Source organism: Electrona antarctica, assembly GCF_951216825.1.
Source record: "Electrona antarctica genome assembly, chromosome: 19".
Lineage (NCBI taxonomy): Eukaryota > Metazoa > Chordata > Actinopteri > Myctophiformes > Myctophidae > Electrona > Electrona antarctica.
Genome location: NC_136800.1, coordinates 42228051 through 42299946, shown reverse-complemented (window position 1 = coordinate 42299946; position 71896 = coordinate 42228051). Strand labels below are relative to the sequence as shown.

At 42.8% G+C, this 71896-nt stretch overlaps 4 protein-coding genes across 7 annotated transcripts in view; 3 read left to right on the top strand and 1 right to left on the bottom strand.

The window, feature by feature from the left end:
- Positions 1–11844: 11844 nt before the first annotated feature.
- Positions 11845–14145, bottom strand: LOC306943531 (toll-like receptor 13). The gene is made up of 3 exons (XM_079529927.1): positions 13567–14145; positions 12367–12484; positions 11845–12111 (listed from the first exon to the last, which is right to left on the bottom strand). Exons 1-3 carry the CDS (start codon positions 14018–14020, stop codon positions 11901–11903), a joined length of 783 nt encoding a protein of 260 aa, XP_079386053.1. The 5' UTR covers positions 14021–14145; the 3' UTR covers positions 11845–11900.
- Positions 14146–20524: 6379 nt separating this feature from the next.
- LOC306943265 (uncharacterized protein) lies at positions 20525–26510 on the top strand. 2 transcript variants are annotated; one of them, XR_013792375.1, is made up of 4 exons: positions 20525–20704; positions 23526–23623; positions 24205–25762; positions 25807–26510. XR_013792375.1 is itself a non-coding variant. In XM_079529497.1 (3 exons), the coding sequence occupies exons 2-3, from the start codon at positions 23554–23556 to the stop codon at positions 24762–24764; spliced, it is 630 nt and encodes a 209-aa protein (XP_079385623.1). In that variant the 5' UTR covers positions 20525–20704; positions 23526–23553; the 3' UTR covers positions 24765–26510. The 2 variants fall into 2 exon arrangements, 1 of the variants encoding a protein (XP_079385623.1); XM_079529497.1 differs by having other exon boundaries at positions 24205–26510.
- Positions 26511–27469: 959 nt separating this feature from the next.
- On the top strand, positions 27470–46471 carry lman2 (lectin, mannose-binding 2). 3 transcript variants are annotated; one of them, XM_079529485.1, is made up of 9 exons: positions 27470–27542; positions 27955–28138; positions 30067–30185; positions 31157–31274; positions 34304–34386; positions 39745–39906; positions 41841–41955; positions 43430–43549; positions 44161–46471. In XM_079529485.1, the coding sequence occupies exons 2-9, from the start codon at positions 27973–27975 to the stop codon at positions 44319–44321; spliced, it is 1044 nt and encodes a 347-aa protein (XP_079385611.1). In that variant the 5' UTR covers positions 27470–27542; positions 27955–27972; the 3' UTR covers positions 44322–46471. The 3 variants fall into 3 exon arrangements, 2 of the variants coding, with proteins under 2 accessions (XP_079385611.1, XP_079385612.1); XR_013792374.1 differs by lacking the exon at positions 27470–27542 and having other exon boundaries at positions 27823–28138; positions 44161–45516; positions 45750–46471; XM_079529486.1 differs by lacking the exons at positions 27470–27542; positions 34304–34386 and adding an exon at positions 34473–34555 and having other exon boundaries at positions 27820–28138.
- Positions 46472–59061: 12590 nt separating this feature from the next.
- LOC306912386 (uncharacterized protein) overlaps positions 59062–71896 on the top strand; it is a 13239-nt gene continuing 404 nt past the window's right edge. The window contains exons 1-3 of the mRNA XM_079488568.1: positions 59062–59207; positions 63967–64027; positions 64576–71896. The exon at positions 64576–71896 is cut by the window's right edge and continues 404 nt beyond it. Of these exons, the coding sequence (XP_079344694.1) occupies positions 64861–71896 (7036 nt within the window). The 5' untranslated portion in view covers positions 59062–59207; positions 63967–64027; positions 64576–64860. The remainder of the gene's footprint in view (positions 59208–63966; positions 64028–64575) is intronic.

Below are 71896 nucleotides of genomic sequence, written 5' to 3'. Positions count from 1 at the left end.
ATTAGATATTTGACGGCAATGCTTTTTTTTATTTTTGACTTTGTTAAAGTCAATCTGTATGAACTGTAAACAACCTAGAAGAACGTAAGAAGAACTGTTGTGTTCTCAGTGTCCTCTGCAGGGTCCCTTAGTGAGGCTTTTAGGCCATGCAATTTATTTTTGTATTTTAAACTCTGCAATGAATGGGTGTCTGTCTGAGGCCAACACAGATAAAGGTCAAACCTTTACAGTTGGAGCAAGACTCCAAAAGTGGGAGGTATAAAGGCCTATTCATAGTCTGGATTTCGGTGGTGAGGTGACCACCGCTCCGGTGGTGAGGTGACCACCACCGGAGCTGAAATAACATTGAGCGGTGGTGAGTAAAAACAGAGAGAAGGGCTGGAGCGGTGGCGGTGGTTTGCTCTTTACCGCGGCTCGTGACGTCATGTTGTAGTTCGGTGGTCACCTCACCACCGTAAATCCAGACTATGTATGAGCCTTAAGTCCAGAGATATAACGATTGTGATCTTTTAGTACAGATCACTGCTGACTGAAGAACATTTATGCGTCTTCCATAAGTGGGGGGAAAAATCACATGATATACTATAATTAATAAATACCCTTTGTTTAATTTTTTGTTTTGTTTTACAGAATCAAAGGTTTTATGAGCATGATTCAACCAGGATCCTGGATGGCTTGATTCTAGGCTTGATATACATATTCTTTTTGTAAATCTCTATGGGAAAAATAATGAATGGCCAATTTTTTAGTGGAACCAGAATAAACACGCCCACTGCTATGTCCTATATATATATATCGGCTAAAACATAGGCTACAGATGTGCATATAGGCACGCGCACATTTTGATTCTGATGAATATACTGTGACGGAAACCCTGCTATTGTCTGCTAGAGCCAGCAGGTTCTTAATTAATACAACCTATTACTGTACTGCCAGAGTGCAGAGTAGGAGAGTAGCGACACGCTTTGATCTCGCCTCAAAGCGGGTGCCTAATGGGGCTATAGTTCCAAACATTGCTCCTATGGCTGGAACTATCCCATTGAGATAGAATGAGCACTTCCGCATTCCATTGTTACAATGGGAGTCAAAACGCTAGTGTCGCCACTCTCTTACTAGATTACTCTGTGTACTGCATAGGATTTACTGCAGTGTGTAGAATGACAGTTAACCCCATGCATGCACTCATTTCCCCTCATTTCCTTACAGTTGGAGGCCATCGATATTGTCCTTTTCTTTTTGCTGAGGTTTGCGTGATCTGCGCAAAAGGACAGTTAACCCATTTTGGGCGGGAACCCCTTTTGGTGTTTTAAACATTATGTTATAATTTAGCTATTGAAAAATAGCAGATCTACAAGCTCATAGCGCGCCACCGAGTGGCGCGCTACGAGCTTGTAGGTCTGCTATTTTTGAAAAATCGTGAAAATATTTATTTCAGAAAACTGGAGGATTTAGAAGGATTTTTTAAAATTTTGAGGTCAGGCCTAAATGGGTCAAATGATAAGGGACAATATCGGTGGCACCCAACTGTATGTGGAATGCTATATACTAGTGTCGTTTTAACCCAATTCCCCTTTCCTTCATTTCACAGTCGCTGTAATTGCTTCCATGTAGTTCAGTAGAAGAAGTAATAAATAACTATTTTCATATCTGGCCGTTGTGTCTGAGTATCTTTTAACTGGTGTGTGTGCGTGTGTGTGTGTGTGTGTGTGTGTGTGTGTGTGTGTGTGTGTGTGTGTGTGTGTGTGTGTGTGTGTGTGTGTGTGTGTGTGTGTGTGTGTGTAGTAGTCTCTGGAAAGTACACTCATATTTATATTTTAAAAATCACACCCATGTGAAGTGAGGGGCGCTCTTATCATTGGTATCATTGGTTATCACAGGTGGTGTGATTAATTACCTAGCACCTATCGCAATGTACCTGCCAATTGTGTGTCCCAAACATGTGTGCTTCCCTGGTGATCAGAGGAAGTTTTGATAAATTAATTCCAGCTGTCATTCCGGGCCCCTTATTTGCCCGGAGAGAAAGATGTCCGGGTGCATCTCGTGAAAAAGTGGAGATAATTGACTAAATACACGTTTTGTGCCAGAACTTTCACATGGATATGAAACTAGAGGACAATATTTTACTCCACGTCTTTGGAATTATTTAATGGGTGACTAACAAACGGAGCATTTATCACATTTATGCCGTGCATGTTTCATTTCTACCAGGAGCGGGTGCAAGCGATCCATGCCTGTGATACAGAAGTATAATATGAATGATCACAGACATTCTAGGTCTAATTGCAACTCTAGATTCATCCCACTATTAAAAAAAATCTAGAGTTGCAAATTGCGGCTATGTCTGAACTGTGCCCTTTAGTCTATAGCCTAATGTCATGTTTGTCTTTAGTGTAGACAAAATGCCACACTACTTTTCAATGTATTCATTGTCCACAGATTTGTCTCCATATATGGCCTCATTCAGTGTTTTAACCCTCTCTGAGTGTTTTCAGTCCCCCCATGGTAATTGGCGGAGACACGCCTGGGCATTTATTCCCACTTTTGGCCATGTTGTTGTTTAGTTAGGGACTGTGGTAGACTGTCATTTTTGTTTCTGTGTAGATTATCTTGGTTCTTTTCAGTGTTGATTTCGTCAAACTATGATCAAAAATGTTCGGCGACTACTAGACTTACGATGACTAATACTAAGACTAAATGTACTGATAATTTTGTCAACAAATACAAACTAGAACAAAATATTAAGTGGAGAAAAGATCCAGTAGAACTAAAAGACAAGTCATTTTATGGTTTATGTAATTTTAAGTTTGGTCTCGCTCGGGCGTTGCACACAAAATATGATCCGTTCTACAATACAAGCTCACACTGCTTGTGGATCGGCTATTTTCAGCACGCAACCAAGTGTAAAATGTGCCATTACAATGCCGTCAAGGCCTGCCAAAATACATTTTTGTCGACTAAAATCTTATGATATCTCGTTGAGTAAAACTAGACTAACACCGATACATTTCAGATGACACAAATATAACTAAAACTAAATCAAGACTTTCAGTCAAAATCAACACTGGTTCTTTTTCAGGTAGAGTGCAGTGTTTTTGGCTTTATGGCCACCCTGACGTGACGTTGGATGCTTTATGGCCACCCTGACGTGACGTTTGATGCTTTCCCTAAACTGTTCACATTCAATAAGTTTGATTCCAACAATCCATCCACGGTCGTACAGTAACAATCTGGAATATAGCTGTCCAGTTTGTCTTCACAGAGGAGAAGGTACTGTATAAGTATAGTGTCAGATATATGGCCCTGTGTTTTATTGTTTACATTGCAAGATAAGTACGTCATATTTCAATTGGAGTGAAGTACTTCTGCATTTTTACTTCGCTTTGTTTGTCCACTTCTCTGAGCTGTGGTCAAACAAACTTCCATGTCACATGAACTCTCCATGTCATGTGAACTCTCAAAATAAGATAAGATAAGATGAGCCTGTCAGATGCACTGTCAGATGAGCTCTTTCAAACACTGCATCGTTCCTCTCACTGTGGTCAACAGCGCATTTTGGAATAAAGGATTTTCTACTTGAACTGAACAAAGTTGCCTTGGACCTTTAAGTTCACCAATATCTTTGAGTTCAGGAAAGGTAGGTTTCAATATTTTGATTCTTTTGGTCTGGAAGATTTCCATGGTGCCCTGAAATTCATCCTGCAAGTACTATTCCTTGTCTCTGACTTTTATCATTATCTTGAAAGCTTGACCAGATATATCTACTTACAGTCATTAAGAAAGTTGTAATGAGAATACATTACAATCATTTGAAATCCAACATTAGAAGACATAATTAATCCAGTTGATGGTTAAAATAATGTAGACCACACAATTGCACCAATTAAGTCTTTATTTATGAAGATAAAGAGTAGGCAACAGCTCCCAAAGTCTATGTTTGGTTCAAAAACAGATTAAGACAAAACTGCGTTTCACCTCTGCCTGCCTGTGTGTGCGTGCGTGCATGCGTGCGTGTGTGTGTGTGTTTGTGGGGATTGAACCCCAGTCTCACACTCGCCAGGGCTGTTGTGGGTTGGGCAGGGCTGCCAAGTGTGTGTGTGTGTGTGTGTGTGAGTGTATATGTGTGTGTGTGTACATGTGTGTGTATATGTGCTATATATGATGACGAATATATTTCCAATAAATCCACATATTGTTATATGCACATATATGAACCTGAATTGGCTGAATATGGCATCTATACAGCATATATTCTGCATAGGCTATATTGCCGGTAATATATTGGCATGCTTCCTTTCTGTGTGGGGGTTTGGAAAACACCCCTATTTTAAATGCATTAGACCAGTAGCCTAGTACTTCTCAAACCGTTACTGTCTATTATATTTCGCTTAAAGGGGCATTCCACTCATTTTCAACATTTTACTATGTCATTAATATACCTTAGAGCTGTTGTGTGGACATAATAAAAAAGTCCCCCCCATTCTGTGTTTCCTAGAACTGGAGATCTGAAAAAAATCATTAACATGGTGAAACATGGTTAATGATTTTTTTCATACTTAGAGTTCTAGGAAACACAGAATGGGGGGACTTTTTTATTATGTCCACACAACAGCTCTAAGGTATATTAATGACATAGTAAAATGTTGAAAATGAGTGGAATGCCCCTTTAAACTGCAAGAGAATATGATAGCTAGTTAGTATGATGCTGAATGATAATCCACCTTTTGAATAATAGCATTTAAACAAATTACTGAAAAAGTTGCAATTAGTGCCTCTTTGAGCAGATTATAAATTGTGCCATAACATCCAGTCCATTTGTAATGTCAATACCAGGATATGTGCAAAAACGTATAAATCCTTTAACAGTTGTGCTAGTTGAGTTTTTGAATGCTATGTTTTAACATTACACATAAAAGTAATCGTCTTCCAATGTTTACTCTGCTGTAGAAAATATGCCTTGCCCACAGTGGATCTCTCTCTCTCTGCCCCTCCTCTCGCTCTCTCTCCCCCCACCCCATTTGAAATGCATGCGCGCACAGTAGCACACACACACACACACACACACACACACACACACACACACACACACACACACGGAGGAGTTAACTTATTTGTCCCCGCACCGTTCCTCAATCCTCACGCAAGAGACAAACACACCACTGATACTCACTTGTAGAGGCTACTTTCTTCCATGAAAAATATTTTGAAGCAATGTTTAGGCCTACTACTCTTCTCACTGTCTGCTGTTGTAGCCATAAGAAAGGCTAGATGGCTCACCCGCGCTGCTGGCCAATGAGAATTAAGCAGATAAGCACCCTGAATCATAGCCACGTTGATAACGTTTGTATTAAACCAACCCGTTTGTAAATCCTTTAGTTATTTTTGTTTGAACTGCCATAGAACATACGTATAGTATGTAGCCCCTCAGCAAGATGGCCACCGGTGAACTACGTCAGAGACTCCGCCTTGAGCCGCCTTTATTAAATGGTAAATGGTGCATTTATATAATGCCTTTATCCAAGGTGCTTTACAGAGATTGTGCATTACATTCACCCATTCAACACAAACATTCATACACCGATGGCAGCGGAAACCATGCAAGGGACCAACCAGCACATCGGGAGGAATTAGGGGTTCAGCATCTTGCTCAAGGACACTTCGACCGTAACTTTGGGGGAGCCCGGGTTCGAACTGGCAACCTAACGGTTACCATCCAGCGACTCTACCCCTGAGCCATCGCCGCTGTCTATGGTTGTAGCCAGTGTGCTGTGTGTGTTTACTTCCCCCCATGCGTCATGGTGCGTGAGAAATGGGAGGTGTGGCCGTGGCGTGGTGCGTGTGAAAGACGTGAAATGCGTGACTCTCACTCTCAATGGCAGCCCTGCCGGGCCGGGTCTTGGCTGGGTGGGTCACTCTCAATGGCAGCCCTGCCGGGCCGGGTCTTGGCTGGGTGCTACACATGCACCTTTTCAATCGACATGTCATGAAGTCACTGTCCATTTATGACGCAATTTATATATGGTAATTCCTGTCTTTCATGCTGGTGTGATCAACTAGTTCTAGTCAACACTCAACGGTCCACAACTGCACATTTTAATCTTAATTATAAGCTTTTAACAACTCTCTATCTTTTAACGACTCTATCTCTCCGTGCTCATACTGACGCGCAATGTAGCTACCTCCGCCATCGGTGTATGAATGTGTGTGAATGGGTGAATGTAATGCACATGAATGTAATGCACAATCTATGTAAAGCGCCTTGGATAACGGTGCGATATAAATGCACCATTTACCATTTACCGGTGCCCGGGATCGAAGCCTTGACTTTGTCACTGGTCCAAAGGCGAGAGGTGAGAGCTCTATCGACCGAGATACCTGGACACAAATTAAGTTATTGTTATAGCTCATTTTATATTCCTAAGAGAGAATGTCGTGATAATAAAGACAAGACATGTGGAATATAGATATAGAATCTATGTAGAGTTAGAGATCAAATAAAAGATTACTGCAAGGTGTACTGTAACTGTTTACTGCTGTCTCCTCTTTAGATCATCAATGCTGAACAGTGTTGTCACCAGTCAGTGTCCACAGCAGAGTTACTCCACCAACAGTACCTGACAGTTGACCCTGAAGACAGCCATGATGCTACAGACAGGAAGCTGCCATTGTTTCTCCTTCTTATTTCTGTTGTTCACGCTTCATCTTAATCCCACACTGGCTTACTTCCTGAAAGACTGCACTATTCTTTACTCTGACAACGTCTCTGCTGGTGTTTCAGTGGAATGCAAAAATCGTCACCTCCTTAGCATACCAGGCGACATTCCCAGAGAGGTTATATCATTGACCCTCCAGAGTAATGACATTCAGAGGATAAACAAGGCAGATTTTCACCTGGTGAATCTCAGATATTTGCAACTGAGTGACAATTCAATAACGCATGTAGATGACGGTGCTTTTGTCCGTTTGGTGGAACTCAAAGAGCTCCATATGAACTACAACAAACTAACAACACTGACAGACAACATGTTTCAGGGACTGTCTAACATTTTGAAACTGAGCTTGGGTGGAAACAATATCACTTCCATCAACCCTGCAGCCTTCCAGTCACTCCCCAGCTTACAGGAACTAAATCTGAGGAACAACCAGATACATCAAATGACAGACATTATCACCCTCTTACAACTACCACGTTTACAGGCACTGAACATCTCAATTTACGCATTAGAGTCTTTTCAGTCAAAAGATCTGCCATCAAACATGTCCTCTGAGCTCAGGGAGTTGAGAATTAGTTCAGGTTCGATTAAAACGTTTAGCATCACAACAGCCGTGTTTCCACATCTTGAGTTAATCGACCTGTCACACTGTTGTAATGATTCTGGATGGGAGTGGGACATACCAGACAAGTATTTTCTCCGGAATATAACTACGGTTAAATTCTATGGTCCTTATTTTAACTCCACCAAGTCTCTACATAGCCTTGATTCACTAGAAAATCTATACCTGCGTTATATGGGGAAGTGGATAAACGAAGGTCTCCTGCATATTGCCTGTCAAATACCCACAATGAGGAAACTCTACATACGCTTTAATAACATTGCCAACATAAGTGAAGAACTGTCACCTTGTAGTCAACTAACCTACCTGGACCTAGGGTTTAATGACCTGACTGAACTATCAAAGGATTCAATAAAACAAATGAAGCAATTGAGCTATTTGGATCTCAGCAGTAACTACCTTTCCAAAGTGCCAGACGTTGTTAATTATCTCCCCATGCTTCAAACCTTAAGCCTAAACCACAATAGAATTCATGATTTAAGCTGCTCAGACTTCTTAAATGTAACCAGACTCACACACCTTAATCTACATTCCAACAACATCGTTGAACTCAAACAGTGTGTTTTTCAGCATCTCGGTGAGTTGAAGGTTCTGAAAATCAGTGGCAATCGCATCGTTTGGCGATGCATTCAAGACTGGTCTACAGAAACTAGAATTATTGGATGTCAGTCTGAATCAAATTTCATTCCTCGAGATTTTACGAATCTGAAATCGCTCAAACACTTAGCGTTTGGATCAGATGCACTGTACGGTTTTGACAGCACTGCTTTAGAAGGACTGGATGAACTTGAGACTCTTAGTGTAAGTTTCCGTTTTGTCGACACCAGAATTATATCGTTATTGTATTTTCCGTCACTGAAGAACCTGAAGAGCCTTAAAATGAAATTCAACCAGAAATTATTTATGACTAACACATCATCATCATACATCACTTTTAAAAACACGCCGAACCTAGAAGCTCTCGATCTCTCCGACAATGAACTGAAGTCCCTGGACTTCCTGGCACAAGTCAACCTGACTAGACTCTCCTGGCTGGACCTGAGCCGGAATGAGTTGACGGTGAGCTCTGTGTTCCGTTTCCTCCCTGCTCTCAGGTATATTAACATGTATAAGAACCCTTTAGCTTGTGATTGTTCTAATGCTGACTTTCAGCAGTGGATGCAGAACAACATCCAAACACAGGTAGTTAACGCTCGCAGCTACACTTGTGGCTTTCCTCGGGATAAAAAGGGAACCAGGTTTCTGGACTTTGACTATCATTCCTGTTGGGTGGACGCTAGCTTCATCTACTTCATTTCCTCCACTTCTGTGATTGTACTAACCCTGCTCACATCCTTCACCTACCACTTCCTGCGTTTGCATCTTTTCTCTGCCTACTACCTCTTCCTGGCCTTCCTTTATGATGCCAAGGAAAGAAAGAGGGGGTCTCCTCAGCGCTACGATGCCTTCATCTCCTACAACGTTCACGATGAGCTCTGGGTTTACAGAGAAATGCTTCCAGTGCTGGAGGGAGAGCAGGGCTGGAGACTCTGTCTGCACCACCGAGACTTCCTACCAGGTACAAACCTCTCTGTCTCTAAGTAATATATAAATCTGTCTGTCTCTTTCTGTCACCAGCAGATAGGGACCTCTCTCTGTCTGATACAATGTGTTGTCTTTAGTGGCATTATTATTACAGTGATACCATGTCTGCCTCTCAAGAAGTGAAAGTGAAAATAAATGCTTGTATATTATGTTTTGTTTCCAGGTAAACCCATCATAGAGAACATTACAGATGCCATCTATGGCAGCAGAAAGATCATCTGTGTGATCAGCCATCATTTCCTGGAGAGTGAATGGTGCTCTAAAGAGATCCAGCTGGCCAGGTGGGGGCAGTATTGCACGTGTTATAACTAGGGGCTGCCCTACAGTGGCAGCCCCGAGTCATTTAATTATCCTTCCTAATCTAATCGTTCACTTCTCAACTTTACTTACAAACATACACAGTTCATACACACAACACGCACGCACGCACGCGCACACACGTAACATTGCCTCAAACAACAAACAAAAGAGAACATTGCACATTAACTGTAGATCCAGCACTGAGGATTGTCTGAACAGTATAGTCATTAGTCGCCCAACAAGACTCGATCAGCTGCCAATAAAACTCTTCTATAGGAGACTGGATTAGGATATGGGCATGGGAGGGGCAGAGGCATATCAGGGATAAACTGTGAGGGACTGACCCCGGGACCATGACACTAACTTTACTGGGGACCCCCTCGGACCCCTCTTTGAGACCCCCTGCCGGGTTTTGTTGATAAACTCTCTGTCCTGTGGCTCTTTCTTGGTCATTATAAATAAAACTGTCCATACAACTTGACTGAGTGTAAGTGTCCTCTGGTCTCCTGTGTGCAGCTACCGTCTGTTTGATGAACAGGAGGACGTGTTGATCCTGGTGTTTCTGGAGGACATTCCAGCCCACCAGTTGTCTCCCTACTATCACATGAGGAGGCTGGTGAAGAGACACACCTACCTGAGCTGGTCCCATGCTGGACAGCACCCTGGACTGTTCTGGCAGAACCTACGCAGAGCTCTGGACACACCTCACGCTGATCTGACCTCCTGAGCCACATAAGAACCCAGCATGCCTGTTCTGGGAAATGGACCTACAATCTATTAAAATGAACGTTTTTTATGATTTAATTTTGCTGTTTAATTAGTTTATAGGTGGTGTATGTGTATGGTCCGAGAGAACAATGAGATGCACTGCATTGAGGAAGACAATAGGGGGCCCTAATGAGTGAAGATGTATTGTATTGATGATGTCCGTTCTCGTGTAAAGAGTGTTTCTCACTGGACTGCACTTTAAGTCCCACTGGTGTAGCATGAGTGTTTTTAGTGAGCCAACGTGCACAATATCAGCCCCCTGACTCTGATGGACCAGTGTTGCAATTAAAACAAAATAAATCAAATCATTATCATAGAGCGCAATAAACAATGCATAAATGTGTTATTGGTTACTGTAATTATTCTATTTCTGTATCATTGCAGACACCACAAGGAAGTGTTGTGTTGTGTTGTGTTGTGTTGTGTTGTACTGTACTGTGCTCAGCCAAGTCGAAGTAAAGACCCTAAATCCACCCGTTTCGACTGTTCAATCGGCAAGACCGCAGTGATCACTTAGGATCAGTACGATTGTTTTCGACGAGTATGGGCATGCTCTGCCGACTGATAAAACGAAAACCCGGAAAACGACAGGATTAAGGTTGGCGAACATGCGTTAATATTAGGACCGCGCTGCGACATGCTTGCGGTTACGTTTAGGTGAGGGTATGAGGGGAGGCTTGTTGTTTTCAGTAGGCAGTACACCAAAACGACAGGATTAAGGTTGGCGAACATGCGTTAATATTAGGACCGCGCTGCGACATGCTTGCGGTTAAGTTTAGGTGAGGGTATGAGGAGGCTTGTTGTTTTCAGTAGGCTCCCATCATGTCCAGTAGACTGATTAGATTGGTTAACGTCTTATCAATGCCAATCACAGCCAGTAGGATCCAGACTACATGCAGTAGGTCCGATCGGCTAGATAAGATCGGCGTAATAAGTAACCTACTGGGAATTATCGGTTGATTTTCACATTCACATCTTAATAGTAGCCAGATGGTCTTGTCTAAAACACTAACAAGTATATAATATAACTCCCAACTTCTCTCACTAGTTTTATAAGCAACTTAAGCATGAATTAAAAGCACTTTGGGTTTGATTATTTGTTTAATTGATCATGTTTGTAAATGAATAAAGAGTTTTCCTCATGAACAAAACAACCCATAAAGAGATTACATGTGTTTCCTTTTTCATGACAATCAGGTCAATAAACAAAAGAAAACATTGATCTCATACAGTATATGGGAAAACTGTACAGTTTAAAATAAGTGTTAGGATACATACAGTATGGAGCAATATTTCAATTACAATTTTTATATATGGTCATATATTACTATTCCTCTTACCCCATGTTAGCCATGAAATAATTAACTTGCCAACATTCTGTGTTTGAAATGTTGGTTGTTTGGCATTCCATTCATAGTCATGAGATTATGAAAATAACCTAATCATGTATACAGTATTATATTAAAGGAGCATTCAGTGATTTGGGTGATTTGGAAAACCCCCCGGTCCGCCCCGGTAACAAGATGTGCACATGCACACAGTACAGTGGGGGGACACGCAACAGGCCAACAGCACACACACGCCAAGGCCCGCCCCCGCTCGATCATGATTGGAGGAAGGCCCCTCTCTATCCTGATTGGATGAAGGCTTTACCACCTAGCCAAAAACAAAACATAAGGTTTTTTGACCCCAGGGGTTAACTGGGGACAGGGAGGAACTCCTTATATGAACTCCTATATGGTCAGCACACTCTATAGTAGGGAGGATTATCACAACAAAACAAAAAAAATAAGTGATATTTGAATTAAGTGAAATCACTGAATATACCTTTAATTAAACAGCAGACAGTAATTCATTTTAATAAGTTGTGGTTCCATTTCCCCCAACAGAACAGGCATGGTGAGGTCTCAGGTGGTTTAGGAGGTCAGGTCAGAGTGAGGTGTGTCCAGAGCTCTGCGTAGGTTCTGCCAGAACAGTCCAGGGTGCTGTCCAGCATGGGACCAGCTCAGGTAGGTGTGTCTCTTCACCAGCCTCTTCATGTGATAGTAGGGAGACAACTGGTGGGCTGGAATGTCCTCCAGAAACACCAGGATCAATACGTCCTTCTGTTCATCAAACAGACGGTAGCTGCACACAGGAGACCAGAGGACATTTACACTCAGTCAAGTTGTATTTGGCAGTTTTATTTATAATGACCAAGAAGAGCCACAGGGCAGAGTATAATGCTGTATAAACACAGTATACACTTTGTATAATAACACACAGCCTACTTCACTTCATAACACAAGCAATAGTAGTCTAAAATGCAAATAAAGGGGTCTAAATTAATTGCAATCAATCACATTAATCATTGGGCTATGACATCGGCAATACTGCCCCCACCTGGCCATCTGGATCTCCCTGGAGCACCATTCACTCTCCAGGTAATGATGGCTGATCACACAGATGATCTTTCTGCTGCCATAGATGGCATCTGTAATGTTCTCTATGATGGGTTTACCTGGAAACAAAACACAAACATTATTCACACAGTCACACCACACTCAAAACGAATTCACTTCTTGATAGACAGGCAGGCAGCACTTCTTGATAGACAGGCAGGCAGGCAGGCAGGCAGGCAGGCAGGCAGAGAGGCAGGCAGTATTACAGAGTGTAATATAATGCTACTATAGAGCGTCGCAGTCCCGCCCCCTACCAGGGCCCAGGAAATGATTCTCTGTTAATTTTCCTCATTGACATTTCAAAAAGTATTTATTTAAAGACGTTTACGCCGCGGACAAAGCCAACTCGAGTCGTGACAGCTCATGACAACAAACACCATTTTTTGGGCCGAACAAATAATTAGAAAGAAGAAAAAAACGGCAGGTTACAACACTTTTTTTGTTGTTTTTCTTCTTTGTAATTATTTGTTTGGTCCAAAATATTGTGTTTGTTGTCATGAGTTGTCACGACTCGAGTTGGCTTTGTCCGCGCCGTAACCGTCTTTAAATAAATACTTTTTGAAATGTCTATGGGAAAAATGCATTGGGAATCATTTCCTGGGCCTGGCGTCGTCATGAAAGGGGGCGGGACTGCGACGCCCCGCCCCCTACCATGGACCAGGAAATGATTCTCCGTTCATTTTCCTCATAGACATTTCAGAAAGTATTTATTTAAAGACGTTTACGCCACGGACAAAGCCAACTCGAGTCGTGACAAATCATGACAACAAACACAATTTTTTGGGCCGAACAAATAATTAGAAAGAAGAAAAAAACGGCAGGTTACAACACTTTTTTGTTGTTTTTCTTCTTTGTAATTATTTGTTTGGTCCAAAATATTGTTTGTGTTGTCATGAGTTGTCACGACTCGAGTTGGCTTTGTCCGCGGCGTAACCGTCTTTAAATAAATACTTTCTGAAATGTCTATGGGAAAAATGCATTGGGATTAATTTCCTGGTCCATGGTAGGGGGCGGGACTGCGACGCTCTATAGGCTAGACAACACAGACAGAGAGAGGTCCCTCCCGAGTCCCTACCTGCTTTACAACCATTAGTGACACAAAGAGACAGACAGTATTACTTAGAGACAGAGTGGTTTGTACCTGGTGGGAAGTCTCGGTGGTGCAGACAGAGTCTCCAGCCCTGCTCTCCCTCCAGCACTGGAAGCATTTCTCTGTAAACCCAGAGCTCATCGTGAACGTTGTAGGAGATGAAGGCATCGTAGCGCTGAGGAGACCCCCTCTTTCTTTCCTTGGCCTCATAAAGGAAGGCCAGGAAGAGGTAGTAGGCATAGAAAAGATGCAAACGCAGGAAGTGGTAGGTGAAGGATGTGAGCAGAGTTAGCACAATCACACAAGTGGAGGAAATGAAGTAGATGAAGCTAGCGTCCACCCAACAAGAATGGATGTCAAAGTCCAGAAACCTGGTTCCCTTTTTATCCAGAGGAAAGCTACAAGTGTAGCGGTGAGCGTCAACTACCAGTGTTTGGTTGTTGTTTTGCATCCACTGCTGAAAGTCAGCATTAGAACAATCACAAGCTAAAGGGTTGTCATTCATTTTAATAAACCTGAGAGCAGGGAGGAAACTGAACACAGAGACATTGATCACCGTCAACTCATTCTGGCTCAGGTCCAGCCAGGAGAGTCTAGTCAGATTGGCTTGTGTCAGGAAATCCAGGGACTTCAGATTAATGTTCCTAACGGAAAGTGTCTTCAGCTGAGGTACATATTTCCAGGCTTCGTCTGAGAATGGGTCTGGTGGTACACCATAGACATTCAAATGTTCCAAATGTTTCATATCTGAGATCATGAAGTCTGATAGCCCATAGTATTGTGAATCTAATTGTAGTACTGTGAAGCTCTTTAGGTTCTGCAGTAAGGTTGTATTATCTGGCCATTGTAACTCCTGGGGAGGTGAAAATGTCATTTTGGAGGATAAAGGGTTGACATGAAAAGTTAGATTAAGTGTTTCAAGCTCATCTAGTCCTGCCAAATATTCGTTGTTCTGCCATGGAGTCCATTCCATGTCAGTGAATTCCACGTCTAAGTTCTTTAGTGATTTCTGACTCATGAATTCCCCTCTGTTGAGGTAGTCAACATAAATGTTATTTAGATCCAATAATTCTAATTTGTGTAGACCACTCTTGAATGTGTCGCCATACGTCTCAATGAAATTGCGTTTCAGAGTTAGAACCTTTAACTCATTAAGATGTTGGAAAACACACGGTTTGAGTTCATATATGTGGTTGTAATCTAGAAGAAGGTGTGTGACTCTGGTTAAATTTAAGAAGTCTGAGCAGCTTAAATCACGAATCTTATTGTAACGTAAGTTTAGGATTTGAAGCATGGAAAGATTTTTAACATCGTCTGGTACTTTGGAAAGGTGGTTCCTGGAAAGGTTCAGGTGACTGAGTTGGTTCATTTGTTTTATTGAATCCTTAGACAGGTCAGTCAGGTCACCTGACAGCTCCAGGGTGGTTAGCTGAGTACAAGGTGACAGCGTTTCACTAAGGTTGGCATTGAGTCTACCACGCAGGATGAGTGTCCTCAGTGTGGGTATTTTGCAGACAGTATTTAACAGATCTCTGTCTATGAACACATGGTAGTCCAGCTGTAGGTATTCCAGTGAATCCAGGCTCTGCAGAGCCTTTCTGGTGGAGTTAAATGAATGAATGGAAGCAATCAAATAGACCCTAGTTATATTCCTTAGAAAATACTTGTCTGGTATGTCCCACTCCCATCCATATGGGAAACAACACTGTGACAGGTCGATTGTCTTAAGATACGGAAATACAACTGTTGTGATACTAAACTTTTTTATCGACTTTGAATTGATTCGCAACTCCCTGAGCTCAGAGGACATGTTTAATGGCAGATCTTTTGACTGAAAAGACTTGAACTCCTGAATCGTGATGTTCAGCACCTGTAAGCTTGGTAATTGTAAGATGGTGATAATGTCTGTCATTTGATGGGACGTCAATGTCACACTTAGTTCCTGTAAGTTGGTGAGTGACTGGAAGGCAGCAGGGTTGATGGTATGGATATTGTCATGATCCAAGCTCAGTACCAAGAGGTTAGACAGTCCCTGAAACATGTTGTCTGTCAATCTTTTTAGTTGCCGGTTATTGTCCATACGGAGCACTTTAAGTTGCACCAAAGGGACAAAAGCCCCGTCATCTACATGAGTTAATATGATATTATTACTAAGGTCCAAATCCTTGAGATTTGACAGATTGTAAAAATCTGTCCTGTGTATCTCTTCAATTTGATTCCACTGTAGGGTCAATGATATTACGTCTGTGGGAATGTCATCTGGTACGCTATCAAGTTCACAATTATCACAATCCACTGAAACACCAGAAGTGACGTTGTCAGAGTAAAGAATAGTGCAGTTTTTCAAGAAGTAAGCCAGTGTGGGACTAAGATGAAGCGTGAACAACAGAAATAAGAAGGAGAAACAATGGCAGCTTCCTGTCTGAAGCATCATGGCTGTCTTCAGGGTCAACTGTCAGGTACTTGTGGTGGAGTAACTCTGCTGTGGACACTGGTTGGTGACAACACTGTTCAGCATTGATGATCTAAAGAGGATACAACAGTAAAACATTTACAATACACAATGCATGCACCCTTTGATTTGTTCTACATTCTCAGTATATTCCATGTCTCATGTTCCCTTTAAAGCTATTGGGCTCCATTTTCGTCACCGCTAAACCCCTTATCCCTAAACTTCTTTGCCTTTTTTTACTATTTTGAAAAACATTTTTGAGTAGTTCAACTAGCCAATCTACATTGACATGTTGTGAGCTTGTAGACTGGCCATTTTAACTATTCAATTTTTTTTTGCAAAATAGTAAAAAGAAAAGAAAAAAAAAAGGCAAAGAAGTTTAGGGATAAGGGGTTTAGCGGTGACGAAAATGGAGCCCATGGCATCATGTGTGGACAGACGTCCAATGTCCTTGTCATTTGGGACTCACAATAACTGAAAAAGACTTACAAAAAAAAGAAAAGTTCAAAGGTCAACTTTCAAATGAAGCTGTACACAGAAGAACTCTCAAAACTCTCTATCCACTTCTCCATTTAGCCACTTTCACTTCACTGACAGTCATCAAGACATATATCTGATCAGGAAAAAAACAAAAGGGAACAAAAGGGAACTGTGTCTGTTGTTCTGCTCCATGTTTTATAAACGCTGTACTGCCATGACAACTGATGACTCATAACTGTCTGTCTGTCTCTTTCTCGGTTCGCCTTCCTTTCTTGTAAAGGAGGGTGTACTGTTCTTGTCATTTACATTTAAATAGATCAATTCAAATGTGTAATATATACAACAAAGTATACGTCTCTGTCTGTCTGTCTGTCTGTGTTGATATGAATGTGATATTTTGAATGGCTTGTACTAGGGTAATTAGTTGTTTGTAATTACGTTTTTTATTACGTTGTGGTTTTAAATTGTTGTATATTGTTGATAAGACCTTTTTTATGATTTATTTTGTGGCTTTCGCCTTTATTTTATATTTTTATGGAGGGACAGACAGTAGGCTGACAGGAAATGGGGAGAGAGATGAGGGGGGGGGGGAGACATGCAGTAAAGGCCGTCGGGATCGTGAGTCGAACCCGCGGCACACTGCCAGACTGGATTACCAGCCAAGGTGCCTGGACCACTGAGCCATGGCCCAGGCCGTTGATAAGACCTTTATTGATCTTGTGGGGGAAATTCAGGCACCAAAGACCTGGATACACTTAGCCTAAGTACCGTACAGCCTGTGCATTAGCGCAGGGGTTCTCAACCCGTGGGTCGCGACCCCTCGGGGGGTCGCCAAATTATTTTAGGGGGTCCCCAAATTATTTTCAAAAAAAAAAAAAGATTTCTTTTAAAATTTTATTTTCACGATTTTTCAAAAATAGCAGATCTACAAGCTCATAGCGCGCCACCGAGTGGCGCGCTATGAGCTTGTAGATCTGCTATTTTTCAATAGCTAAATTATAACAATGCTTAAAACACCAAAAGGGGTACCCGCCCAAAATGGTTTAAGGTTATTGTAGCAGTCAATTTATATTGGGGGTCGGGAGGGGGCGGGGCGGGGGTCCCGAGACATTGCCAAAGCATTTCCGGGGGTCCCCGGCCAAAAACGTTGAGAACCCCTGCATTAGCGTACATTATCCCTATTATATAAGAATATAACACAGACAAGTCACAATGAACAGTACTTTCCAGGATGAAGGAATTATAATATTGGATCCTACCTTTCTGAACGTCAGTGACAACAACCATTCTTCCAGTGTTTTACCCAGCCAGGAATTAAGTCCATTTGACCACAGCTCAACTGGCACCTCAGAAATAACATGAGTTGACAAATTGTGAAAGAGGAAGCACCCTGAAAATGCAGAAATGCTTCAAAAAAACAAATCAAGAAAGACTTCCCTTTAGTGGAACTAGGACAGAAAGTACACACCAGTGTAAAGAGGTCAAGGTCAGACTCCACCTTAGCTCGTAGTGCGAATGCTATCAATGCATTGAAAGGGACAAAATCATGTTTAACCACAGCATTGAATGCTAGTCGTCTACTGACCTACCAAGATCTCAGTAGCTGCATTCTGTGCGTTGATCACAGCTACTGTCTTGACAGCGACGACGTGCGTTTGTCAACTGACTTACATGGCCATTTATATATGTCTTTATGACATGACATTCCATATGTTGATCCTTCCCCATCCATCCTTCCTCTTCGATGTCTCCCTTTTGACTGATACCTGTCCATTTAATTAAACTCTAGACGGGCCTGCCCCAAAGCTATTCGTGCAGCCGCGCCTGGCAGCCGGCGAGGTCACTTCTCACCCTCAGGTGTCTTACTGGTATCAAAACCTGTACACTCAAGACACGCTCCATATATGGCCCTTTAGGGCGAGGTCACTTCTCATCCTCAGTCGTCTTACTGTACATGTTTTCCCTTTTTTACCTATCCGTGTATCCTATATGATGATTTTTGCATAGAAGTGTATATTTGTTTTTTGTTTGTCTTTAAATGTTTTGATGAATTGAAAATGAACCATTAACCGTAAACAAGTCTTAGTGCTTTTTCTGGTTTTATCCTCTTAGCAGATTTTGTATTGACCTGTACTTTCCTTGAACTGTACCCAATCTGCAAACTGTTAATTAAACAATTTCCAATCAATAAATCAATCAATCAATCAATCAATCAATCAATCAATCAATCAATCAAAAATAACCTTGAGTCACCTGTTGAGGAGCTGCTGGTCAGTGAGTTTGGACAGAGTCATCATTGAGAGACAGAGGAGTTCATCACTGGTACGGCCCTTTCTGAAACCAGTCCCTTGACTTGAAGTGCTCTCGGGAGGTTCCCTCGTCAGAAAGTGCCCCTCCAGCTGAATCAAGTTCCCTTGATTAGGGTGCTGGGTATAAAAAAAACGGTTTGGAAATACCCTCGCCCTCCTTGTGCAGAAACAGGAAACAGACACCATTCGTTGCCATGGTTACCATCATGCAATTGTGTTACCTGTTATTTTGTTTGTACAGTTATATTGCATTGCATCGTGCATGTTTGTGTGACATGTGGATTTCATTAATATGGAAAAAGGAAATACAGCGAGACTGTCAAAAATGACATGTCATATACATACATGGTGTTTATAAATCATTGTGTTAAAAGTTGTTTTGTTTGAAACAAAACAACTTTTAACACAATGATTTATAACAAATTGTTTGTGTGGTTTCATTTATAGTTTTTTCACGGTGGGGTAAATAAAGAGCCCTTGTGAACATCAGTTGGAGCGTTGTATATTCTGCATCAGATGAAGATTGTTTAGGAGCAGTTTATTTATCATTTATTTGTGGTGGTACATACATTTGTAGGTCGCGGTTTCCATGCGGACAGAGAGCAGGGTTGCACAAGGCAATCGAGTCCAATCCCAATTGCCTCCCTCAAGCCCTGAGCCCTGAACCCTCATTGACTTTACTGACTTCAGCTGTATAAGTGCTTGAGGGTGAGAGGCTGCAAGGGCTCCAAATTGTTGTGAAAGGAATGGGACAGCACTTTGAAGATGAATCCGCCATTCATGACACTTTGCATCACTTTATAAAACCTGTCCTTATTCACAGCCAGTGCCTACATGCATGACATGTCTATCATGTCTATTTATGTCGTTTTATTATTAGTTTCATAAATACACTTTCCTGTGTGATAGGGGTTGTAATATTCATATATAATAATATTCATCATAAATTGCATTTCCATATTATTTTACTTTGCTCATTAGTCATTTCTCATCATGTTTCCCTTATTATTATTATTGTTATTAAATATATAGCCTATCCTTCCATTCCGTCTCCCTTTGAGAACAGTGAGAAAGCACTATTGTGTTTGTTGACATTCTAACCGCGGTACATAACTAATTTGCATACTTAAATGATTGACGTTCGGAGGATCCCCCTCATTCCCCTGGTAACGCTATGAATTTCTTTGCCAAAGTCAGCTAAAGTCAGCATCGATGCTGACTTTGGCAAAGGGCACATAAAGGGGCGGGGCTGAGCCCTCACTGACTTACCGATTTCAAATGGGACATCCCTCAAGCCCTCGCAGACTTCACATGAACGCGCAGCTAAATCAGTGAGGGCTCATTGAGTCAGCAAGGGAGTGGATTGGGATTGGGCCCTAGATCGGCACAGACTCGCTCTTGAGGGCTTTATAAGCCACTTCCATTCAAGGCTTCTTGGTTTCGGACGATACTTACTATGGCGCAGCCTCGCGTGAACGCGCATATCGAGGGCAAGTGTGTAGAGCGAGTGGCGAGGAGCTGGTTTCAGAAAGGGGGGTAGGTTCCCAAGTTCCAGCCTATGCTTCCAGCAGGGATGGATTCTGACTACATGATGACCCCTGGTGGCCACAAACTCAAACAACACAGACAGAGCCAGAACCAGACAGTCAGTCACATTCACTGCACATGACATAACCATAGGCGCTGGAGGAGAGGTCAGAAGGGTCTATCTCTATGTGTATTGGGATATGAATGGTTTAATTAGTCATTTGTAATTTTAGTAATTTGGCACGCAGTCTTTGCCATTCCACTGGTGATGTCACCCGGCCGGAACTCAAGACTAGTGTATGTTGCAACACGGATGAGAGAAAGATACGGACACGTCTCCGGTGTCCGTGCCTCTCTCGTCCGGGTTTATCCATCAAACAACAAACCGCAGAGAGTGGACGAACACAGAACGTTTCATAATGTAAGTTTGCAGTGCACAGACCTTTCTTTGTGTATCTTTGTGTCTGAGATTGTCTTTGCACGGCCAGACAGGACAGTCTGTGCAAAGTTGTGAAAACAGGAGGAATTTCCACCCGAAGATCAAAGACTGTTTGTTTTATTGTGAGCTAACGATAATGCTAAGCTATAGCCTCGAGTACGGGGACCGCATGTAAATCCGACGAGTACAGTCTAGAGTTGAACTTGAACCAGTTGGTCGTTTTGAGGGACAGACTGTCCTTTTCAACCTGAAGACACAAAGAGCAGAGCTTTGAGCAACCATGCAGGGCTTCACTTAGCCCCATATGTGCCCTCAGTCGGGGCGACTGTGGCTCAAGAGGCAGAGCAGGTCGTCCAATGATCCATGGGTCGGCGGTTCGAATCCCGGCTCCTCCTGGCTACATGTCGAAGTGTCCTTGGGCAAGACACTGAACCCCAAATTGCTCCCGATGTGCTGGTTGGTACCTTGCATGGCTTCCGCCGCAATCGGTGTATGAATGTGTGTGTGGATGGGAATGTAATACACAATCTATGTAAAGCGCCTTGGATAAAGGTGCTATATAAATGCACCATTTTAGCGTAGTGCTGAGGGAACATACTGGGGCTAGGCTTCACTCAAAGTTCCTCTGGCAACGTGGGACGAGATTGAGAAGACAATCACAATTCAAAGGAGCTTTATTGGCATGAGAAAAAAAACATACGTTTACATTGCCAAAGCAAGTGTCAAAATGTAATAAGTTGAAAATGGGGAAAGTATATACAGTTGGAGGGGCTACACTACAGCATTTTGTAAACGGAGCTATCATGTCACATTGCATGGTTTTTTTTTTGAAACAAATGGCAGCAAAAACAATTGCAGTCACTTAGGTAGAAATGGCAGCATTTCTTCTCAGGATTGTTTAAATAGTATAAAGAAAAACTCAGACTTAAGATGTGTTTAAAGGCAGCAGCTCTGTTTACACGTGCAGTAGGTTTAGCGGTCTACTTGGTACAGATAGTAGTCGGTGGTTGTATTCTATCGGCCAACTGTTTGTCGCGACCATTCATAAATGTTAGTGTCTCTTACAGAAGACAGTGAGTGCATGGACTGAAATACCTATAAGAAATGGAAAAATCGGCACACCAATTCAGGCTCCCAAGTTTCTTTACTTTTAATCAGGTAACATTTCTGGCCGCAGCCCTTCCTCAGACCTTCCTCAGACCTTCCTACCTTCTAAAAGTAAAGAAACTTGGGAGCCTGAATTGGTGTGCCGATTTTTTCATTTCTTATATGACTTATTTTTGATCCAGCACCCAGCCTAAAGGTATAGATGTGCATGTCGTTTTTGATCCAGCACCCAGCCTAAAGGTATAGATGTGCATGTCCTTTTTGATCCAGCACCCAGCCTAAAGGTATAGATGTGCATGTCCTTTTTGATCCAGCACCCAGCCTAAAGGTATAGATGTGCATGTCCTTTTTGATCCAGCACCCAGCCTAAAGGTATAGATGTGCGTGTCCTTTTTGACTGTTGTTCAGCCTCCTCCACGGACTGAAATACCTACCACGTTAACCTGCTGCTAAACTATAGACCCTTTCTGAACCTTTGTTTACCTTTTCTGTATTTGGGACGACAGTAACGTCCCAAATAAAGAAAAAGGTAAACACGCGTCCCGAAAGGGGACAGTGCACATCTGTGAACGTACACCAAAAGCAGGCCTTAAACCTGTGTGTGTGTGTGTGTGTGTGTGTGTGTGTGTGTGTGTGTGTGTGTGTGTGTGTGTGTGTGTGTGTGTGTGTGTGTGTGTGTGTGTGGAGATGCTGGGCAGCTGGATGTGAAAAAGGTTATTCATAATCAAAGTGCTCTGGGAAAAAAATGTACTTGCCCTGTTGACAAGTGATTAACACAATAAGCTACTCCTTCCTTATTGTCTGGTATTATAGAGCGTTGCAGTCCCGCCCCCTACCAGGGCCCAGGAAATGATTCTCCGTTAATTTTCCTCATAGACATTTCAGAAAGTATTTATTTAAAGTCGTTTACGCCGCGGACAAAGCCAACTCGAGTCGTGACAAATCATGACAACAACACAATTTTTTGGGCCGAACAAATAATTAGAAAGAAGAAAAAAACGGCAGGTTACAACACTTTTTTTGTTGTTTTTCTTCTTTGTAATTATTTGTTTGGTCCAAAATATTGTTTGTGTTGTCATGAGTTGTCACGACTCGAGTTGGCTTTGTCCGCGGCGTAACCGTCTTTAAATAAATACTTTTTGAAATGTCTATGGGAAAAATGCATTGGGATTCATTTCCTGGGCCATGGTAGGGGGCGGGACTGAGACGCTCTATAGAGCGTCGCAGTCCCGCCTCCTACCCTGGACCAGGAAATGAAACCCAATGCATTATTCTCATAGACATTTCGTAAAGTATTTATTTAAAGACGGTTACGCCGCGGACAAAGCCAACTCGAGTCGTGACAACTCATGACAACACAAACAATATTTTGGACCAAACAAATAATTACAAAGAAGAAAAACAACAAAAAAAGTGTTGTAACCTGCCGTTTTTTTCTTCTTTCTAATTATTTGTTTGGTCCAAAATATTGTTTGTGTTGTCATGAGTTGTCACGACTCGAGTTGGCTTTGTCCGCGGCGTAACCGTCTTTAAATAAATACTTTAAGAAATGTCTATGAGAATAATGCATTGGATTTCATTTCCTGGTCCAGGGTAGGAGGCGGGACTGCGACGCTCTATTGAAGCTGAGAATAAGATGAGTTTCTGGTCTTAATGAATCCTAAACTCCTCTGGGATGTTAATGGTATCTTTCCAGACTCAGTGGAGTCCAGACAGCAGCTCAGATGAATTCTCCAGACCCAGCTAGACCTGTTCCAGGGAATAAGGAGAAACCTGAAGACCAGCCAGACCTCAGTAAGTCTCTCTCTTTTCCAGCTTCAAGGCGTTTTTCATTGTCAGTTAATTCAACAGTTACTAGTTGCTGCGGACAAATGTAGGCTGTTTTATGGAAACGGTTGTTTGTGTTGAATGTGCTAATTGCACAGAATTATTAAAAAGAGACAACATGTAGCAAATTACTTTGATTACACATTGTGTCATTGACAGAGTAGAAATGGAAGGCCAAGCCATAAACAAATGCACATTGCACCTCTTATTTGTATTTTTGAGTGGTGCAACCACTCCCTTACGGACTTATGTGTGTGGGTGGGTGCCTGCCTGGCTGGCTGGCTGGCTGGCTGGGTATGAGCATGAAAACGGCATGGTTGTTTTTCACCACCTGTGCGCAACCTAACGCACACACAAACACACACGCACATATTAACTGTATATATGATGATTTCGGGTGTGCCAGTACAGTACAGTAGAGGGTACAGTAGAGGGACCGGCACACGGTAACTCTGTCATTTCTCAACCGTTTCCCCGGAAACCCCCACACGGAGTTACACCACTCACTTCACACGGGTGTGATTTTTATTTGTATTTTCTGCTCCTAGACGAGGACGTTTCTCCTGAAGAGCAGCTCCAGGAGGAACCAGAGCCTCCACACGCTACAGAGAATCGGGAGGAGCTACGTCAAAGACCAGAGGAATCTGCAGTGAAAAGTGTAGTTGCTGAAGACATCTCTTCACACCGCCCTGAAGTTGAGGGAGAATCTGACACTGAAGTCACTGGGGAGACGAGTGGAGGAGGTGGCCCCACTGGGGAGACGAGTGGAGGAGGTGGCCCCACTGGGGAGACGAGTGGAGAAGGTGTCCTCACTGGGGAGACGAGTGGAGGAGGTGGCCCCACTGGAGGGAAAACCTACGTGTGTAAACTGTGCAACAGGAGTTTCAGCCGTATAAAGTATTACAAGAGGCACCAGGTGATTCACACCGGAGAGAAACCTTTCCAGTGTAAACTCTGCGACATGACTTTCAACCGGGTGGAGTATCTCAAGAGACACCAGACTGTCCACACCGGAGAGAAACCATTCCGTTGTAAACATTGTGACGGGTGTTTCAACCATCCAAATGGTCTCAAGAGACACCAGCGTATCCACAAAGGAAAAAACTGAAGTGACTGAAGCTCTTGTCACGATGTTAACAGTGTGACAATAGCTTCAGTCAGTTAAAGGTAGTGTAAGTGATTTTCTTTGGTTAAAATAAGTGTTAAACTCTATATTGTGATAGTACTATTTAGTGTTTGTTGCAGTAACAGGAGTCTCCATGTCTCTCCAGCTTTTTATTAAACAGAAAATGCATTTTCAGAAACTGAAACTGGGAGACCAATTGTATCCAATTAGGATAGAGAACGCAGTCGGGGCACAGATTGAACAAATGTAAGTGTAAGTGAGGACACAAAGAAATGAGCAGACCAAATTGGAACTGGAACACTATAAAGAAAATAATCTTGTCAATTGCTACTCTCTCCTGATTGGCTGTAATTTTGTCACCTACCTGAAAATGTTTTTTTTTCTTCTGTTTATTAAAGATCTGGAGAGACAGGGAGACTCATGTTACTGAACAAACACACATTACTATCACTATAGTGATTTAACCTTTTAACAAAGAACTTTGTTTTAACCAAACATCACTTACTGCCCAAAAGGTAGATCGTGATATACCAGTAGATCGGCCCCTAAAATATATATATATATAATCTATCACTTGAATTAAGGTGACTTGATTGATTTATGTAAAAAGGGTCTGTCAGCTCAAACCCACAATGCAATACATTGTTTCCAAGAGTGTTGCACAAAAACATTCAGTAGCATTACAAAGTTAATATATACAAGAAAACCTACCAATTCCATTTCTCCTCTATTTCCTGTTCCAAGTGTGTATTTAACCATTTCCAGCAAAGGGATAATAATTATTTTGGTCAGTAGGTCTTGTTGAGCTGGTCATTTTGAAGGTAGTGTGGGCACCCCCTTAAACACATTTAGACCTGCGGACGTTTCTACAAATGTCTTCTAAATCCATGTTTCTATGTCAGTGGTTCTCAAACATTTTCATGTCAAGGACCCCCAAGATTATATGTAATTGGCCACTGACCCCCATCTGAAAATATGTTGTTTGAGTTCAAAACGTTCGCTCTGAAAAAATATATATTCAAAGATTTGAGTTAAAAACGTTTGCTCTGAAAGAATATATATTCAAAGATTTGCGCCACATTTTCATGATTTTCTTTTTCAAAAATAACAGACCTACAAGTTCATAGGAGCTTGTAGATCTGCTATTTTTTTAACAGCTAAAGCGTAACATAATGCTTAAAACACCAAAAGGGATTCCCGCCCAGAGTGCCCAAGTGCTCTGAAAATACATCGGTGCATTCCCACCACAGGTGGAAACATATGTTGGTGGGGGAAAAAAATTCCACTATAAATTAGCTCACCGTGAATATCAAATTAAACGGCTGTATGTTGGCAGTGAGTTGGATAGACGGGCAGAAATATTGTGGATATTTTATTCGAAAACCACTGATCCAGTAGAACAGATGACCCTATTGAGTTGCCTTGCCTTCTACTACCACCTAGTGGTTGTGGAGTGGAAGTGCCGCAAATAATTACGCTTAGTGTCTCTTGGGAGAAAAGACCCAGACAGCAGCAAGATTTGTGAATTGTTGCGACAAAAGGTTAGCTAATGGCATACAACCACCCTAAGGACTAATCTGTACCAAATAGACCTACTGCACTGTATGTAAACAGAGCTGCGGCCCAACTGTATATACTTTACCCATTTTCAACTGTTTTTATTGTATTTTGTTTTGGAAATGTAAACGTATGTTTTCTCATATGCCAATAAAGCTAATTTGAATTGAATTGAATTGTCTGTGTGCTGCTCTCCGATTGGCCCAATTTGTGATGTGCTCGTCTCTGATAGGTTTAGATATTCTGTCCAGTCTACGGAAACCGGCCGTGTGAAAACCAGACGGAACGTATTTGTATCCCAAATGGCAGGTTTTACAATTCACCGTCTTTTTTTGCGTAAAGTTTAGTTATATGTAATTTGGTAATTTTACGAGTATGCAGCTATTTTTATCCCGTCTGTTAGATTTATGAAATCACAGATAAACTTGAGTCACTGTAGGTTTCCTGCCGGAGGATAATATGGGCAGGGCTGGCTGACAGTGTTGCCATGTCTGCTTATTATAAGCGACTTTGGGCTGGTTTTTCTGTAGAGTTGCTTGTAAATGTTGATTTCACCCAACACCGTAAAGCAATATAGTTGCAGGTTCAGGTTGCGCATTTTATTGATTGATTGAAAATTGTATTAACAGATTGTAGATGCCAGTTTCGAGCCGTAAGTGCCCTTTGAGAGCAGAAGGAGGGTAGGGATTCACATTTCTAATGTGTAGTTGATTATTTGGGCTTGTTTGTAAAGTGTAGTTGATTATTTTAGCTTGTTTATAAAGTGTAGTTGTTTGTTTGGGCTTGTTTCTATAAAGTGTAGTTGATTATTTTGGCTTGTTTCTATAGTTGCTTTATTTTGGGTTGTTTCTAAAGTGTAGTTGATTATTTTGGCTTGTTTCTATAGTTGCTTTATTTTGGGTTGTTTCTAAAGTGTAGTTGATTATTTGGGCTTGTTTCTAAAGTGTAGCTATTTATTTATTTGGGCTTGTTTCTAAAGTGTAGCCTAGTTGATTATTTTGGACTTCCTTTTGTTGGTTAAACCAGTGGTTTCTCATTTTCATGTCAAAATAATTGGGGTGCTATTTGTCTGCACCCCCATTTGAAAATATTGTATGCCAGGGACTTACTTACTTATCCTCTTCGTCCCGGTTGGGGCATAAGGCCGCAATCATACACTGCCACTGGATCCTGTCTCGTGCTTTGGCCTGTGCTTCGTCCCAGGTAAGACCCATCTCCTTCAGCTCCATCATCACTGTCCTTCGCCAGGTGTTCTTTGGTCTGCCTTTCTTTTCCCAATTGGGGTCCATCTCAAGGCAACCTTGGGTGCCCTTTCATTGGGCATCCTGAGTACGTGACCGAGCCATCTTAATCTGCGTCTCTTTATCTCAAGGGACATATGAGAGCTGCCCGTCTTTTTATAAAGTTAATGCCAGGGACAAGTGTTGTTAAATGTTTCAAACATATTACACTTTTTTTTAATAGCTTGCTTGTTTTCATAGACCAGGTTGCTTATTTCTCTGGCAGAATCTGGCAACACTGCTGGCTACTCGGCGTCATGGCGCTTCCTTGAAAATAAGGAAAACAGTTGTGTGTGTGTGTGAGTGTGTGTGTGTGACACCTTGTTCTTCCCAAGGCCGTTTGTTTGTTTTCAATGTTCAACATGATGGGAAGAAGAAGAATCCTTTCTGTTCTTTCGTATCTTGGCACCACACTCCTCTTTCTCACATGTCATCAGTTGAGTTGTGTGCGCTGTGACATCACGGACGGGAATGCCGAACATCTCAAACGGGAGCATTCTCTGATGAAGCCATACCAAGGTAGGTATGGATGGAGGGGTGGCTAAGTTTGGAAGCTAAACCTCAACCTAGTAACCTACTATAGTACTAACTCAACTCCCCTGTGTTTTGTTTTTGTTTTGTTTGTCTGTGTGTCTTCCTTCCTGCTTCCGAACCAACCCATAGTCAATAATAAACAAGGGACTACATTATTTTCGCCCCTATATGCCACGAAAATGTGGAACGCCCTACCAACAGTCATTAAGACATGCGAATCCCTTGACTCCTTCAAAACCGCTCTCAAAGGGCACCTATACGGACGGCTGCAATTCGAAACTGCCCCCCGTAAAATCTGAATCCACCGCCCACCCCTTTTCCCCCTCACTGTATATGTTTCTTTTCCTTTTTTACCTCCTTTTATGATGAATTCCTTTTCTGTTCTTTGACTATATAGAAGTGTCTATTTGTACGTCTCTAAATGTTTTGATACATTGAACAAGGTGGACCCTCTTGTAAACAAGTGTAATGCTTTATTGGGTCGTCCACTCACAGTTAATAGTCTTTGTATTGAGTTGTGCTTGAAATGTACTGTAATTCTGCAAACTGTTAATGTATATATCAATCAATCCAAACCAACGCATAGTCCCGAATGTGACCCTCACACTCAAACTCTTCTCTATCAACTTGATTTGCTGTTTTATATTTATAGCTCATAAAAATCGGCAATGGAAGGGTGCTCTGCAAAGTGAACACGTACACACGAGAGAAAACTGACAAATAATACATATATACATGTGCGTCGTCCATGCATGTTATTACTCAAGTCGAGACAGTACACCTTAAAATCCCGTTGTGTTCATTTAAAATGCATGTATTGTATAGCCTGCCTGTCCTAAAGATTTGCCAAAACATTATTTTCCATTCTGGGTGGGTTTTTCTCAGAGTACATAAGATTTTAATTTGATTCATTTATTACATCCGGCATTAGCTTATTACTGTGCATCACAACAATATAGTCTTCCTGGGGTCTCAATCACATCATCAAAACATTTATCAACATAAATATTGTAATTGTTCTTTGTACATTATTGTTACATGGCAGCGGTGGCCGAACGGATAGCAGAGCGGTCTTGATACCGGAAGGTCGCCAGTTCGAATCAGCGGTCCGACACGTTAAAATTACCACCGCTGAAGTGCCCTTGAACAAGGCATTGAACCACTACGATGAAATGTGTTCTATGAGCAGGGCCTGGCTGGAAACAAGTTCTTGAGCTTAGCCCAGATACCCTGGGTAAATATAGTAATCATTTCATCATTTCATTTCACATCCATACATAAGAGTAAAAGCTATGTTGTATTGGCTTCCTACAGACAATGCAGCAGCTAGGTTAGAAGACAAACTATTCCTTCTTTCTTTCTTTCTTTATCACAAGCTTGGACTACCTTTGTGATCCACTAGCCCCCACTTTGTGACCGGATGGGGACCGCAAGGTTCCCAGTTCGCACCCAGCCTCCCCCAGAGTTAGTGTCAAAGTGTCCTTGAGCAAGACTCTGAACCCCTAATTGCTCCCGATGTGCAGGTTGGTGCCTTGCATGGTTTCCTCCGGCATCGGTGTGTGAACGTGTGTGTGAATGTAATCTCTGTAAAGTGCCTTGGATAAAGGCGCTATATAAATGCACCATTTACCATTTACACTCTGTGAAACACATGCCATTGCCGTTATGTAGAATGGGATTGATTGAAAAATGTATTGACAGTTTGTAGAATGGGTACAGTTCAACAGAAGTACAGGTCAATACAAAATCTGCAAAAACCAGCATAAGCACTAAGACTTGTTTACAATCAGGGTCGTCTATTTTTTTTTTAAAGAGTGAAAGTAGAAAGAACAAAGAGTGAGATTGATGCTTTCCTTTATGTTTTTTAACATTCCAAACTACAGTCTTGCTCTTTGGTTTTGTGTTGTATTTAGGTGTAGGCAGCAGTCCGTCCAGTCAGTGGGACTTCTGGGGCAGTACTTTAGTGACCAGCTCGTACGTCCGTCTGACTCCCGATGAGAAGAGTAAACAGGGCTCCATCTGGAACACCGTGGTAAGCAGGACACTCTTTAGCAGTGGTGGAAAAATTACTCACATTTTCTTACTTAACCCCCATTTAGACCCCGAGGCCGATTCTAAACCAGTTGCTTCTAAATCCTGACGGTTTTCTGAAAAACCCTGTGTTTCTATGTCAGTTCTGCTCAACTTTTTTGAGTGGTGTAAACCACTCCTACAACTGGCTTTGTTAGTGCAGAAAAAATGAGCATGGTTGCTATGTTCACCCTGTTCACCCGGGTGTGATTTCATTACGTCAGACATGATTTCATTACGTCAAACAGGTTATATAAGACCTTACACCACTCAGTTCACACGGGTGTGATTTTTTCATGTCAAGGACCCCCATAATTATCTGTATTTGGCTGCAGACCCCCATCTGAAAATATGTTGTTCCAGCCAGGGACCCTCCCAGAAGCAAAGATTTGAGTTAAAAACGTTTGCTCTGAAAGAATATAAATTCAAAGATTTTCACGATTTTTCAAAAATAGCAGATCTACAAGCTCATAGCGCTGCCGCGCTACGCGCTTGTAGATCTGCTCTTTTTCAATAGCTAAAGTATCAATACTGCGATATAGAAATACTCTTGTTTCAAGTAAAAGTCCGCAATTCAAAAATGTACTTGAGCAATTATTAAGTACAAAAGTATTTGCATCAAAATGTAATGTAATGCAATGTATCCTCTCCTCCCACACACAGCCGGTCTACCTGAAGGACTGGGAGATGCACGTGCACTTCAATGTAATGTAATGTAATGTAATGTAATGTATCCTCTCCTCCCGCACACAGCCGGTCTACCTGAAGGACTGGGAGATGCACGTGCACTTCAATGTAATGTAATGTAATGTAATGTAATGTAATGTATCCTCTCCTCCCGCACACAGCCGGTCTACCTGAAGGACTGGGAGATGCACGTGCACTTCAATGTAATGTAATGTAATGTAATGTATCCTCTCCTCCCGCACACAGCCGGTCTACCTGAAGGACTGGGAGATGCACGTGCACTTCAAGATCCACGGCTCGGGGAAGAAGAACCTGCACGGTGACGGTGTTGCCATCTGGTACACGAAAGACCGACTGCATCCAGGTACAGCCCCTCAGTGGACACCCATAGAACTTTGACTGGACATTGTAGCTTTCATTGGCAGCCATGTTGCACCCCACACGTCCCAACAGTCCGACAGTCTGACACACTCCCATACATGGGCATGGCATGCCCCCTTTTGTTTTGTGCCCATATATGGAAGTGACTGATTTATTTGTGCCTGATGCCATGACGACACATTGAGGCTAGACAACAAGCTCCATATTTGGGCATGGCTGCCATTGGGAAATCCCTTGTGGTTCTGGCCCAGTGAGCCTGATGACCTCATCAGGCTCATGATCCTCCCTCCTTTTTCTTTAACCAATTTTAAAAAAAATTGGATAATAGAGCACTGAAGTCCTGACGTAACTCGCTCATCCCCTCGATTCCCCTGGTTCACGGAAGTAATTTCTCTATGGAGAATAACATGGGCTCATCTTAACAGGTTGTGTGCCTGTCCACAGACAGACGTCTTGGGAATTACCGCTATGCAGTGCCCAGGACGTCTGTGGACGTCTTAGCAAAAAAGCAAAAGAAAAACGTATTATTATTATATTTATTGCAGCAGTAACAATAGCGTTTTCTCTCAGTCAATTGATTCTTCATATCCATATGAGTGAAGCGGCCGGGGTTTTCAAACACAGTTCTTATATGAGGCGATCTAAAAGGATTATAATGCAAATAAAAAGTACACGAACCTGTGGATTTGCGCCCTGTACCGATATTGACGTCAGACTTCGGTGCTCTATAGCCTCCTCACCAGTTCGCCAGAAATGTCACATTATGAAAGGATTTAACGGGCAAGACAAGTGCCTGGGCATGTTTCACATCACTAGCTACAACACGGTGCTGTGATGTTTTAAGTTGCATCCCTCTACAAGCCTCGCTCTCCATCATGTCTACAGTATGTACATCACTGATTCTGAACGTGGAACCAAATGGACCCTTTACAGGTCTGTAAAGGCTCATTCATAGTCTGGATTTTCGCCGGTGGTGAGGTGACCACCGAACTACAACATGACGTCACAAGCCGCGGTGAAGAGCAAACCATCGCCCCAGCCCTTCTCTCTGTTTTTACTCACCACCGCTCAACGTTATTTCAGCTCCGGTGGTCACCTCGCCACCGGAGCGGTGGTCACCTCGCCACCGGATCGGTGGTCACCTCACCACCGAAAATCCAGACTATGAATGAACCTTAGGTCAGACGCTGTGCAAAAATAATGTAACCAGTGATTTGTTTTGCCATTTGTATATTCCAGAGTGAAATTATTTTTATTTTTTATTTTTTTACATTGTAGATTGGGGTGTCAGTCAGGGGAAAAATATATGTATGAAACGTGGTTCCGTGGCCTAATCAATGCATATGAAAAAGGGGACCATTGAACAGTAAACAGTTTGAGAATCTCTCATAGTAAATATACTGTCATGTTCATTGCATACATTCCAGACCCTCACATGCTAGTATCATGGTTCATGCTGCTGACCAGGTACAGTAAAGTTGCGTTCAGACCTGAAGCCAACGGCCGCCTGGTATCTTCGTAAACCTGACTCCGCCAGATGGAAGACGCCATGTTTCACAACCGACTTCCATCTGGAATCACGGTAGCCCAATCGCTGAAGAAGGCGGGCCCTTTCTTTTAAAAAATGTTCAAGCTACCGTAATTTCCGGACTATAAAGCGCACCTGAATAGAGCGTCGCAGTCCCGCCTCCTACCCTGGACCAGGAAATGATTCTCCGTTCATTTTCCTCATAGACATTTCAGAAAGTATTTATTTAAAGACGTTTACGCCGCGGACAAAGCCAACTCGAGTCGTGACAAATCATGACAACAAACACAATTTTTGTGCCCAACAAATAATTAGAAAGAAGAAAAAAACGGCAGGTTACAACACTTTTTTTGTTGTTTTTCTTTGTAATTATTTGTTTGGTCCAAAATATTGTTTGTGTTGTCATGAGTTGTCACGACTCGAGTTGGCTTTGTCCGCGGCGTAACCGTCTTTAAATAAATACTTTAAGAAATGTCTATGGGAAAAATGCATTGGGTTTCATTTCCTGGTCTAGGGTAGGAGGCGGGACTGCGACGCTCTATATAAACCGCACCAGCTAAATTTAGGGAAAAAAAACAAATGTGTACATATACAAGCTGCACTGGACTATAAGCTGCATAGAGGCCATAGCCGGCCGTAGAGATAGATTTAGAAGGTCCCCTAGTGGCCGTTAGCTGTAAAAATCCATAGATTAGCCGCACCGTTGTATAGGCAGCAGGGTTCAAAGCATGGGGGAAAAGTAGCGGCTTACAGTCGGAAATTACGGTACTCGGCAGGTGATTGGCAGATCCCGCCCGTAGCTTGCCACTGATTGGTCCGGGTTGTGGCCGGCTCGGTTCATCATCACTACTCCGCGAGTGATCCCAGATGAAGGCTGTGTTGCGAACTTGTGAATCAACCCCCTCCCCCCCACACCCGCACCTTGAACGCACCTTAAAGGAGAATTCCATGCTAGAAAGCTTTCTTACCTTTATTTGTAGTTGTTGCGTCCCAATGATGCACTTTTTTGTGCAAAAGTGCATCATTGGCTATTTCCCCTAATATAAGCCCTCAATGAATTGAATTGAATTGCATTGCATTGAATTGAATGGGGTGTTGGGGTGTTGTGCTAATTCGCTTATTTCCATCGCTCAAAAATCATTTTTTTTGTATATATCATCTCTTCATAATGTAAATAGTATCCCAAGCGGCACACTTCACTACTTATTTCGATGGAAATAAGCAAATTAGCACAAAAACCCAACTCCCATTGAGGGCTTATATTGGGGGAAATAGCCAATAATGCACTTTTGCACAAAATTACACCTGGACGTCTTTGGTCAATGGTGGGGACGTAACAACTACAAATAAAGGTAAGAAAGCCTTCTAGCATGGAGTTCTCCTTTAACTGTTTCCAATGTGTCTGTCCATGTCTCGCTCCACCTGTCTGTGCCATTCTGTTCATGTCTGGCTCCACCTGTCTGTGCCTCTATTCATTCCTTTAGGCCCAGTGTTTGGAAACCAAGATCATTTTGTTGGCCTGGCTTTGTTTTTGGACTCCTTCCGCAATGACCTCCATGGGATGGATGTAAGTGTGTCCGGTGTGTGTGCGCGTGCGTGCGTGCGCACGTTAGCCATTCCAGAAGCCAATGACTCCACTTGTTTTCTTCGCAGGGCCTGTGTTTTCCAACAATGCTCTGTTGTTCCACGGGCTGGCCGTATTTATAGACACTTATTCTAATGATGACAACACCGACGTGAGTCTTCACTCGTGATCTATTTGTATATATATATGCATATCACCTTGTACTAGTTATTTCATTTAATTAATTAATTTAATATTAATCCATCTGATCTAAATCAGTCATTGAGTAGTTTTTGTGTGTTTGCTTCACTCTGGTTGGGCATGCTGTCAGTAAAAAGTGAGCATGCTTGTTCTTTCTGCCTTTTATAGAGCGTCGCAGTCCCGCCCCCTTTCATGACAACGCCAGGTGCAGGAAATCATTCCCAATTCATTTTCCCCATAAACATTTCAAAAAGTATTTATTTTAAGACCTTATAAGCGTCGTACAAAGCCAACTCGAGTCGTGACAAATCATGACAATAAACACAATGTTTTGGGCCAAACAAATAATTGGAAAGAAGAAAAAAACGGCAGGTTACAACACTTATATTTGTTGTTTTTCTTCTTTGTAATTATTTGTTTGGTCCAAAATATTGTGTTTGTTGTCATGATTTGTCACAACTCGAGTTGGCTTTTGTCCGCTGCGTAAATGTCTTTAAATAAATACTTTTTTGAAGTCTATGAGGAAAATGAACGGGGAATTCTTTTCCGTGTCTCTCGAGGGGGCGGGACTGCGACGCTCTATTATCAATGATCACCCGAAGAGGAGGAGAGGTCTCTGCACACTATATCACACTTTGTTTTGATTATAGTTACGATTAGGAATCACGTTTAATTTTGCTCCCGATCCGATCATTTGATATTTTGAGTATCTGCCGATACCCTATTTTTCTTATAGAACTCGTATGCCATATCACAACATAGTACAACATCACAGACACTATCCAGTCTAATATGATGATATGGATATAATATTGATACTAGGGGATGTCCTGATCACATTCTTTTGCTCACGATCCAATTCCGATCGTTTGAAAATGACAATCGGCCCAGATTTCCGATCACGTGATCGGGACAACCCTATAGTTCCAATGTTTGTTTGTTCCAATTAGGTATGTAACGATACACTCAACTCACGATACGATACGTATCACGATATGAGGTTCACGATACGATTTTTCACGATATTTTCAACACAACACATCCAGACAAATTACTATTTTTTTTTAATGATTTATCTTCCCCCCCTTTTTTCACAATTTTTATTTAACTACATTGCAAACATAATTGCCTTCCTTGATGTATTAATGAGCATCAATAACGACCATCACCTGGGCACAGTCACAGACACACACAGCTCCCCTCTGCAGGCCTCTACTACTGAAAGTGACTGCATGGAGTCTGTCTCATTTCTCTCCAAAAGCATGTGAATATGATGGAATATCATTACATTATTTCTTTTTCTTTTGAAAATCGATTTTTAATAAATCGATACATATCGTCGGGATATAATATCGATATATCGCGATATACAGTTGGAGGCCATCGATATTGTCCTTTTCTTTTTGCTGAGGTTTGCGTGATCTGCGCAAAAGGACAGTTAACCCATTTTGGGCGGGAACCCCTTTTGGTGTTTTAAACATTGTTATAATTTAGCTATTGAAAAATAGCAGATCTACAAGCTCATAGCGCGCCACCGAGTGGCGCGCTACGAGCTTGTAGGTCTGCTATTTTTGAAAAACCGTGAAAATATTTATTTCAGAAAACTGGAGGATTTAGAAGGATTTTTAAAAATTTTGAGGTCAGGCCTAAATGGGTCAAATGATAAGGGACAATATCGGTGGCACCCAACTGTATCGTCGGGATATAATATTGATATATCGTCGGGATATAATATCGATATATCGCGATATACGATATATCGTTACATGCCTAGTTCCAATGTTTCCATCATTCCATTGTACAGGATCCCCCCCTTTCTCAATGTTTTATCTCTGATGCACCGTTCCCGTTCCCGTTCCCGTTCCCGTTCCCGTTCCCGTTTCTGATGCACCGTTCCCGAGGTGTTCATTTCATGCCAGTGTGCCAAAAAAACGATCCCCTTTTTGATGCGTTATTGCGTTGTAACCTTCCATAAAAAAAATGAATTCATTTCATTTTAACCCATTTTGACCTGAGATCAGATTCTAAAAATGTTCTTCTACATTCTGACAGTTTTCTGAAAAAGCTATGTTTCTATGTGAGTCGTTCTTCGATTTAAAAAAAAATAGCAGACCTACAAGCTCGTAGCGCGCCACTCGGTGGCGCGCTATGAGCTTGTAGATCTGCTATTTTTCAATAGCTAAAGCATAACATAATGCTGCCAACATATATCTGATGTTTACGCCTGGTTTATTGCTTTGCCTTTTAGTGCAGTGGTCCCCAAACCTTTTATTTTTATTCCGTGACCCAAAAGAGAAATTACTAGAGAAAATGGCAGAGATTTGTCTGGAAAAAACAAAAGTCCATGAATTTTAGTTTTTAATTCATGAACATTTGTCTTTTTTTGGGAATGTTTTTGGAAAATGTTTTGACATAGTAATGCAATTTAAAAAAAAATCAAGGTGTCCCGTGACCCACAAATGGGTCCCAACCCAGTGTTTTGGGAACCAGTGCACAGGTTCCCAAAGTGGGGTCCGTGGACCCCTAGGGGTACTTGAAGGAGTTCCAGGGGGTACCTAGCTCAATTAGAGATATAAGGAACCAAATGGACCCTTATGGGTCTGTAACTCAGAGAGTGTACAAATTTACACATTTGTACACTCTCTGAGTTAAATTAACAGTGGTTTTACAATATAAATTGGGGTACCAGAGATAGAAATGCCATTACATCGGGGGTCCGTAGAGTCATGCGTGTGAATTTGGGGGTCCATGAAATGAATATGTTTCAGAATCACTGCCAGAGCCGTAAAGATCCTCCCTTATCGGGGTCACTGGCATATGTTTTCAAATGGGGGGTTCGTGGCCTAATAAATGTTGATTTGGGGGTCCTTGACACGAAAAAGTTTGGGAACCACTGCCTTAGTGTATACATGTACGATTGGTTCAGGTGCGTCGCAACGCAATGGCCGCTGGACGCTCCATATCGGGACAGTTTTTCACGTGATATCGCCGACGGAACGCTCTCTCCTTGCCTGTGTAGATGAGGTTGTAACAATCGCCCTTATCACTTAAGGAAAACCATTAACTAAGGAAAAATAAACAACAGGATCGTAGGGTTATAGTGTAAGTTATTTATATAGAGATGCAGCAAATGTGAATTGTCAAACAAACGGTGTTCAATAGAACTAGTGCACTTGGCACAGTGCGTCTGTCCCTGTCTCTCTCCCTACAAAATGAAAGAAATAAACAGGTAAACAAACTGAAAACAACAAACACTACTCTCTTCAAAACCCCTCCCGCCCCAAACGAGTCCCGACGCTCTCTGTGGCGTCTAGTGTCACAACGTATTCAACAAACAAAACAATAAACAACCCCCCCCCCCCCCCCAAAGTCAGGTGCGCAAAACCGTGCCAAGTATTAAATAAATAAATAAAGTCCGCGTCCTCTTCTTTAATTGAATGCGGCGCTCCCGCGATAGTCTTTAGCAGTTCCTTATCCAAAGAAAAGAGCTCTTCCGCTCTGAACGGCCAAACAAAAAACAAATGGGGTACCCCTTAAAGTTTACATATCCAAACGAAGGCTTTTGGTTCGACCTCACCGGTATGTTGTTAGTGTAGACTCCTGGCAGAAAACACCGACCGGACTCTGATCCAAACACCGGTCACCCGACGGCGGCGGCAATTAAGCGGTTGCTTAATTCCCCGACGGTCCCGACAGTTCGGATACTAAAGGCTGCAGATAGCGCGATCAAACTTGTACATTAATCCGACTGCTATCTGGCGCTCCTCTTCTCCCGTGTAGGCCTACACCAGTGGCGTGCACAGACATTTAGAGGGGCAGGTGCTCAAGTTAAAAAAGGGCACCTTGTGCAGCGCGTGGAACCGGCCGGTTGCCTTAATCCATTTTGGGCGGGAACCCCTTTTGGTGTTAGCATTATGTTATGCTTTAGCTATTGAAAAATAGCAGATCTACAAGCTCATAGCGCGCCACCAAGTGGCGCGCTATGAGCTTGTAGGTCTGCTATTTTTGAAAAATCAAAAAAAAAAAGAAATAAAAAGGTTTTTTTTTTTTTTTTTTTTTAAAGGGCACATTGCCAAAATGGCAGGGGGTGCTCTAGCACCCCCTAGTGTCTATCTGTGCACGCCACTGGCTATCTGGCGCTCCTCTTCTCCCGTGTAGTCCTACACACTGTTTTTGATTTCCCCCCCCCTTCCCCGTGTGTCACTTCCTCTACAAGTAACCTTGGGTGGGTGGCGACATCAGTTTCTGTCACCTGTCAATCACCCCCAGGCTGCACAGATCCCTTACTTTTCTCCTTGGGAAAGAGTACTATTTCACTAATAGTCAGCACCACATGTTACATTTCTTTTCATAAATAATAACATGCACAGGAAAACAAAATAGAAAAACATTACAACGTGCTAATGTCACAAGGTGTAATAAATACTTCCATACTGAAGAAAAGGCGGCGATCCGTGGGTGGATACAAATAAATGTAATCTATTTAGACATTTTAAAATGACAAGTCTCTGTTCGAGTCGAAACATGTTGGCTTATTTTAACTTTTCTAAATGGAGTACATTTATTTTTATCCACCCTCTCCTCATTTTTTTTAACCTTTTTTTGAGTGCTTTTCTTTAGTATTAGTATTCCAGTCCCACTGAAGCACCAGTTCTACTTTACATTATATATTTTGTGTTGCATCTCCATCGAGCACCTGGTTGATTTTCTTTTTGTCGCTTTGTAACAGAGCGCCACAGTCCCGCCCCCTTTCATGACGACGAGAGACCCGGAAAAGAATTCCCCGTTCATTTTCCTCATAGACTTTTCAAAAAGTATTTATTTAAAGAAGTTTACGCCGCAGACAAAGCCAACTCGAGTTGTGACAAATCATGACAATAAACACAATGTTTTGGGCCGATCAAATAATTTGTAAGAAGAAAAACAAAACAAAGGGTTGTATCCTGACCTTTCTTTCCTTTTTTCTAAATATTTGATCAGCCCAAAACATTGTGTTTATTGTCATGATTTGTCGCAACTCCAGTTGGCTTTGTCCGGGTTTTCCGGGTCTCTCGAGGGGGCGGGACTGTGCCGCTCTTTACTTCCATGTTGGTAAAAACAAGCTAACACTGTGAACTCCCCCCCCCCCCCCCTCCCTTCTGTTTGCGGTTGCCACTATAGCGAACGTTTCCGTACATGTCGGCCATGGTGAACAACGGCACGGTGGGCTACGACCACGGTAAAGATGGCCGCGCCTCGGAGCTGGGAGGATGCTCGGCGGAGATCAGGAACAAGGAGCACGACACCTACCTCGCCATCCGCTACTCCAAAGGACGACTTACCGTACGTACCATTTAGACCCCAGGACGACTTACCGTACGTACCATTTAGACACGAGGACCATTCTACAAAGGCCTTCTAATCCTAACGGTTTTCTTAAAAACCCATGTCAGTGGTGCTCACCCATGTTCCTAATGTCATGTTCCTAATGTCATGTTCCTAATGTCAGTGGTGCTCACCCATGTTCCTAATGTCAGTGGTGCTCACCCATGTTCCTAATGTCATGTTCCTATGTCAGTGGTGCTCACCCATGTTCCTAATGTCAGTGGTGCTCACCCATGTTCCTAATGTCCGTGGTGCTCACCCATGTTCCTAATGTCAGTGGTGCTCACCCATGTTCCTAATGTCAGTGGTGCTCACCCATGTTCCTAATGTCATGTTCCTATGTCAGTGGTGCTCACCCATGTTCCTAATGTCATGTTCCTAATGTCAGTGGTGCTCAACCTTTAAAACCCATGTTCCTAATGTCATGTTCCTAATGTCAGTGGTGCTCAACCTTTAAAACCCATGTTCCTAATGTCATGTTCCTAATGTCAGTGGTGCTCAACCTTTAAACCCATGTTCCTAATGTCAGTGGTGCTCAACCTTTAAACCCATGTTCCTAATGTCAGTGGTGCTCAACCTTTAAACCCATGTTCCTAATGTCAGTGGTGCTCAACCTTTAAACCCATGTTCCTAATGTCAGTGGTGCTCAACCTTTAAAAACCCATGTTCCTAATGTCAGTGGTGCTCAACCTTTAAACCCATGTTCCTAATGTCAGTGGTGCTCAACCTTTAAACCCATGTTCCTAATGTCAGTGGTGCTCAACCTTTAAACCCATGTTCCTAATGTCAGTGGTGCTCAACCTTTAAACCCATGTTCCTAATGTCAGTGGTGCTCAACCTTTAAACCCATGTTCCTAATGTCAGTGGTGCTCAACCTTTAAACCCATGTTCCTAATGTCAGTGGTGCTCAACCTTTTTCATGTGAAGGAGCCCCGCCGACACCCATCTGAAAATATGAATGTTTTATTAAATCCTGACAGTTTCTATGTCTGTGGTTCTCAATCCTTTTCCATGTCAAGGACCCCAAAAATTGCCCTCCGACCCGCTTCTGAAAATATGTTGTTCCATAGACCCCAGAAGCAAATATTTGTGTTAAAAACGTTCGCTTGTTAAGAATATATATTCAAATATTTGCACACATTTTCACGAATTTTCAAAAATGGCAATTAATTCTGACACTGACACTGTTATTACTATTGAATAATTATTCAAACGTGACACGCACGCGCGTGACACGCACACGCTGCGACGCGTTGCAAGTGTAAAATCAACCATTGCGACGGCATCAAGGCCTGCCAAAATACATTTTAATCGACTAAATCTAGACTCTAGAGCAGGGGTGGGCAACTGGCGGCCCGGGGGCCACATGCAGCCCCCACCTTCACTAAATGTGGCCCTCAGGTTAATGTCACAAGGTTTCAGCTGTTCCACAACATGCAAACATGACGCGCTTTAATTACTCTAAATTAGTAGCTCAATGCTCAACACAAGTATAATTAAAGGCATTTGAAATTACATAAACATGTACATTTTCAGGATTCCAATTCAAAAATAGCAAAGAAATAATTCAAGATTTCAATTCGAATATAGCAAAAATAGCCGATCTACAAGCTCAAAACGCGTCGCGCTGCGACGTGTTTTGAGCTTGTAGATCGGCTATTTTTGCTACGACAGTAAATTATGGCCCTAGGGAGTGAGTGTGGAAATATAGTGGCCCTCTCCATCGTCAAAGTTGCCCACCCCTGCTCTAGAGTCTAGACTAACACTAAAACATTCCAGGTGACTAAAATGTGACTAAAACTATTCCAAGAGACTATGACTAAGACTAAAATCTAAATGTGCCCTCAAAATCAACACTGGTGTGACACTGTGCATCTTCCTGCTTCCCGCAGGTGATGGTCGACGTGGATGACAAGAACGAGTGGAGGGAATGCATCGACATCGGGGGCGTTCGACTTCCAACGGGTTATTTCTTTGGAGCCTCTGCAGCGACCGGGGATCTTTCTGGTAGGAGGAGAAATGCAGTGATGTCCGCGAGACACCCCCCCCCCCCCCCCCCCCCCAAGTAATGTGGCGACTGTGGCTCAAGAGGTAGAGCAGGTCGTCCAATGATCCATGGGTCGGCGGTTCGTGTCCCGGCTCCTCCTGGCTACATGTCGAAGTGTCCTTGGGCAAGACACTGAACCCCAAATTGCTCCCGATGTGCTGGTTGGTACCTTGCATGGCTTCCGCCGCAATCGGTGTATGAATGTGTGTGTGAATGGGTGAATGTAATGCACAATGTAAAGCGCCTTGGATAAAGGCGCTATATAAATGCACCATTTACCATTTAAGTAGAGCCCCAAGATTATATGTAATCGGCCGCCGACCCACATCTGAAAATATGTAGTTCCAGGGACCCCCCAGAAGGAAAGATTTGAGTTAAAAACGTTTGCTCTGAAAGAATTCAAAGACTTTTCAAAAAGCCGCGCTACGAGCTTGTAGATCTGCTATTTTTCAATAGCTAAAGCATAACATAATGATCAGGAACGAGTACATCAGAGGGACAGCACAGCGCATGTCAGCTGGTTTGGAGATAAAGCCAGAGAGGCCAGACTGAGATGGTTTGGACGCGTACAGAGGAGGGATAGTGAGTAATATCGGTAGAAGGATGTTGAGGTTGGAACTGCCAGGCAGGAGGCCTAGAGGAAGACCAAAGACAAGATTTATGGATGTAGTGAAAGAGGACATGAAGTTAGTTGGTGTGAGAGAGAAGAGGAGGCAGAGGACAGGGTGAGGTGGAGGCAGATGATTCGCTGTGGCGACCCCCCTGAAGGGGAAAAGCCCAAAGGAACACACACACACACACACACACACACACACACACACACACACACACACACACACACACACACACACACACTTTTGATTGATTGATTGAAGTATTTATTAACAGTATGCAGACTAGGTACATTTCAAGCACAACTCAATACAAAAACTGTTAACTGTGGACGACACCATACACATAAAGCATTACACTTGTTTACAATAGGGTCCACCATTTTCAATTCATCAGAAACACACACACACACACACACACACACACACACACACACACACACACACACACACACACACACATTTGAAATGTGTATTTATGTCCACATAATGAGAAGTACAGGAATACCTTGTAGGCTACAAAGGACATAAACACTGCCAGTGCAGTTTGACAATAGGAGAGCAGCCAGTTACAACGTGCATGGACGGCAAAGCATCGTTACATACAGTACAGCTGACATGTCGGACACAGGGCAGCAGACATAAATCATGGATAAAGGAAACAACGCCTCCTCCAAATTGAGCGGCTTCCTATAATAGCTGAAACTGAGCAGTACCTCGCTAACTGCTTGGCTCTCCACACACACACACACACACACACACACACACACACACACAGCCTGCACCGCTCAGTTCACACAGTTGTGATTACTTGTCTTTCCAGACAACCATGACATCATCTCCATGAAGATGTACCAGCTGATGGTGGAGCATACCCCAGAGGAGGAGAGCCAAGACTGGACCAAGATCGAGCCAAGCGTCAGCCTCTTCAAGTCCCCCAAAGGTAAGGAAGGCTGCACCATATGGACAAAGTAATGTTGGTACAGTGGTAGTGATATTTCTGCATTATGGTGTGTTATGTATGACACTGTGGAGTTTTCACATGTCCTAGATTTATTTGTAGGACAGAGCACTAAAAATATGGGGGGGGGGGTCATTGACATGAAATAGTTTTGAGAACTGATATAGAAACATTTGTTTTTTTTTCCAGAAAACTGTTCATGATTTAGAAGACATTTTGTATAATCTGATCTCGGGTCTACTCTAAATGGCTTAACCCTTTTTGGGCGGGAACCCCTTTTGGTGTTTTAAGCATTATGTTATACTTTAGCTATTGAAAAATAGCTGATCTACAAGCTTGTAGGTCTGCTATTTTTGAAAAATTGTGAAAATGTGGCGCAAATTTGGAATCTATATTCTTTCAGAGCGAACAACATATTTTCAGATGGGGGTCGGCGGGCCAATTACATATATTTTTGGGCGTCCTTGACATGAACATTTTTGAGAACGACTGGCATAGAAACATGAGGTTTTTCAGAAAACTGTCAGGATTTAGAAGACCTTTTGTAGAATCTTTTCCCAGGACTAAATGGGTTAAACTTTGCCTCCTCACAGACAACATCGACGATCCGACGGGAAACTTCCGCGGCACACCGCTCACCGGCTGGAAGGTCTTCCTCCTCCTGCTGTGCGCTCTGCTGGGCATCGTGGTCTGTGCCGTGGTGGGGGCCGTCGTCTTCCAGAAGAGACAGGAACGAAACAAGAGATTTTACTGAACGTGAGAGAGAGAAATAAGAGGGAAGAAAGAGGAGAGAAACCTTTTCAACTGAGAGGTATTATTCCTCATGACACAAACTTGACTGTTTTCCAAACTACAGATTCACTACACTCACTCACCGCTTGGTTCCCAATGGGAACCGGTTCAGTTATTTTTGGTTCTTATAGTCCATGAGCCAGAGCTCCAAAATTGGAACGTTAATTATGAATTGAGTGGGCAAAACCGTACCTATATTAAATTGTTATCACCATGAAACTTCCCCAGTTGATAACGTACACGAAGACAATGATTTGTTGTATTACAAATTAAAAAAAACAAAATATGCAAAAAATGGAAAGTATGAGAAAGCTACTACTGTGGAAGGGCTATCGTATATTAATTTACGTATATTGATCCTATAAACAATTTAATATAGGTATTGTTTAGCCCACTCAATTCATAATTAACGTTACAATTTTGGAGCTCTGGCTCATGGACTAAGAACCAAAAAGAACTGAACCGGTTCCCATTGGGAACCAACCGGTAGAAAAGGGGTCTCAGTGTGAGGATTTTCTTTCTTTTTTTTCTTTTTTTTTCCTAGAGATTGTACAAATGTTTGTATCGTTGAAGCACTGCATTGAGAGTTATGGGCTGTTCATACCAAGCATGATAACTATAACGCTTAAACCCTCTGGAGCAGTGGTTTCACATCAAGGTCCATTATTTATTCTGCATTCGAGCCACGGAACCACCATTTGTGACTAAATTTGACTGAGGGACTGCCATTGGATTTTTTAGAATTTGAATCATATGAAAGCAGGGAATCATAGCTTCAAATTGACATATTGGTTGTTCAAGTTTGACCCACCAGTTTTGGAGATATGGCTTATAGAGTAATGTCTTGCAGAAAACAGCGAGTTGAGAAAACAGGCTTGAAAGGTTCACTTCTGTGGTCTCTAACATTACACCTAGCTACATGTTTAAGCATTTATTTCATATTTACATGTCGATATCAGCTCTGACACTTATTTCAGACATGCTCTAGTATGTGAAGAGTCTGCCTGTGCTATTAACTAATTTTTGAAAAAAAGAAAAAAAAAACTCATTTGTCCTCTGGTGAAAAGCTGGAATGTGCGCGATGGCAGTCTCTCAGTCAAATCTGGTCACATTTGATGAGATTTAGCCTCGCAGACCCAAAACTAAAGAATGATGTCGTCCACATTTCCATGCTGTGTTGATGTTGGTACCATAGGACAGTGGATCCATGCTGTGTTGATGTTGGTACCATAGGACAGTGGATCCATGCTGTGTTGACGTTGGTACCATAGGACAGTGGATCCATGCTGTGTTGACGTTGGTACCATAGGACAGTGGATCCCAAACATGCTGTGTTGACGTTGGTACCATAGGACAGTGGATCCATGCTGTGTTGACGTTGGTACCATAGGACAGTGGATCCATGCTGTGTTGACGTTGGTACCATAGGACAGTGGATCCCAAACTTGTTCATGTCAAGGACCCCCAAATTGACACTAATTATCCCGCAGACCCCCGTTTGAAAAGATATGCCAGGGACCCCCATAAGAGAAGAGTTTTACGGCTCTAGCAGTGATTCTCAAGGACCCCCAGTTTGACATGCATTAGTCTACGGACCCCCATTTAATGGCATTTCTATCTCTGGGACCCCAATATATATATTGTAAAATCAAAGATAATTTAGCTGGGGACCCCCTGGAACTCTCTGAAGGACCCCTAGTGGTCCCCGGGCCCCACTTTGGGAACCACTAACCCTTTTCACATCAAGGTCCATTATATATATCCTGCATTTGAGCCACGGGTCGGAACCACCATTTGACGATATTTAGCCTCTCAGACCCAAAACTAAAGAATGATGTCCACATGTCCATGCTGTGTTGGCGTTGGTACCATAGGACAGTGGTTCCCAAACTTTTTCATGTCAAGGACCCCCAAATTGACACTCATTAGCCTGTGGACCCCCGTTTGAAAAGATAATGTTTGAAGAGATAATGCCAGGGACCCCCATAAGACATGATTATTAAGGCTCTAGCAGTGATTCTCAAGGACCCTCAGTTTGACATTCATTAGTCTACGGACCCCCATTTAATGGCATTTCTATCTCTGGGACCCCCGATTTATATTGTAAAATCAATGTTATTTTAACTCTGAGAGTGTGCAAATGGAACCAAATGGACCCATTAGGGTCCATTTGGTTCCATTTGCACACTCTCAGAGTTACAGACCCATAATGGTTAATTTGGTTCCAAACTATAATTTAGCTGGGGACCCCCTGGAACTCCCTCAGGTACCCCTGGGGGTCCCCGGACCCCACTTTGGGAACTGCTGCCATAGGAGAGATAACGGGCACATGTTGATCAAAGTGACAATTCTTCTACATTCTCTAATTGTGTAGACGTCTTGTAAATGCAGATATTTAACAATAATGTAGCATCAAGAATTGACAGTGTACCACTGGTTGAGAATCACTGCTCTATACTTAGTAAACTGGACCCAAGTTGTCTCTGTACCTGGAGCGCTTTGTCCGCCCACCCGTCTACACCAAATCTGACCCAAGTTGGCTCTGTACCTGGACCGCTTTGTCCGCCCACCCGTCTACACCAAATCTGACCCAAGTTGGCGCTGTACCTGGACCGCGTTGTCCGCCCACCCGTCTACACCAAATCTGACCCAAGTTGGCGCTGTACCTGGACCGCGTTGTCCGCCCACCCGTCTACACCAAATCTGACCCAAGTTGGCGCTGTACCTGGACCGCGTTGTCCGCCCACCCGTCTACACCAAATCTGACCCAAGTTGGCGCTGTACCTGGACCGCGTTGTCCGCCCACCCGTCTACACCAAATCTCCCCCCCCCCAAAAAACGGGCGATCTACAAGGTCACAATGCGTCGCGTCGCGTCGCGTCGCGTCGCGTTGTGAGCTTGTAGATCGTCGTATTATTTGGCTAATGTTCCCCCTAGAACAGGGATGGGCAACTGGCGGCCCGGGGGCCACATGCGGCCCCCACCTTCACTTAATGCGGCCCTCAGGTTAACACTAGAATACTGATAAGTAGATTAGTAGCTTAATGAGTATTATTAAAATTATGTCCAATGCATTTGTATAAGTTCTATAATTAAAGGCATTAAAATGGTTACTTTTCAGGATTCCAGTTCAAAAATAGCAAAAATTAATTCAGGATTTAAATTCAAATAATAGCAAAAATATAGCTGATCTACAAGTAGATCGGCTATTTGTGCTACGACAGCAATATGCAACGTGGCCCTCTGGAGTGAGTGTGGAAATTGAGTGGCCCTCTCCATCGTCAAAGTTTCCCAACCCTGCCCTAGAACAGGGGTTCTCAACCCGTGGGTCGCGACCCCTCGGGGGGTCGCCAAATTATTTTGGGGGTCCCCAAAATATTTTCCAAAAAAAAAAAAAAATCTTTTTTAAATTTTATTTTCACGATTTTTCAAAAATAGCAGACCTACAAGTTCATAGTGGCGCGCTATGAGCTTGTAGATCTGCTATTTTTCAATAGCTAAATTATAACAATGCTTAAAACATCAAAAGGGGTTCCCGCCCAAAATGGTTTAAGGTTATTGTAGCAGTCAATTTATATTGGGGGTCGGGAGGGGGCGGGGCGGGGGTCCCGAGACATTGCCAAAGCATTTCCGGGGGTCCCCGGACAAAAACGTTGAGAACCCCTGCCCTAGAATATGAGCACTGGGGTTCAAAGATCATGTCCACGACCTCAACTATAACGCCATCAGTTTTGATGACGAACTACTAAACGTTATGGTTGTGTCGTGCTTGGTGTGGAATGGCCCTTAACGTCTCTGGAAGTTACAAAAACTCTGTGAACGCTTAAATAAATGTGACTGATGATATTGTTAGTAGTTTCCGATTTTCTGTTTGGTATGCTTTCAATCCAGAGGTTAACCCATTTAGGCCTGACGTCGAAATTAAAAAAATGTGACTAAATTTGACTGAGGGACTGCCATTGGATTTTTTGGAATTTTCGTTTTTTCATGTCCTATGAAAGCAGGGAATCATAGCTTCAAATGGACATATTGATAGAGTAATGTCTTGCAGAAAACAACAAGTTGAGAAAACAGGCTTGAAAGGTTCACTTTTGTGGTCTCTAACATTACACCTAGCTACATGTTTGGGCATTTATTTCATATTTACATGCCGATTTCAGCTCTGACACTTATTTCAGACATGCTCTAGTATGTGAAGAGTCTGCCTGTGCTATTAACTCATTTTGGGAAAAAAAAAAAAAAAAAAAAGTTTTTCTCCTCTGGTGAAAAGCTGTAATGTGCGCGATGGCAGTCTCTCAGTCAAATCTGGTCACAAATGTTCGCGCTGAAAGAATATATATTCAAAGATTTGTGCCGCATTTTTACGATTTTTCAAAAATAGCAGACCTACAAGCTCGTAGCGCGCCACTCGGTGGCGCGCTATGAGCTTGTGGATCTGCTATTTTTCAATAGCTAAAGTATAACATAATGCTTAGTTAAAACACCAAAAGGGGTTCCCGCACTAAATGGGTTAATACTGGACAATATGAATCTTGCTTTTATTTTTGCAAAGCCTTAAATGATCCTTTATATTATGTTCAGACTAGAGCCTTCCATGTTCTGAAGTTGTGTCTACGACACAAGCCTTATACATTTGTGACGCACGTGCTCGAGCCCCTGTTGTTGTCAGGTGAAACCTTTGATACCAAATAAAGATCTCCGGGTTCTTGTTGCTTATGTACATGCTATTGTATCTATCCTCCTCAGTCCTAAATGGGGTCAATGTCCCTTCATCATTTTACTGGGTTAATTCTCAGAAGAGGCCTAGTCATTTGCTTATTATAATTGCACATGACCAATTCTTTTAAAATAGTAAGAGAAATCTATGAAAATCTGGGAACTAAATCGTTACCAAGACATTTCTTCACCAATGTGTTTCTAAAGGTGTCTAATAACATGTACTAAAAGTTTGAAATTCAAATCCCGTGGGAAATTGAGTTATTAGCATAATATGTGACCATACCCTTAACATCCTATATAAGGCAAAAAACGTCCAAATTTCATCATTCTTTAAGTAGCATGTGACATATGAAACTAGGGGGTTTTCATGATTCTGAATCCATTCCAAGCATTAGTTTTGCACAAAAAACACTCCTTGGGAGGAAAACGGCCCCACAAACGTGATGAGGTCAGCACATTTGGTCAAGTGGATATGGCCTAATTTAGCCCAAGGAGTGTTTTTTGTGCAAAACTAATGCATGGAATGGATTCAGAATCATGAAATCACCCTAGTTTCATATGTCACATGCTACTTAAAGAATGATGAAATTTGGACTTTTTTGCATTATATAGGATGTTAAGGGTATGGTCACATATTATGCTAATAACTCAATTTCCCACGGGAGTTGAATTTCAAACTTTTAGTACATGTTATTAGACACCTTTAGAAACACATTGGTGAAGAAATTTCTTGGTAACGATTTAGTTCCCAGATTTTCATAGATTTCTCTTACTATAAGGGAGTGTCTATGCTCTTATTTGAGAACCACTGGTTTGGCGCATGTGCCTATAGCCTCTTATGTTGAAAATATTCTGTATGCAAACATTCTGCTTTGGGTTAGTTATTAGTTTACGTGTGCATCAAACCTTTGTTGTTGTGGTTGTTTTTACTTTTAACTTTTGTTTAAATACCTGTGCTAATAACAGGTTGGAAGGTTAGTTTGTACCACTGACACAGTTGAGGTTTGTCGGTTGGTACAGTATGAAATAAAACAAAACGGAAGCTCTAAACTACAAAAAACACAAACTCTTTCTTTAGTACTTGCAGAGTAATGTAGCACTAAACATGAGATGCTATGAGAATTGTTTACTTTACTGAAAAATAGCAGATCTACAAGCTCATAGCGCGGCACCGAGTGGCGCGCTACGAGCTTGTAGGTCTGCTATTTTTGAACCATCCACCCATCCACCATCCACAGATATTTTCTGTCACTTTGAAATGTTATTCCTGTGTGTTAATCTCTGGAAAAGTACACAGTACACAAGGAATATTTCAAGGAATGCATAATGTACAAGTTGTAAACGGGTACAATGTAAATACATTTATGTTTGAATGCAATGCGTTGAATGCAACGACTGACATAGAAACATAGCTTTTTCAGAAAACTGTCAGGATATAGAAGACATTTTTAGAATCTGATCTCAGGTCAATATGGGTTACTGAATGGTATGAAGCTCTGGAGTTAGAAGGCACTGGTAACTGATCACTGGTCATCCTGTCACTGGTAACCCTATCACTGGTCATCCTGTCACTGGTAACCCTATCACTGGTCATCCTGTCCTGGTAACCCTATCACTGGTAACCCTATCACTGGTCATCCTGGTAACCCTATCACTGGTCATCCTGGTAACCCTATCACTGGTCATCCTGTCTTGACATGCTATGGATATTATCAACGTACAGTTGGAGGCCATCGATATTGTCCTTTTCTTTTTGCTGAGGTTTGCGTGATCTGCGCCAAAGGACAGTTAACCCATTTTGGGCGGGAACCCCTTTTGGTCTTTTAAACATTATGTTATAATTTAGCTATTGAAAAATAGCAGATCTACAAGCTCATAGCGCGCCACCGAGTGGCGCGCTACAAGCTTGTAGGTCTGCTATTTTTTTTAAATCGTGAAAATATTTATTTCAGAAAACATAGGATTTAGAAGGATTTTTTTAATTTGAGTTCAGGCCTAAATGGGTCAAATGATAAGGGACAATATCGGTGGCACCCAACTGTATGTTCTTTTCCTTTAATCCATTTTGACCGGGACCGATTCTACAAATATCTTCTAAATCATGACAGTTTTCTGAAAAACCTATGCTTCCATGTCACTGGTTCTCAAACTATTTCATGTCAAGGTCCCCCAGAATTATATGCATTTGGCCGCCGACCCCCATCTGAACATATGTTGTTCCAGGGACCCCCCCAGAAGCAAAGATTTGAGTTAAAAACGTTCGCTCTGAAAGAATATATATATTCAAAGTTTTGTGTCACATTTTCACGATTTGTCTAAAATAGCAGATCTACAAGCTCGTAGCGCGGCTATGAGCTTGTAGATCTGCTATTTTTCAATAGCTAAAGTGTAACATAATGCTTAAAACACCAAAAGGGGTTCCCGTCCAGAATGGATTAATCCTTTGTTTCTTTGAACGGCTTTGGCTTCAAAGTGCACGTCAAGGTTTGCTTCATCATGATAAAGGATATGGCAAGTATTGACAATTGATTGAATAGCTTATTGAACATAAATGTAACAGTGATATGAGTTTGTTTGTACTGTTTCTTTTTCTTTTTTCTTTTTTTTTTACACACATTGAGGGATTCTCAGATAGGGATTTCACAATCATGGCATTTTAGTTGATTAGTTGTACAAAGAATTGCAATTAACAATTGAATTGTGTTTTTTGGCATTTCAAACTGGAACTATTATTTTTCTCTTTTCTCACTTGTAGGACGGCTGCAATTCGAAACTGGCCCCCGTAAAATCTGAATCCCCCCCCACCGCCCCCCTTTTTCCCTCACTGTATATGTTTCTTTTCCCTTTTTACCTCCTTTATGATGAATTCCTGTTCTGTCCTTTGTCTATATAGAAGTGTCTATTTGTACGTCTCTAAATGTTTTTGATGAATTGGACCCTATTGGAAACAAGTGTAATGCTTAATTGGGTCGTCCACTCACAGTTAACAGCCTTTGTATTGAGTTTGTGCTTGAAATGTACTGTAATTCTGCAAACTGTTAATACATTTTTCAATCAATCAATCAAAATAGGCTTTGTAAACTAATTGCACGGGGCAGATACTTCGGATATGACAAATAACCTAAATATACATAACAATGACAATGACGGTACCAATAATCAAAATAATGTACTATGCCCAAAACAGACCTTGATCCTTGACCTTGATCATTTTATACTTTCAAAAATAGAAGATGGCAGATCTAAATCTACTTGTATATTTTCTATTTTAGCTATTTTCCAACAGAATTATGTGTACAGATGAATATAAATTATTCTGTCAATTATCCAAAAGATTATTGCACAATATATCACAATTTTGATTAGGCGATAATGTTAACTATATGACAGGCCTATGCTTAGATCTCATGGCTGAAAAGACTGCTTAATAAATAACTCTGTACAGCCTAACTTGACGGTTAAGAGACGTGTCAAGTTTACCCATCTGTGCTGCATTTCCTTATACCATCCAAGGACTGTCTAAAGAGGACGAGACGCGAAGACCGTACGGGCGACGCCATGTTGCTTATGGTGCTCCATGGAAGGAAAGAAACATGCGCAGTTGAGACCAAGGAAGCTGAACGCGGAAGTGTTGGCTGCATATAGCCCATTGCGCATGTTTCTTTCCTTCCATGGAGCAACATGGCGTCGCCCGTACGACGCCATGTTGTCTTCGCGTCTCGTCCTTCTTAGACAGTCCTTGGTACCATCCACAGATATGTTCTGTCACTTTGAAATGTTATTCCTGTGTGTTAATCTCTGGAAAAGTACGCGGTACACAAGGACTATTTCAAGGAATGCATAATGTACAAGTTGTAAACGGGTACAATGTAAATACATTTATGTTTGAATGCAATGCGTTACACTTAGTTGTAACACTTGTTTGTAAGTAATCTGCTAGAATAAGGCAATTTAAAATTGATCGTTTTACTAACAACAAAATAAAATTGACACTTTGCTGTGTTATCAAATTATGGGAATACGGCTACTTGGACCCTAGAGTACCAGAATGCAACTGTACACCATAAATGCATTTAGATGTTTGATTGTTTTATCTTCCCCCCCTCCCCCACCCCCTTCCTTTGTAACTTGGGAATGTTGACAGACTATAAAGTTTGTTTTACAGTAGTTAAAGGAGCATTTGAGTGATTTGGAAAACCACCCAGTCCGCCCCGGTAACAAAATGTGCACATGCACGCTCTACAGTGGGGGGAAGTGCAACAGGCCAACAGCATGTGCACCAAGGCCCGCCCCCACTCGATCATGATTGGAGGCATCCTGATTGGATGAAGGCTTTGCCACCCGCCACCAAAACTGAAACTAGGGTTTTTTGACCCCAGGGGCTCACTGGGGACAGGGAGGAACTCCTTATATGGACAGCACACTCTATAGTAGGGAGGATTATCCAGAAAAAAAGAAAAAAGAAGTGATATTTAGATTAAGTCAAATCACTGAATATACCTTTAAAGTCAAAGCTTGGATCTCTGGAACTAATGCATCTGTTTTTAGCCATTTGGCCAATTTGAAAGTAAATTGTGTTGCGCACGGGCATCTCAACAGTAGTAGACAGTTGCAAAAGAGAATGTCCTTCCTTCCCCATAACCAATACTGAATTCATTCAATTGGTACGTAGTTTCCAGACTGTGTGCATATTCCTTGTGATAATAAAAGATGAAGCTGTGATATTTGTATTGTGCTACTGTGAGCAGTACAGAGGCTCTAAATGTCTGTTGAACTGTTTAAATACATTATGTTATAATTTAGATATTGAAAAATAGCAGATCTACAAGCTCATAGCGTGCCACCGAGTGGCGCGCTATGAACTTGTAGGTCTGCTGTTTTTGAAAAATCGTTAAAATGTGCCTCAAATCTTTCTGAAAATTGTCATGATTTAGAAGACATTTTTTTAAATTTTGACGTCAGGCCTGAATGGGTTAAGGTTATCGCTTGAGTTTAGTTTTCTCACCCAGGACCTCATTCTGTTCACCCGGTTCAGTTCTTTTCTACCGTTTGGTTCCCAATGGGAACCCGGTTCAGTTCTTTTCTACCGTTTGGTTCCCAATGGGAACCCGGTTCAGTTCTTTTCTACCGTTTGGTTCCCAATGGGAACCCGGTTCAGTTCTTTTCCACCGGTTGGTTCCCAATGGGAACCCGGTTCAGTTCTTTCCACCGGTTGGTTCCCAATGGGAACCGGTTCAGTTCTTTTCCACCGGTTTGTTCCCAATGGGAACCGGTTCAGTTCTTTTCCACCGGTTTGTTCCCAATGTGAACCGGTTCAGTTCTTTTCCACCGGTTTGTTCCCAATGGGAACCGGTTCAGTTCTTTTCCACCGGTTGGTTCCCAATGGGAACCCGGTTCAGTTCTTTTCCACCGGTTTGTTCCCAATGGGAACCGGTTCAGTTCTTTTCCACCGGTTGGTTCCCAATGGGAACCCGGTTCAGTTCTTTTCCACCGGTTGGTTCCCAATGGGAACCCGGTTCAGTTCTTTTTGGTTCTTAGTCCATGAGCCAGAGCTCCAAAATTGGAACGTTAATTATGAATTGAGTGGACTAAACTATACCTAAAATAAATTGTTTATAGGTTCAATATAAGTCAATTCATATATGATAACACTAACACAGTAGTATATTTTGCATATTTTCCATTTCCTATATAGCCTAATGCCTCATTTGCAGATTTAAAAATGTAAAATTTGTAATACAATAAATCATTGTCTTCGTGTAAGTACTCAATTGGGGAAGTTTCATGGTGATAACAATCTAATATATGTATATGATTTTGCCCACCCAATTCATAATTAACGTTCCAATTCTGGAGCTCTGGCTCATGGACTAAGAACCAAAAATAACTGAACCGGCTCCCATTGGGAACCAACCGGTGGAACAGGGGTCTGTGTGATCACAGAGTAGCTGTTTTATTTTTGGCGTTGTTGGGCAAGGGTTGTCTCTCCTGTTGCTGATTTTGCATGTCCTTCCTTCCAGAATGCCTTCAAAACTTGCTGCTGCTGCTGTTCTTCTGGATTGTGGAATAAAAATGTTCCCTTCTTTTAGTCTACTTTTACAAAGCAGTACGTGTCAGGTGACGTCATAATGTAGCATGTAACTTTATTCCCCTCACAGCCCGTCTTGTTTACTCTTCATAGACTTTCCGATGCCAGTTAGGCCACTGGAAAACTAATGTAAATGGTGATTATGACATTGGAAATCACCAGAGCAGCTGGCTTTTTATGACCTAGTCCTGCTGTAGCCAGTTGTGGAAAGTAACTAAATACATTTACTTAAGTACTGTACTTAAGTACAATTTTGAGGAATTTGTACTTTACTTGAGTATTTCCAATTTCCAATACTTTCACTTCTACTTCACTACATTTTGGATAAAAAATATTGTACTTTTACTTCACTACATTTATTTGAAAACTTTAGTTACTAGTTACTTTGGAGATTGTAATTTTGATTAGAAAACATCCACACCAGCCCTATATACATTTTGGCCATTTGAAAATAGCCAATCTACAAGCTCACAATGCGTCGCATATCACAGAGTGCCACCAAGCACTATGAGAATCTCCTCAGCTTTCCATCTCTTCCCAGTGTTCTTCTGGATATTAAGGTATGGCTCCCCCATATCTTGCAAGCATGATTGAACCCTACAAACCCTCCCGAGCACTCAGATCAGCCAACGCAGGGAAGCTGGAAGTACCCTCACTAAAAACGCCGGGACAACGCTCCACACGTCCCAAACTCTTCTCCCTTCTGGCCCCAAAACTGTGGAACGCACTTCCCGTTGCAATCAGAACTGCAGCATCACTCCCGATCTTCCGCCGTAGTTTGAAAACCCACCTTTTCAGACTCCACCATGGCCCATAGCACTTACCCTACCCCCTTAGACAGCACTTTTTTAGACTTAGATAGCATTTGAAACAGACTTATAGCATGTCATGTAGACAGCACAATAACAGTACAGCATAGTATAATATATATGTATAGCTTATATGTATGGTGTCATTATATATAGATATGTTCTAGTTACGTTCTTAGCTTACGCATGTTTCTTGATAAATGCTGTTTATATATGTGATGTATTCCCATGCTTTTTGTTCTTGCTTAATGTAAATCGCTCTGGATTAAGAGCGTCTGCTAAATGCCTAAATTGTATTCTCCATCATGCTGCAATGTGAAAGTAGGAGGAACTCGGCTGGATTTGAACTCACAACCTCTGGCTCACATGGACATCATCTTAACAAGGGTGCCACTGAGCTCTCTGTGAATTTCAGTTGTCATTTGTTCTTCTTGCTGTCACTTTTCAAATGGGGCCTTGGGATCATGTACAGAGCATTTGAATGGTGTTTGCTGTGCATCAAATGTGTCTTCTTTTAAGTGTCATCGTGGATGTTAATCAGATAATACAGAGGAGAAACCATGACAGAACACAGACAGTCTGGTAGTGCAATGTGTTAAGTGGCTGTCCACATCATCCAGACATTGTGGGTTCAAATCCCACTCTGGTCTTTACTCTGAAACTTTACTTTGAAGAAAGAAGAAGATAAAAGCGCCCGGAAGTCTCACTCAGTCAGGATATAAGGTAGTGATGGTGCTGTTGGTAAAGAAAGGACCTTGAAGTCAAAAAATCCCTTTCACCTAGAAACTACATTCACACTTTTTATAATTAGTGTGGTTGCCCTAACAGGGCAACCAGACTATTGTAATTGTAACACTTTATTAGTGTGGTTGCCCTAACAGGGCAACCAGACTATTGTAATCGTAACACTTTATTAGTGTGGTTGCCCTAAAGGGCAACCAGACTATTGTAATTGGAACACTTTATTAGTGTGGTTGCCCTAAAGGGCAACCAGACTATTGTAATTGGAACACTTTATTTATTTTTACTGGAGTAAGACTTTTTTTGACACGCTACTCCTCCCACAGTTTTGACTGTACGCACTTGAGCCATATCTCAAATTGCCCGGCTTCATCGGGAAGGATGTGCTTGTATTTTTTTAAGAGAAATGTTGTATAGTTTAATTGATATTAATTTATTAGTGAATAAAATTTCCCCATTGACATGAATGGGAAAATGCGATTTTTCGCATTTTCTCACATTCAAGTATTTTTTCCTCAGAGACTGTAAGGACTATAGTTACAAAACTTGGAGGGTAGGTTCATAATAATTACTAAAATTAATCAACTTATAATGTTATCGGTCGGCCTCATGGTGGCGCTATAACAGCCCACTTTACGTTTTGGCTTATAACTCTTGAACCGTAGGTCGTAAAATCAAAATTATTTTTTCCCTGGATTTCTTGGGTCATGACGCATCTCCCCATATAGGCCACGCCCATTTGCGTCATGATAGATTTTACGCCATTTTGAATTTTCTCCAAAACACACTTTTTGCTTTTCCTCCTACACATTTTGTCCAAATCTCACAAAAATCAGTACACATGATCTCTGGACCATTCCGATGAAAACACCAACGGCAGAACTTTGATAGTGCGTATCGTTCGGCCGTAATCGGCTTCCAAAGTTAGTGGGAGGGGCCTACTTTACAAAAAACGCCACAAATCACGAACGGAATGTCCAATCCATCCCAAATTTGAATCACTTGTCACGGGTGGGTTACTCAACCCAGAGCCGAAAGCAATTCCATTTTCATCTATAGGGGGCGCCGCAAATGCGAAAAATGTAACCGTGTATCGCAAAAGCATGATTTTTGGGGGATAAATACCTTCCGAATTACTTACGCATGATCACAGGGGTGACGTGACATTGTAATTGTCTGGCAAAATTACTGGGAGGGCTTTTTTTCGTTCATAGGGGGCGCCGCAAATGCGAAAAATGTAACCATTTGTAGCTAAAACATGATTTGGGGGGGATAAATCCCCTCCGAAATACTTACACATGGGGTAACTTGACCGTGTAATTGGCTAGCACAATTATTATTATTATTATTATTATTATTATTATTATTATTATTATTATTATTGCCTAGACCAGTCTCATAAAAAAATCTCCCTGGCCTACTGTGTTATCATTATTTATGAAAAATAATCTATGCATACGTTTTTTTGGGGATGAATCCCTTCCCAATTATTTACACACGATCACAGACCTGATTTGACATTGTAATGGACGGCTCTATATCTTATCCGCCGCCAGGGGGCAGTAGCGATAGTTAGGCGTCTGGCACCGTTCAGTCACATTCTATTTACGCGTGTAGAAGAAGAGACCCCCCCCCCCCCCCTCGCATATCACTAATGTCAACAACGTCTATTTAAGGGTCTTTAGAAGCATTCATATTTTAATCAGGTGGCGACATGGATTTACTATTGAGCCACTAAACATGCACGCTAGGTTTATCCAGCGCGATTTGAGCCGTAAATACGAGGAAAAAGGCCTACAAAACCTCTTATTCCCACAATGATGATGATAACCCCCCAGCCAAGAGCTAAAGGCGTATTTCTTTCTTTTTAGTTGACTGTTTCACAAAATAATTCTGATGAATTGAACATGGTGGACCATATTGTAAACAAGTGTAATGTATGGTCTCGTCCTTAGTTAAGTTTTTGGATTGAATTGTGCTTGAAATGTACTGTAATTCTGCAAACTGTTAATAAATACTTAAATCGCTTCTGTGAAATGTTGTATCCTGTCTGAAGAGGATACGGAAATGGTCTTCCGTTTGACGACCTGTCTGTGCACAAATAACCGGATACAGTAGGCGGGCTAATGGGGACGGACGGACTGTCACTCAGCCAGACAGACCATATATATACTCTATGAGACAGACACATGTGCGTCTTCACTTTACGGACAATCAATGAACTGAGTACAGCTTGTATGGTAATCAATTCACACTGAGGAGCTGCGTTCCAATTGGCGAATTTTGTTGGCGTTGTTTGAATATTTCTCTCCGTCACTCATTTCTCTCAGACACTGAGCCGACAACAGACGTGTTTTTGAGGGAAACTGACTCGACCCGCCACTGCAACTTCTCTGGATATATCTATTGTGTACAACTGCTATTTTTTGTATTCTTGTTTTGCTGTTTTTTTGTGTGTCCTTTTCTGTGGCTTACAGGAACAAGATCGGAGGTAAGTTCACAACAAATCCTTTTCTTAATCAAAATTGTTTTCTTGGTAAAAAAAAGTTTTCAAACCACCTAGTTTGACCGTCATAACCACACACACACACACACACACACACACACACACACACACACCAGCTAACGCCACCGGCATAACCAGTACACCACACACCAATGCTGCTTTGTGTTGTATTGAAACTTGGTTTGAAGACGTCGTCTTGGTAAAATAACCAAGCTACAACCTTCACACTGCACAGCTAATTAAAGACACTGGTAATGGCAGTGTTTTTGTTGACTGTGTGTGGTGTGTGTGTGTGTGTGTGTGTGTGTGTGGTTAATCCATCGTCTACACGCCATAATCATTTTTGCATGGCCGCATCAGACCTCATCCGACGTTATAAACAATTAAATCCATGTAGGAGTTAGAACGTGTTGTAAAAAAAAAAGAGAATAATTCGGTCGTCGCCACGTTGCCTCAGAATTCTCTAGCGTAACTACTTTGAGAATAACAGCGGAGTGCTGATAATGGTTAACAGACGGTAACACTGAGTGTCTGTCACTGTATCCTCCCACGCATACTAACGCGGACCCCCGCGCCGAACTCCGCGGACCCCCCCCCCCCGTACTCCGCGGACCCCCCCCCCCCCGTGTGTGTGTGTGTGTGTGTGTGTGTGTGACAGGTGGTTGTGTGTGACTGGTGGTTGTGTGTGTGTGTGTGTGACTGGTGGTTGTGTGTACTAAACATGGTGTGTTCACTGTGGGTGAACTGCATGGGCATTGGTTGTATAACATGGTGTTAACCTGGCTCCTTAAGGGAGTTCCAGGGGGTCCCCAGCAAAATGATAGTTTGGAACCAAATGCACGCTTATGGGTCTGTAACTCTGAGAGTGTACAAATGGAACCAGGGTCCATTTGGTTCCATGTTGTACAGTCAGAGTTCAATTAACATTGATTTTTGAGTGGCGCAACCACTCCAACGAACAGCAATGTCCGTGTCCGTGTGTTCACCTATGTGACTACCTATGTGACTATGTCACTATGAGCACGAGTACCAATGACTACCACAAGTGGCGCTGTTGTGCCAGAAATGGAGAGAGAGAGAGAGATAGTGCTGCACTTCTGCCTGCTAATGAGAGACAGAGGGGGGGGGGGGAGTTGCACCACTCAGTTCACACAGGTGTGATTTTTACAATATAAATTGGGGGTCCCAGAGATAGAAATGCCTTTAAATGGGGGTCGGTAGACTAATGCAATAAATGAAACGGGTTGAGAATCACTGCTAGAGCCATACAATTCTTCTCTTATGGGGGTCCCTGCCCTGGGCCTGGCATATATTTTCAAATGAGGGTCCGTGGGCTAATTGGTGTGAGTTTGGGAACCACTGCTCTACTGGGTTTAGTTGGTTGCACTGGACACTGGTTCTATAACCAGGTGGCTTGTTAGGCTGTTCTGATTTCTTTCTATACCAAAGGTCTACGTTGTGCAAAAGGGAGCTTGTAGATCTGCTACTTTCAGCAAATGTTCCCCTCAGAATGGTGATGCTAGCTAATTAATTATGTAAAAAACAAATATACGTATGTTGGGCTGTTCTGTGTGATATTTTTTTCTATACCAGGGGTCAGTCACTGTACCCGCACTATCCCATGCATAACTGGGCATTGGTTGTATAACCCATTCTGGGCGGTAACCCCTTTTGGTGTTTTAAGCATTGTTATACTTTAGCTGTTGAAAAATAGCAGATCTACAAGCTCATAGCAAGCTTGTAGATCTGCTATTTTTGAAAAATCGTGAAAATGTGGTGCAAATCCTTATATATTCTATCAGAGCGAATGTTTTTAACTCAAATCTTTGATTCTGGGAGGTCCCTGGAACAACATATTTTCAGATCGGGGTCAGAAAACTGTTTAAATTTAGAGGGCATTTGTAGAATCATCCTCAGGTCTAAAAGGGGTAACCTGGTGTTGGTTATAAAGTTTGTTGTTTCTTGTTGTACTCTACTGTAGTGGGTCCCAAAGTGGGGTCCGGGGACCCCCAGGGGTCCTTGAGGGAGTTCCAGGGGGTCCCCAGCAAAATGATAGTTTGGAACCAAATGGACTCTTATGTGTCTGTAGCTCTGAGTGTACAAATGGACCCGTAACAAATGGAACCAAATGGACCCGTTACGGGTCCATTTGGTTACATTTGTGCTCTCAGAGTTAAATGAACATTGATTTTACAATATAAATTGGGCGTCCCAAAGTGGGGTCCGGGGACCCCCAGGGGTCCTTGAGGGAGTTCCAGTGGGTCCCCAGCAAAATGATAATTTGGAACCAAATGGACCCTTATGGGTCTAACTCTGAGAGTATACAAATGGAACCAAATGAACCCATTAGGCTCCACTTGGGTCCATTTGCAATTCATTAACATTGTTTTCACAATATAAATTGGTGGTCCCAGAGATAGAAATGCCATTAAATGGGGGTTTGTAGACTAATGCATGTCAAACTGGGGGTCCTTGAAATGAAATGGGTTGAGAATCACTGCTAGGGCTGTAAAAAAAAATCTTCTTATGGAGTTATGGGGGTCCCTGGCATATATTTTCAAATGAGGGTCCGCAGGCTAATTGGTGTGAATTTGGAAGTCCTTGACATGAAAACGTTTGGAAACCACTGCTCTACTGGGTTTAGTTGGTTGAAGAACAGGACACTGGTTCTATAACCAGGTGGCTTTTTGGGATGTTCTGATATCGGTGTGATATTTATTTGAGTGGTGCAAATGGCTGGGTGCCTGCCTGGCTGGGTGGGTGTGTCTGAGCACGAAAACAGCATGGTTGTTTTTCACCACCTGTGCGCAACCCAACACACACACATATTAACTGTATATATGGTGATTTCGGGTGTGCCAGTACAGTACAGTACAGTAGAGGGACCCCCACACGGTAAATCTGTCACTTCTCAACTGTTTCGGACACGGGGCGGCTCACCAGAATCGGGCCGGCACCCTGGGTGCGTTCCTGTGGGTCAGGAACTTGCCCCCCTGGGGACCCCCACACGGAGTTGCACCACTCACTTCACACGGGTGTGATTTTTCTATACCAGGGGTCTAGGTTGTGCTAAAAGGAGCGTGTAGATCTGTTACTTTGTACAAAAAATATATATATGTTGGGCTGTTCTGATATCAGAGTGATATTTCTTTCCAGCGATCTGGGTTGTGCAAAAGGGAACTTGAAGATCTGCTACTTTCAGCAAATGTTCCCTTCAGAATGCGGATGATGGCTAATTGTTAATGATGCAATCATGTCACCCTCCGGGGGTCATGGAATGCAATACTGTACTCAGTACTGCAGTACTTAAACTTTTTCATGTCAAGGACCCCCAAATTGCATACAGACCCCCATTTTAAAATATATGCCAGGGAAGGCACCCCCAAACGAGAAGATCTTTACAGCTTGAGCAGTGGTTCTCAACCATTTCAATGTCAAGGACCTGGGGGTCTGAGGCCTAATGCATGTCAAACTAGCATGTCACACACCTAAGATAGCAGACCGAGGAGCTCACAGCGTCGTGGATGATACGTCGTGTGAGCCCTTGTGCTATGTTTGTAAAACATTTATACTGCGCAGCAGCGCCTCGTGAAATAGACCAGTGGCAGTGTTGTTTTTGTTGAAAACTATGACCGAGGTGTGTGTGTGTGTGTGTGTGTGTGTGTGTGTGTGTGTGTGTGTGTGTGTGTGTGTGTGTGTGTGTGTGTGTGTGTGTGTGTGTGTGTGTGTGTGTGTGTGTGTGTGTGTGTGTGTGTGTGTGTGTGTGTGTGTGTTGGGTTCAGTGTGGTTGAACTAAACATATGGATGCTGCTGCATACGTTGTGTTGCTTAAATGACTGCATAGTTGCGTTCTCAACAGTTGCGCAGCAAAACACAAAAGGAAAAAAATCCATCGACACATTGATTTGCGGTCTCGACTTATTTGCCAAATATGAGTCGTTTCACATCCCTACTACATACGCCTTGTAAGCTTGTACATCTGCTATGTTTGTAAAATATTTTGGTGTGTGTGTGTGTGTGTGTGGGGTACTGCAGTGGTTCTTAAACCTTTTCATATCAAGGACCCCCAAATTGATACAGACCAACATTTGAAAATATATGCCAGTGCAGCAACACCCATACAAGATTCGTATGGCTCAGTGATTCTCAATTATTTGAATTTCAAGGACCTGGGGTCCAAGGCCTAATCCATGTCAAACTAGTCCCAGGCCTAATAGATGTCAAACTGGCATGTATTAGGCCTTGACTTGGACCCCCATTTAATGACATTTCTCTGGCACCCCAATCTATATTGTAAAACCAATGTCAATTTAACTGTGTACAAATGGACCCAGTGGCCATTTGTATGTTCTCAGATATACAGATACAAGGGACCATCTGCTTCCAGTCTATATATTTTAGCTGGGGACCCCCTGGAACTTCCTCAAGGACCCATGGGGGTCTCTGGACCCCACTTTGACAACCACTGCAGTACTGTACTCTAACATTGTTGAAGTAGGACTCATCAAATGTCCCTGCGACCCATCTAACAGACCACCCCTGAGTCCCAGGACCTATTACATTGAAAACCTATTTACATCACTGTGAAGACTCGTGTAATAATGTTATACTATACTCTAACTGTGTGTGTGTGTGTGTGTGTGTGTGTGTGTGTGTGTGTGTGTGTGTGTGTGTGTGTGTGTGTGTGTGTGTGTGTGTGTGTGTGTGTGTGTGTGTGTGTGTGTGTGTGTGTGTCAAATTACAGTTCCAGAGAGGGAGACACTGGTCACCACAGGCTGTGGTGACCCGGACTGGTCCGTCACTAGGTTTGTCACTTTTGTATTGTTAGCAAATGGACACTTCTTTGACATCATTCAGTTAATTGTAAAGAATCCTAAAGCAAAAATCTTGGCCACTTGCTCACTCACACTCGGTCACTCCAGCATGGCAGTGTTATGGTGAAATTGATGACCTATGTGACCTGATGACCTATGTGACCATCTTATGGACTTCACATAACTTACATGGAGGTCTTTAAATATGTCTCCTAAATACTGTTACATTGAACTCTGCTAATTAACAAACCACGATGATTGATGTTAGGACATTGACCTTATGTGATGTCTACTCTAGTTTACATAATGGGACATGCCTCCATGCCACTACATGTTATTAGCTTTCAACACTTCACCACTTTAATTGCATCCTGTGTCCACACATTTTACAAATGTTACCTTCCTACTCTTAGAAATAAATTGTAACGTTAGTTAGTGGTTGCACTACTAAATTCAGTTTGTCATTGGGGTTGCTTTTTTGTGTTATACGGTAATACCACATTGCTATTCTAATTTTGCCTATTTCATTTACTGCTTAGGTCATCACATCTGAACAGCTACACCAGTGACTTCATATATAACGGTAAGAAAGTTCATTCTTGGTTAGTTAGAGACTACATATAGTAACGGTAAGTAATTTCATTCTTGGTTAGTTCGCGACTACATATATTTAACGGTAAGTTCATTCTTGGTTAGTTAGAGAGTACATATATGTAACGGTAAGTAAGTTAATTCTTGGTTACAGACTGCATATTTACAGGTAAATTGTGATTTTTAACACGTTTAGATCTAGTCATTATTTTGTCACATAACATTGTGACATCATGCCTCGTCCAAAGCAGAGATCTGCGGCTAAAAAGAAGTTCTGGGCTAATAGCCCTGCTAAGGCCAACCTTTCACAATCACCAAACGGTAGCGCTTCAGTCGAGGAAGTCGATGAGAAGAAACAGGAGACCATTTCTCCACTCGTGCAGCCTTCTCCAAAAAAAGCTCGGCATGCCATTGACCTTTCCAACAGGGACCCTGTGCATGAACCACTCATTCAACCATCTGCTGTGATCTCTGTGCAAGCATCCAGAAGCCAGGCTCATAATTTATATCCCAATTTTTCAAGGAATAAGCAGTGTACATGCATGTCTCTCACATTTCTGGCACAGCAAAATGAGGGACTTGAGTTGAGGAGGGATGATCTCAACAAGATACTGGACATGGGCGACCGTCTGTATAGAAGAACAATCAATAGACAAAAAAGACGGAACCTGTTTCAGAGCAAATTCCTGTCGATGGAGGAAACGCCTCTCGATGTGGAAACGGAACACAATCACTACTCTGTGATCAAATCGAATGTGGAGACGGGATACATGAGAGAAGCAGGAGATACTAGACAGCAGCATTGGTTGCTGAATCTTCATGCAAGACTCCAGTGTTTGTCTGCAGATGTGACACATGCACTGCTTACAATATCGCCATACACAATTGCTGTATTTAGAGACGCGTCGGGAAGATATGGCATGTTTGACCCGCACAGCAGAAATGATGATGGCCTACCTTTAGCTCCGTGGAAAGGAGGAACAGCAGTAATGATGACCTTCACTCACTTGGATGATCTAATTGCTAAAATTGACCATCTAACTGTCAGCGTACATTCCATACCGATTGACAGAATGCTGTTTGACTTCATGCCAGTGACATTTGTACAGACAAATGCCCCATCACCCCATGTAGAGACAAATGCCCCGTCACCCTCAACTAGCAGACATGAAACAAACACTGGGCCATCAAGCACCAAGCCTTCTCTGCAGTCAGGCATTTCATCACCCACAGAAGTGGGGTCCAACACTTCATCTGACACTTTTCACAAACTGAACAAACGCCGGCGACGGAAACTGAGCAGAAAAACAGGTTCACAGAAACCAACAACTCGAAGACAGACAAACACAATTGAAGATATTAGGGCCAGGAATAAGGAATATATCCGGAAGTACAGGGCAAAGAGGTGCATCATAGATACAGAATTCAAGGCTAAGCAAAAAGGATACAACAGCGCATACTTCCAAAGCAAATACAGCAAAGATCTGGATTTCAAAGGGAAGGAACTGCAGAAGCACAAGTACAGGTACAAGATGGATGAGGTGTTCAGAGAGAAGCGCAAGGCATTTAGCAAGGCATATGACAACAGTAGGTATCATACAGATGAGAAGTTCAGGGGGAAGCGCAAGGCATTTAGCAAGGCATATGTCAACAGGAGGTTCCATGTAGATGAGGAGTTCAGGGAAAAGCTCAGGCAACACATGAAGTTTTACATGGCCCACAAATGCAAAACAGACGCGTTCTTCAAGATGCGCCGTGACATGCGCCAAGCCTTGAAGTTAAAAAGAAGGTACATGGAGTTATGTCGAGTGCAGCTCAGACTGCGCGTTGAAGACAACAAGAGGCGAGTAGAAGATAGGCGCGTTGAAAAGGAAGCAAGGAAAGCTTTACAAGAAAAGCAGCTCCAAGACTGCTGTATAGCGAAATTCCACGCAGACATAGAAGATGGACCAACATTTGTGTGCACAACGTGCCACCGGGCGCTGTTCTCTGGTCAAGTGGACCCTTGTCATCGGGAAAAGTACAAGACAAACCCTGACGTAGTTGCAGCATGCTTGACTGGAAAATATGTTCATTTCTGTGACGATGAATGCGGAGGCCCAGAAGATTGCACTGTACCCAAAGAAAGACATAGAGAGTGGATATGTAAATGCTGTCACAGAATTGTACTAGCAGGAAGAATGCCAGACATAGCTGTTGCAAACAACTTGGAGCTAGCAGCCATTCCTCCAGAGCTTTGCCAACTGAATGTTCTGGAAAGACAAATGACAGCATTAGACATCCCATTTGCCAAGATTCTCACTCTCCCTAAAGGCAAACAAGGAGCTGTACATGGTGCTGTGGTGTGTGTACCATCAAACGTGGAAACCACCATAAACGCCTTACCCAGAAGGCTCGACTCATCTGGTTTGTACAGAGTGAAGCTGAAGCGACGTATGCGGTACAAAGGCCATCATTTGTTTCACACTGTCAATGTGAGGAATGTGGTTTTGGCTCTGAGGAAACTCATCGAGACACACCCCGACTACAGGAACATCACAATCCGAGACGAGGACGACATCAGTGGTGAAGCTGTGGTAGACCCGCTTGAAGAACTACCCGCTTCTGAACAGACGGCCACAGACGACGGCATGGACAGTTGTGATGAGGCCGAAATGATGGAAGTGGCTGATTCTACGGAAGCTCTCGACTCATCACGGACAGTGGATCAGCATCCACCCAGTGCTGAGGATGAGCAAGATGTGCTGAGACCTGGACATGGCCTAGACAGTTGCCTGCAACCGGACGACATTGGGCAGGACATGATGACATATGGAGATGGCATATTCACCATAGCCCCAGCGGAAGGAAACAAGCCTGTCAGCTACAGCACAGTCCCTAACCTCGAAGCAAAGGCCTTCCCGACATTGTTTCCCACTGGAGAGAACACGTTTGATCGGAAGAGAAGGGTCAAACTGTCCCCAAGCAGGTACTTCAACGCGAGACTTTTCGGTGTTGACGCACGTTTTGCAAGAGACCAAACCTATCTCTTCTTTGCACAGTTTGTCTCAGAGACACACTTGGCAAAAAACACCATCTCAATCCAATTGAGAAAAGGCAAACCCAAAACCAAAGATGGTCGCCGGATCAACAACAAGATGTTGCAGAACAAGTCTGAAGTCGAGCGACTGGTCAAAAACCGCGACGCAACAAGATTCATGTCGCCAATGAGGGGGACTCCAGCTTACTGGCAGAAGACCATGTTGGATTTGTTTGCCATGGTCCGTCAGATAGGTCCACCCACCTTCTTTTTGACCATAAGTGCTGCAGAGTTCAGATGGCCGGAGGTTATAAAGGCAATCAAAGCACAGCAAGGCCAAATAGTGGACTTCGACAAGCTGGACTGGAATGACAAATGCGACATCCTCAGAAGCAATGCAGTGACGACCATGCGCATGTTTGACAAGCGAGTTAGTTCGTATTATAGAAACGTGCTGTTTGATAAGGAGGCTCTTCCAATTGGACGCGTCATCGATTGGTTCCATCGCGTGGAATTCCAAGCAAGAGGGTCCCCCCATTTGCATTGTTTAATGTGGATAGCCGACGCCCCCGTATATGGAGAAGACTCGGACGAGAAGATTTGCGAGTTTGCAGACCGCTACATTAAGTGCCAGCTGCCTGATCCGAACGAAGATCCCATACTCTACAAAATTGTCACAGAGGTTCAGATGCACAGCAGAAACCATACCAAATCGTGTAGGAAAGGTCGCAAGACATGCAGGTTTGGATTCCCAAAACCACCAGTGGACAAAACGTGGATCACAAACCCGACGCCAGTTGATCCAATTCAGGAAGAACTTGAAAAAGATTTGGATGATGGCGCAACGGCTGGAAATGATGCAGCAAATAAGAGTGCAAGAAAGGAGGCAAAGGACGGTGCAAAAGGCTTAGGCAAAAAACGGACGGCACAGACGCAAGCTTCTATGGCCAAACTCAAACCACTGTTTGATATGCTGATTGATGGCACATCAGAAGTGACTGACCTAGCGGACTTGCTGGCAAAGTGCAATTTGACTCGGGAAGAGTACAATGCCTCTCTTCAAGACATGAGGAAGACACATGTCCTCTTGATGAAGCGTGGAGTGAAGGACGGCTTTGTGAATAACTACAACCCAGTTTTGCTGAAGGCCTGGAATGCGAACATGGATATCCAGTTTGTCCTGGACCACTATGTCTGCATCTCCTACATGCTGTCCTACATATCCAAGGCCGAAAGTGAGATGGGCGAACTTCTCAAGCAAGTAGTGGTTGGAATAGACCCCACGAAAGTGAGCGAGAGGGATGCAATGAACCAACTGGTTCACTCCTATGTCAAAAACAGACAGGTTAGCGCACAGGAGGCAGTCGCCCGGACTTGCAGTTTGCATTTGAAGAAATGCTCCCGGCAAGTTATCTTCCTCCCCACGGATGACAATGCCATGAGAATGAGCCTCCCGCTCAGCACGCTGCAGAAAAGACCAGACGATTCAGAACACGTATGGATGACACATTGTCTGGACAGATACAATGTCAGACCCAAATCCCCCGAGTTTGACAACATGTGTCTAGCTGAATTTGCATCCGACTACAGGGTTGTGTACGGTGACGAAGCTACACAGAAGGATTGCGTAAAGCTCTCCGACAACATGGGAACCATGAGGAAGCGCAAAAAGGTTGGCTACCCCGCAGTCATCAGATATGCGAAATTTTCGGAACAGAAGGAACCCGAAAAATACTATGGCACCCTGCTTAAAGTCTACCTTCCCCATCGCTACCAAACATCGCTGAAAACCGAAACCTTCCCCTCCTACACAGAGTTCTACCACAACGCGTCTGTGAGATTACCTGGAACAGATGAGGTTTGGGGAGCCAATATAATTGTTGCTAGGAACAGGAAGAAGTTCGAGAAACACAGTGAATCGATCGAAGAAGCCATGGAGGAGTTCCTGAAGAATGGCCCTGCTGAAGACGCGTGGGCCGACATTGCAGCAGAAAATGAGCTCGATCGATTGGAATGTCTTGCCCAACAAGATGAAATTCCGCTGGATGATGAGGAACGAGACGACGTGCCAGAGTTCAGTGCTCAAGACGTGCCTAATATTGGACATGTTGCTGTATCGGCCCCACAGGTGAGCCTGGATCATCTGCTCACTATGTGTCGAAACCTCAACCAGACACAAGCCTCCATTTTTCACTCTGTACGTGACTGGTGCTTGAAGAGCGTGAACGAGCAGAACCCCGACCCGTTCTTTTACTTTGTCACTGGAGGTGCTGGAACTGGCAAATCACACATGATAAGGTGCGTCTACGGTGAAGGAACAAGAATTCTCCGTCGACTCCCCAGACTGTTTGAAGACACTGATCCATCTACGCCCACAGTGCTGCTGTCTGCGTTCACTGGAACTGCAGCATACAACATCTCAGGGAACACTCTGCACTCCCTGTTGAAGTTGCCAAGAAGCCTCAAACCCCCCTACACAGGCTTGGGAAATAGATTGGATGACATGCGAGCGAAGCTGGGGAATGCGCAGATCATCGTCATTGATGAGGTGTCGATGATTTCCAAAGACTTGTTTGCCTTCGTCCACTGGAGACTGCAAGAGATTAAAGGCAGCAAGATGCCATTCGGAGGCATGTCTGTGCTTGCAGTAGGTGACTTTCACCAGCTCCCTCCAACGTCACAAGGGAAACCGCTCTGCGTGCTCGAGGAATGCAAACCGGACCTTTTGCACGAACACTTTCAGATGATCACGTTGACGGAGATCATGCGACAGAAAGATGATGTGCCCTACGCAGAACTTCTCAATCGGCTGAGAGTCAAAGGGAAGAAGGATCCGCTGAGTGTTGCAGACAAAGATCTTCTTGCTCAGAGAGTGACTGAGCGTCACCTTTGTCCCAAGGATGTTGTGCACATCTTCGCAACCAACAAAGAAGTTGCGGCACACAACATCAAGTCCTTGTCTGAGCTCCACACCCACATCGTTGACATACCTGCAGAAGACTACAGGAGAGATGAACGGAATCACCAGATGACTCGTCTTAACAGAGCCTGTACAGGACAGCAAAAGGACCTTCTTGACAATTTGCAAGTTGCGGAAGGCGCCCCTGTCATGATCATCAGGAACATAGATGTGGAAGATGGCCTTGTCAACGGGACATTTGGCAAGATCGATAGTGTAGAGTATCTGGTGAACCAGGACGGCACTACGGTAGCCAAGCTTTGGCTTCTGCTAGACAAGCCTGATGCCGGGCTGAAATATCGCACAACTACACCTGGCGCTAAGCAAGTGCACATCATAAGGGTGGAGGAATACCTGAGTGACCAGAAAGTGATTCGCAGGCAATTTCCCATCAAGTTGGCATATGCTTGCACAGCTCACAAAGTCCAAGGCATGACTACGCAATCCGCCGTGGTTTCCCTGAAACGGATCTTCCAACCAGGCATGGCCTACGTTGCCCTCAGTAGGACAACGTCATTGCAAGGATTGCACATCATCGACTTTGATGAGAAGAAAATCTACGCTGATCCGGAAATCACAGCCGCCCTGGAATCCATGAAGACCGCCTCACTGGACAGTGTCATGCCACTGTTGCATTTTCGAGAGAGGATGGGCCAAGCGCAAACGCTGACGATTGTCCATCACAACACGCAAAGCTTACGGGCTCACATTCAGGACATCAGGCAACATCACGAATTTCCACTTGCAGATGTCCTGTGCTTGACAGAAACCCATCTCACTGGCTCTGTTGTGGATGACGGTCTGCAATTGGATGGGTACACCATGTTCAGCCGCAACAGACACGTGTCATACGCAAGCAACCCTGACCGTGCAGAACAGAACGGCGGCGGTGTGGCTGTGTATGTGAAGGACCATTTCCAGGCTAGTGAAAGGCGGAACATTTTCAATGTGACAAACATGGAGTTTGTGGTCGTCAAGATCGAGTCCCCTGTCAAGCTTCTGATCGCTGCGGTGTACAGACCACCACGTTACGGTGACCCGTTCCTGGACAACCTGAAGGCCCTCCTGGACGGCTTAGAAATTATGGACCACCATCCCATCGTACTCTGTGGAGATTTTAATGAAGATCTACTTCAAGGGCCCACTTTTGGTGGGCCCATAAGCAGGCTGCTAGACTCCAGAGGATATGCACAACTCATCAAGGAGGCGACCACAGACAAGAACACGCTGTTGGATCACATGTACATCTCCAGACCACAGCAATGTCTACAGTCTGGAGTGCTGCGTACTT

Bases quoted from the DNA above. Each gene is read 5' to 3' on its own strand.
- LOC306943531 (XM_079529927.1), bottom strand. From the start codon at position 14,020: ATGAATGACAACCCTTTAGCTTGTGATTGTTCTAATGCTGACTTTCAG. The intron at 12,485-13,566 runs GTACAAACCACT...TTTTGTTTCCAG, and splicing joins CCACCGAGACTTCCCACCAG to GTAAACCCATCATAGAGAAC. The intron at 12,112-12,366 runs GTGGGGGCAGTA...TCCTGTGTGCAG, and splicing joins AGGGAGATCCAGATGGCCAG to CTACCGTCTGTTTGATGAAC.
- lman2 (XM_079529485.1), top strand. From the start codon at position 27,973: ATGTTCAACATGATGGGAAGAAGAAGAATCCTTTCTGTTCTTTCGTAT. The intron at 30,186-31,156 runs GTAAGCAGGACA...TCCCGCACACAG, and splicing joins GCTCCATCTGGAACACCGTG to CCGGTCTACCTGAAGGACTG. The intron at 39,907-41,840 runs GTACGTACCATT...TGCTTCCCGCAG, and splicing joins ACTCCAAAGGACGACTTACC to GTGATGGTCGACGTGGATGA.
- LOC306943265 (XM_079529497.1), top strand. From the start codon at position 23,554: ATGAATTCTCCAGACCCAGCTAGACCTGTTCCAGGGAATAAGGAGAAA. The intron at 23,624-24,204 runs GTAAGTCTCTCT...TTCTGCTCCTAG, and splicing joins TGAAGACCAGCCAGACCTCA to ACGAGGACGTTTCTCCTGAA.